General features: G+C 47.5%; 1 protein-coding gene across 1 annotated transcript; it reads left to right on the top strand.

Moving 5' to 3' along the window:
• The first annotated feature begins 14754 nt into the window (after positions 1 to 14754).
• RXRG (retinoid X receptor gamma) lies at positions 14755 to 60559 on the top strand. Its single transcript, XM_012745317.2, has 10 exons — positions 14755 to 15201; positions 31825 to 32072; positions 41025 to 41169; positions 43368 to 43547; positions 50172 to 50332; positions 50446 to 50575; positions 51669 to 51801; positions 53016 to 53107; positions 54427 to 54532; positions 60070 to 60559. The coding sequence occupies exons 1-10, from the start codon at positions 15153 to 15155 to the stop codon at positions 60215 to 60217; spliced, it is 1392 nt and encodes a 463-aa protein (XP_012600771.1). The 5' UTR covers positions 14755 to 15152; the 3' UTR covers positions 60218 to 60559.
• Positions 60560 to 71338: the final 10779 nt, after the last annotated feature.

Genomic DNA, 71338 nt, shown 5'->3' with positions numbered 1-71338 from the left:
AAAATTTTTTTTTTGTTTTGTTTTGTTTGGTTTTGGTTTTGGTTTTTTTGAGACAAGGTCTCATTCTGTTGCCCCAGTTAGAGTGCAGAGGCATTATCATAGCTCACTGCAACCTCAAACTCTTGGGCTCAAGAGATCCTTCTTTCTCAGCCTCCTGAGTAGCTGGGACTACAGGTGCTCACCACCATGCCTTGATAATTTTTTTATTTTTAATAGAGACAGGGTCTCACTCTTGCTTAGGCTGGTCTTGAACTCCTGACCTCAAGCAATCCTCCCACCTCAGCCTCCCATGAAAAATAAAATGTATGGAGGAAATGGGTTGTGACTTTTGATATGCCAATGACATAAACAAACAATTCTGAAGACTAAAGAATATTTTTACTTAAGATTTTAAAATATTTTAATTATTTTTCTCATTGTAAATATAATATTTGGTCATGGAAAATTTGTAAAATATTAAGAGGTTTGCAGAAGAAAATGAAAATCTTCAAAATCACATGACTCAGAGTTAATTACTGTTTAAATTCTGCTGTATTTCTTTCTAATCTAAATAATATTTTTGAAAAAGGCAGAGCTACTTGAAATTCACATAAAATACTGAAAAGAATGGTAGGAAGTTCCTTTTTTTCCTGGAAGGCATGTTCGATCTTACACTAATGAAGGAAAGAAGAACCTATTAATAGATTTTCTTTAAAAATTCATAGAAAAAGAAAAACAACAAACAAAAAATAAAAATTCATAAAAAAAAGAATTAGCCCCCCACGGCACTACCTTCTAATGGGCCTTACGGCCTAATAGCCAGGAAACTGTTTCAGTTTCCTAATCTAAATCCCTCTTCTTTTTAAGATACCCACCTCCTTTCGTCCTGGCAGCAGTAGAAATATCTATATTATTCAATAAACACAGAAAATAGTCTCACTCATGTGCGCCCAAGCCAAAATATAAAACCAAGTAGGAACCAAACTGCCTTCATTATTGTGATTGGCCCAGGACCTTGGTTATATCTGAGGAAATAGCAGGAGGTAAAAATGAAAGCAAAGGTTAACGAGGAGATACTTAGGGACCACACGGAGGGGACAGATTAATAACAGAATCATAAAAAATGTCTGTGAACAGATGTGCTTCCTTTTAAAGAAAACCCAAAGCTCTCCTGGCTGGCTGGTGTCAAGCTGGGCCCAGAAGCCAAGTTATCAGACCCCCTAGAAGAAGCTAATGTGGATAAATGCCCAGTCCAGTGTCTGAAACATAGAGGAACTCATTGGGCATGAGGCTCCTTTCTTTGCCCCATCTAATGTGCTATCCATTGCACCAACAGCCTTCTAAGTCATGCATCATGCTTGCAGATGCATGGGTAGTATGTTAACAAGGTAATGAAGCTTGATTTCATGGATACAGGAACTGGCATTGACCTTCTCTTCATACTGCACAGACTTTCTGCTTCTCCACATTGGTAGGGCTCATGGAGAACAACTTTGACAAGAGGTACAGGAGAACTTGTTAAAACCATCCATCAGTGGATATGAAAACCTTGTGTTTCCTGTTCTTTTGTAAAATCACAACCTGGTTTTATACAGATTTTGCATTTTGCTTATGTCTTTAAAAAGCCATTGACTGGGGCTACCAGCTTAAGAACATGGGGATCCAAAATTGCAATAGCGCCCGAAAATCTGGAAATGTTCAAGACGCCCTCCAGCTAGTGGGACCCAGACAGGAGAAGACACCCTGAGCGAGAGAGGCACCAGCAATACTGTGCGTTCATTCCCTCCGGTGCTCACTCTGTCTTTCCACGTCTGCGTTTTCCTCCACCCCCATCCTGTGTGCATCCCCACCCCCTTTTCCCATCTGCAGCCTCCCTATTCTTATCAAAAGCTGCTCCTCTTCTCCAGATCATGTAATGCCCGTTACCATGGCACCCGGGTACTTCACATTATTAAGACAATCTCTTTATTAGTAAGCCAGCGCCTCCCAGGAAGCCAGGAGCCTTGGAACCCATTTGACAAAATGATGAACCTGTGTGTTGGAGGCTTAGGGATTGGTCAGGGGGTCAGAACAGACAGGTCCAGAGAGCGGGGACCTCATGCTGCACTCCTGGCTGGTGCCTCACTGCCTGGTGACGACCCGAGACTGCTATTTCGTTCCATCGCCGTTTCCTTTCATCATGCGCTCACAATAATTACACATGTTACTCCACTTCACATTTTACAAAAGGCTTTCAAACACATCCCTTCTTTCAATCCTCACAATATCCCTGCGAACTACAAATTTTGCACTCATTTTAAGGGCTGAAGAAACTGACTGTTTCAGAGGGTTCTGTAATGCTCAAGGTCATGCAGACACTCTGGCAAAGCTGGGGCTCAAAACCAGCCCCTGCCCTGTCTCTACAACCACTTCTCTTATCATAGACAAACAGGCAGATAGACAGGTAGACAGGCAGGCAGTTATATAGGTAAAGAATTCTATGCTTTTTGCAGAATGGGTGCTTGATATTTGTTGATTTGTTGGACTAAATGTGTCTCCTTTTCAATCAAATAGGGTGTTACTGACTCACCATCACTGGCTTTGAATTACTTTCCCAGTAGAGGAATAGATCTGACAACTATTGTTTTTTGAGCACCTACTATGAACAAGGCACTGTTTGAAGTGTGGGGAGAAGACAAAGAGTATCCTACATCACTTACGCTCTTAAAGACAATGAAGGTGAGTGAGACACATACCATGCACACAAGGCTGCAATCCAGTGCAGAGTGTGATAAGTTCCTCTGTTCACCAACTATTTCTTGCCTACCAACTGTGTCCCAGGCACTGAGGATTCAGCGATGCATAAAAGAGGCATGGGTCCCGTGCATTAAACTACCAGTTAGATTACCACGAATATGTAAGAATGGATGCACAATAAGAGCGTGGAAACATAGGTTCCAACTCTGGCCGGGATGGGAGGATGGGGGGGCATGGCAGGGAGAGCTTCCTGCTGAAGAGACTTTGACACAGAGAGGTGGGATGACATGCCCTGTCCCTCAGAAGGGAACTGGGCTCCCTGCCTCACCACCATTAGGCCACCCCCTTGGCATGGAGGCTGAGGTGAAAGCAAAGGGTACAAGGGATGGGGTTTTAGTAGCAGCAGGTTAAATATCAGTTTGTGGGTCTGTTTTACGTTGAGGAAGTCGAAAGGTCACATAGCTAAGCTCATTGCAGATGAGGAACAGAGGGGTACGCGTGCTGGGGGGTGGGGGTGGGGAAGGGAGTTTCAAGAGCAGGGAGAGACAGAGAGATGGAGAAAGAGGCACGTAGAGACACACACAGAGAAGTGAGAGGGGGGAGGCGAGATGGAAGGAGACAGAGACCACCTCGTTGGGATTAGGGTCAGGAAGAGGTGGCATCCAAGATGCCCAGAGAAGGGAGCCCTGGGATTCAGCTAGTGGGGATGGGCAGGGGGAAGACGGTGTTCCAGGAGGGGAAAGAAGCTTGTGCAAAAGAAGGGAACAAGGAATGGGCAAAGCGTATCTGGGAAAGAGTACGCTGTGCCCTTTTCTGGAGACTGAAACGTGCTCAGCCATTTTCTGGAAGACAACTAGAAAAAAAAAAGTACAATCTGAAAGGTGCTCAGTCAAGTGGAGGGCTAGGGGGCATGAGAAGCGGGATGGGGCCCCATGCAGATACCCCTGTGGGCAAAGGGGGAGCCACAAAACGTCTTTGGTCCGAGGGGCCCCCTCTGAGCTGTGCACCAGGAGCGTGCAGGGCGGTGGGGGGTGGCAGGGAGGGGCGGTGGCTGCCCCTCCCCCTCCTCACAGCATCTCCCTGTCTGCCACTGGCAAACCCGCCCACGAACGGGAGTTTTAAAGCAATCCTCTGCCCACCCTCCCATGGGAACACGGCGATTCATTTTTAGTGCTAATCATTATTGCTTTTCTTAACTCTCAGGCACGACCGGCCCCTCACTGAACTGTGGAGAGGGCATATCCCTGTCCCTCGGTCCGGAAGCAATGCATGATCAAGAACCACTTGTTGGATTCATTGAATTCTCTCCCTTTTTGCTTTTGCTCTGGTAGCTCCACATGCTTGGAAGCTCTCTTCGTCTGCCAGGGTGTCCAGGGGAGGGGGGAGGTCCTGTGTGGCCACTGCCATCTCCATCTCTGCTTTCACGGCCCTTCCTGTCGTGGCTGGCTGGGCCTGCAAAGGATCTAGACCGAACGCGTCAGTGCAGGACCAAGCGGCCGCTCGTGGGGGGTGGGGCAGGAAGCATAACATCAACATCAGCCTCACGCACAGGCTTTGATAAGGCGTCAGAAAGCCTCCCGTTCCTAAATTTCTGGGCCCCAGACTGCCGATGCGTCTGAAATTCCACCGCGAGAGTCACTCATGTTTGGGCCATTTCAGAAATAGCGTAGCATCCTTAACAGCTGCTCATGGGTGAGGTCACAGGCAGCCAGAAAAGCCCTCCTCTCTGCAATGGAATTGGTTTCTAGTTTTGACTCCACTCCTTAATAACTGTGACTTTAGGAAATTGGCCTAACATGGCATTCATGCCGGCTCTTCGGAGTAACTACAAGGGACCGATGAATAATCTCTGACGCTGCAATATGGTCAAGATGTGGTCTTCTGCAGACATCATTCCTGTAAGGCTGTGATTCTTGCATTTCGTGCTCAAAGGAATCACCTGTAGAGTGTGTTAAAAATACACATGTCCAGGCACCTCCAGCCCCCAAGATTCTGATTCAAAGGGTCGGAGCAGGGCCTAGAAATCTGCATATTTAAGAAGCCTCCCAGGTGAGTCTGAGGCATATGGTGCCCGGACCCTTAAAGCAGGAATCCTCAAACTTTTTAAACAGGGGGCCAGTTCACTGTCCCTCAGACCATTGGAGAGTGCGCACCGTGGGCCCAGGACGAGTTGGCTGCTAAGCAGGACAGGCAGCACCGGCAAAAACACCCCGAGGGCCGGAGGGCCGGATAAATGTGCTAGGCGGCCCGCATGTGGCCCACGGGCTGTAGTTTGAGGACACCTGCATTAAAGCAACCCTGCTATGGGGGAACGTCTCAGATCCAACTTCTTCTATCTCCCACAGGTGCTATGACTTCTCTTCAGTGTCCCAGGGCTGCTACCAGCCAAACTGGGTCTAGCTCCTCTTTCAAGGCTAATCTGATACACTAAATACAGAGCTTTCTCAAACTGATATTGCTAAATATTCTGACTTTAATGCCTTCTCTGCCTGCCCCAATCAACTGTTTGTCTATCCACAGCCATTTCTGTTAGTTTTTGCGACTGGGTTACCTGAATGCTGGTGCTTGGTATAGCCCTCCCTCAGCTTTTTCCAAAATGAAATGCCTTCTGGGCTTTTGGGATTACCTGCCTGGAAATAGGGGTGTTTACAGAGGGGGTTATACAGTGTTTGGCTTTTGGCAGTAAGGGAACCATGTCTCTGCTGAACACTACCTCAAAAGGCCTGCCCTGCTACAGAGAAAATCATGAAAGAAAGATAAATTCTCATGTCCTGATATCCAACATCCTGTCTGATTGTAACCTTCTTGGGGATTTTGCTTTTAACAATATTTTATACCTGTTCACAAATGGGCTACAAGAGCATGTTGTAAACTAGCAGGTGTTATACATTTAGGAAATTTCATTACTATTGTTTCCGTAACTGCAAGACCTTCTTACGAAGTCAACACCCCAGAACAGAACAAGGTCAGTTTTGCCTAAATCCTACCTTGTGAAATCTATATGCCTTGCTCTGTGGATCTTTGGAGGGGACAGCCTAGTGGTTTTTCCTGCCATACAAAACCCATCCCAAGGAGCTCTTAAAATGAAAACCAAGTCAACTATAATAGACATTTGCCCTTAGGTAAATATAGCTCTACAAGTGATGGGGGCCTTTTGGGTTGTGCTGAGGTTAATGGTGAGGCTCCTGACGTCCCCGTCTGCCCCACCCAGCTCAGCTGCCAGCAACGATAATCTGCCTCCTGCAGTCACTGGATGGTATATTTAGAGCTTCTTCCCCAAGAGTAAATGGGATCTGAAAATAGACTGCTTTGCCTGTGTGCGATTGGGTTGCAGCCTCCAAATCTATACCTGAATACAGGAAAACATGTAGCCAGTAGCCAGCACACAGTGGTTTTAAATATATGTCTGTTCTACAGAATCCAAGTGGCAGTGACTTGGTCTCAGGGGCTGGGCTGTACTTCAGAATTTGTTCCTCTCTCTCAGGGACTTGAACAGGCTTCCCTGAGCTCTAAGGCTGACATCTACCTCTTTGGCTGGGACTCCTTGGATCTGGACCCAGTCTGGCTTAGAGTGTCCCATATTTGCACTGCTGGCTCCTCTCTGGAGGGGACCAGATGTTTTCCTCTAGTCTCAGCCCCATTCTTCTCTCAGCATGATCACAGTTGTTCTGCATCCTGAGAGCTCCCGTGCGTGTTGCAGCTGTGGTTGAGTTGTTTATGACAGGCAGGGCTTTTGTGATCATCATTTGGCTGGGAACTAAGAGATGGAGGCATCCATGCAACTCTTTCTTCCACCTTAAAAATGTTATAAAGACGTTATTTAATTTGGAGTTGAGGGCAGTTATAAGTTAAACTCATAGCTTATAGTTCCATGACAGCAGGAATAAAGTCTGCTCTGTTCGTAGTTGTAATCTCAGCATCCATTCAACGAGCATTATCAAGCACTTACTGGGTACAAAGCAAAAATGCTAGATTCTTTGAAAGTACAAAGATGAATAAGAGGTTGTGCCTGTACTCAAAGGAAGATTCCAGTTTAATAAGTAGTTATGATGCCAAAGGAAATTAAATTAGTGCTGTAATAAGGATTTAAGCATTTTTGGGGGGGAGAGTAGTGGAAGTATTAACTATTTGCAGGGAAAGACTTCACAGAGGAACTGGCCTTTAATAAATAATATTTTGACAGCAGAGGCAGCGGGGTGAGAGCGCGTCATGCTGAGGACATGGTGCCAGCAAACCTCAAGCCAGTGTATGCTAAGTCTACACAGCAGATGGCTATAGTCTCCTGCTAAGCAAGAGCTTCTTGGGTTCATAAGCCCCGATCGTGTCTACTAGCAGATGGGCAAAGTGGATCTTATTGGTTCCTTAGAATTATCCTGGGAAACTGCTTCTCATTTTCTGCTCCTGGGTCCTTCTTAGCTTCTTGTTGTAAGAATGTTCTCTTGTCTTAAGTCAGTGGTTCCCAAAGTTGTCTGTGCATGAGAATCACCTGGGGTTCTTTTAACAGTTCCAAATCCCAGACCACAATCCCAGATCAAGTGAACAATCTCTGGAGTAGAAGACAAGTATCAGCGGTGTTTTAAGCTTCCTGGGTGATTCCAATGAGCAGACAAGCTTGGAAATCACTTCCTTAAGGCAAACAACTCAGTGGGCTGGTTTCCCCAGTGATTGGAGCTAGAGGATACAAACTTACTGTTGGTTCCTAAGCCATAGATGACACCTTGTAGATACAATTTGTGCCACTGGACATATTCAGGCCTTATGGGAGTGGCCCTGTTTTTGATGATTACTGAGGCAATTCTAATTTAAGGCTAATCAGCACTCCTTCTGATTTTGGTGCTTCATTTCCAACCTCAGAGGGTCTCAGTCACCAAGACTGATGGGCTAACGCCAGTGTTGAGCCTGTTAACACCTGAGTCTGATTCCAGGAAAAGGAGCTCATGGGAATGACATTTGGGCTGTTAAAACTGTTGGGGCCTAGGAATGGGCACGCTCACTTCCTCATGCCCAGTGCCCTGGAGTTGACACCCGGAGACCTCAGCATAATCAATGGACTTTTATTCATTCATTCATCATGTAGTTAGTGGGGTTCTGCTATGTGTTAGATTCTGTCGTAAGGCTTTAGGGGCTATAAAAATGACTCAGACTCAGTTGCCAGTCTTCTAGTAAGAGGTTTTATTCCAGACTCATTCATGGTAGTAATATGAAGAACACGTTAAGTGACACAAGAATGTGCCAGCCACAAGCTATGGGAGTCTTGAGATGAGAGAAAGAGTAGTTCAGCCCAAGGACATCTGAAGGCCCTGTGACAATGGCCTTGAGGAGCGGGTCATATTTGGACAGAGGGAGGGGACGTCTACCCTGGACAGAGGAGCAGAATGAGCACGTGCATGAAGGTGAATTACTGAGAGGTGTCATAGGAAAATGGTGAGTCATCTGTTTGACCAGCGTGTGAAGAGGAGGCAGAGCCAGGGAGGAAGGCTTTTTAGCAGTACAGAGCCCAAAGTTGACGTGGCATGTCGAACAGAGAATCATGGGTGAGACCATGAAACATCTAACATGGGAGACCCTAACATTCTTACCACTCAGCTTCTTGGATGCACTGAGTTCATTCCCTCCTCAGGGCTATTAGACCTGTTGTTTTCCCTTCCTGGTACACCCTCTCTCCATCCTCCTCTTTTCCACCCCAGGTTGGATCCTGCTGATCTTTTAGATCTGAGTGTAACTGTCATTTCTTCAAAGACATCTACCCTGACCTTTCAATTTAGATTATATTCCCCTGGCTGCGTGCAGTGGCTCACGTCTATAATCCCAGCACTCTGGGAGGCTGAGGTGGGAGGATTGCTTGAGGTCAGAAGTTGGACACCAGCCTGGGCAACCCAGTGAAACCTTGTCTCTACAAAATAAATAACTCTAAAAATTGGCTGGGCATAGTAGCATGTGCCTATAGTCTTAGCCACTCGGGAGGCTGAGGCAGGAGGATTGTTTGAGCCCAGGAATTTGAGGTTGCAGTTAGCTATGATTGTGCCACTGCACTACAACCTGGGTGACAGAGAGAGACCCTGTCTCAAAAAAACTAAAATAAAAAAAATAATAAATCAAATTCCCCTGCTATACTCTCTCATCTCATGTAATTATTTTCTTTCACAGTACTTATCAAGGTTTATAATGATATGTATGTATATGTGGCTTTTTAAAAATATATATATATCTCCTCCATCAAACTGCATAAGTTCCGTGAGGTCAGGAAGACTACATATATTTTTTCCCTTAGGATATCCCCATCAATTGACAGATAATAAGCTCTCAATAAGAGTTGGCTGAACAATAAATGAATAAATGAGTAACAGCAAAAGGAAAAAACAATACATAGGAAGACCCCGCCCCCCCCACACACATATACATAGTGTAAACATATCACTAATGAGAGAAGGTCATGTCTGCTGAAAGACACATTTGGCCAGGAGTCAGAGTTGAGCTTTTATACTGATTTCTGTCACTAGCTAGTTGTGACACCAAACCCAAAATCTAATGTGTTAGAGTAACTATCTTTTCTTCTCTAACTTGACATCCTTGCTCTCAAATTCCTCATTTATAAAATTGGGATCAGAAAGTCTTCCCTACTTAACTCTAATATTTGGGAAAACACATTGGAACTTAATATGCTGTTTTGTAGGTAAAGAAGTACAAAAATATAAAAAATGTTAATACAAAGTGTCAGTGTGGGGAAGTCAAATGAATGAGTTTGGTCTTTCATTTGTAGTACAAGATATTGTTTTGTATCATCACTGGTCAAAAGAAAAAAAGAGGCTAAAAATAAAACTATATCCTTTGATTACCAGGGTGAATATAAGATGTTATTGGCTGAGTTCGTATTAAACATACCAGTGAGGCCAGGCATGGCGGCTCATGCCTGTAATTCTAGCACTCTGGGAGGCCGAGGCAGGAGGATAGCTTGAGTTCAGGAGTTTAAAACCAGCCTGAGCAAGAGTGAGACCCTGTCTCTACTAAAAATAGAAAAAATTAGCCAGGCATGGTGGTGTGTGTCTGTAGTCCCAGCTGATTGAGAGGCTAAGGCAGGAGGATGACTTGAGCCCAGGGGTTTGAGACCAGCCTGAGCAAAAGTGAGACTCCATCTCTACTAGAAATAGAAAGAATTAGCCAGGCATAATGGCGCATGCCTGTAGTCCCAGATACTGGGAAGGCTGAAGCAGGAGGATCACTTGAGCCCAGCAGTTTGAGGTTGCTGTGAGCTAGGCTGATGCCATGGCACTCTAGCCTGGCTGAGCAAGACTCTCTTTCCAAAAAAACAAACAAACAAACAAAAACACAGCAGTGAAAATGCATGCCCTTTTCATTTACTCAAAGGCACTAATGGCTTTAATAAAAGCAGAACATATTATTTAAGAGGGCTAGATAATTAGCCTTGACAAGAAGTAAGCCCTGAATTCTTATGAATGCATTAGCTGATTTCTACTACGGACACTGAGCATTTGGTCTTTCACTTGGCATCCTAATGAGAATTCAGTAACCACTGGAGACATGCAGTGACTATAGCCAGTGGAGTTGTTTGGGAAGGGCTTAGGTTAGAAACACTAGCCACTTAGGATAATGCTGTTATATCATAATGGTCTTAGACAAGACACAGTGGTGCTAAGCAAAAAATGCAGATTAAAAAGAAAAGCCACAATCCTATTTATTAAACTTTAGGCAATGTTAACGGTTTGTTATGGGATGTTAAACTATATGGAAGATAACACCAAGACAGACAGAATGCTGGGGTGCTCTTTGGCATATTGTTGTTGGCATATTATTAAGCATATCAAACATTTCTGATGCAAAAATATTCATTGTACACCTACTGTGTGTTCTAGCATTTATGTGAGAAATTGAAGACACATAATACATATCACTGCCTTTGAAGAGCTAACAGTCATGTTATGAAGACAAGATACATTCGAAGGAAAGATAACCATTCAGCTCCACTGCCCTGGAGATGCTGCAAGGCCACGCATGTCAACTGTCACCTGGACGTGTCGGGTCAGCAGAGTGAAATGTCGGTTCTTGGTGTGCTCTTGGCTGAAGAATGACCAGACACACTGAAAGCAAGGTAAGCACGAAACAAGGTTTATTTAGGGGAGAAAGGATTACAGAGCAAGAGCAAGATACATTCGCCACTTATGACAAATGAACCCTTTGTGTCTGTATCAGGCCCTCCTTGTGGTTCAGATGTCATCATGGAGCCACTTAGATGGACAGTTGGGAGTTACATGACCTGAGTCTTACTGTGCATGCAGATCTCCCATGAGCCTCTCTGAAAGTCCATTGGGGGATGGGGGGCGGTGAACAGCAATGTAGATTTAAGCTAATGACATGATAATTAGCCTTAGGTTGTCCTAGGTCACCTGCCAGACCCCATTGTACCTGTGCTGCTTGGCTCCCAGGCTAAAGAATCCTTTGCATTCTTCAGCAGTGGGCGTGCTAAGTTCTGATTGGAAGATTTGTAGGGCATTCCCTCCTCCCCAAGATGTGGTAATTGCTGAGGCCAGAGGTCTCTGGCTATTTACCTAACAAACACAGGGACAATAAGTTTTGTCAGACTTAGGTTAGGGGGAGATGGTTGTGGATGAGTGTGGCCATTATGGGAACAGAGGTGGGACTTGAATGATAGGTAAGAATTGACAGATAAGTAAAAGTAAATGGAAAGGAACAATGAGCAAAAATTTGGAATGAACACACCATGCTTCCCCAGTGGGCAAAACAGCCAGACCAGAAGGGACCATCAGAGAAAGAGAGGGGAGAAAATCAGGAAAATATTAATTTTTTTTGCATATATTTTACAAAGAAATTGTATAGAGCTTTGCAGTGTAAAAATGAGCACGTGGCCAGGCTCTGTGGCTCACGCCTGTAATCCTAGCACTTTGGGAGGTGAAGGCAGGAGGATTGCTTGAGGTCAGGAGTTCAAGATCAACCTGAGCAAGAATGAGAATCTGTTCCTACAAAAAATAGAAAAATTCAGGCGTGGTGATGCACACCTGTAGTCCCAGCTACCCGGGAGGCTGAGGCAGGAGGATCGCTTGAGCCTGGGTGTTTGAGGTTGCAGTGAGCTATGATGACGCCACTTGCACTCTACCCCAGGGAGCAGAGTGAGATCCTACCTCTAAATAAATAAATACATACATACACAAGCAGGTGCTCAATTCTTATCCTATGTGATCCAGAAAACAAAAACCCAAACCAGAAACCTCAGGGAGGTAGGGGCGTGGGTACCACTCCCAGAGAATGAATGAGCTTGGCTGAGCTCAGGCAGCGGTGGTGGCGTGGCAGAGCTGCAAGTGTCCTGGGGCTCCTGGTTGCTGCCCCCAGAGCACTTTCCTCCATATAAAGCTCAAAAGGTAGGTTGAGATGAAGTGGTGAAGCCTCTCCATGGCAAGCTAAGGAATCTGGTTTTTATTCCGCAAGGAAAAGAAGTAGACAATGTAACCAACATAGCGAAAGGAGAAAGAAGTAGAGAGTCTGCCACAAATAGCCGACGATCATCTTGACATTGACCTTGGACAAAGCTCTAGAGTAGGCTGCTTTTTGAAGAACGGTTTTGAGTGCCTGAGTACTTGAAAAAACTCTTGCAAGCGCAGGTTCATCAAAATCCCAGTTTGAAATAACTCATTTCCTTCTCTGGCATGTGTACAACGGAAAACTGTAGTTTTCCATCTCCACAGATACCGCCGTGGAGAAAAAATGGACGGTTACAGAATGGTAGATTGGTTTGCATTCAGTTTTAAAGTTGAAGGAGATATGGGAACTTAATTAGCTCTGCTTCATTGTTTTACGAACGATAAAAGGAAATGAGAGGTAAAATGATTTGCTGAAGTTTACATCCTCCTCCACTCCATCATCATGACCACCATCATCATCATCATCATCATCAGGTTAGCCTATACAGATGAAGCATTTACTATTTATCTGGCATATTCCAAATTTATTAACAATGTGTTGCCTCATTTAATCCTCACACTAACCCTATAAGGTAACAAAGGCCCAAGGAGATGCACTTGCTTGCCAATATCATGAGGCTGTAAGCAATGGAGCTGGGATTTGCACCAGCAAGGCAGGCTGGTGAGTTGGTGCTTTCTCTACAGATACAGCCTTCCCAAGCCATTTAACTAGTAAGTTGCAGAGCAAAGCGTCAAAGGCACTGATGAATGGAATTTGTAATGATGTGTTGTAAGATGTTGTCTTTGCTATGTCCTTTTCAACATTTTTATCAATGAGTTGGCTAAGACATGGAAAACAGTTCATCCAGTTTTCAGAGGTCGTGAAGTGGGCGTAGGAATAAGAAATACACCGAGCAAGAAGAAGCAAGATCTCAAAAGATCTGGGATGATGAATGAATCAAAAAAGTTTTCGTTTCAGAGGAATATAGGAAGTATTTCACATAGGCCCTCCAACGGATTGCCCAAGAATGGGACGAAAAATATGTATAAAAGAGAACACAACTTGGGGGAGTGGAGGGTGGAGAGGCTTTATCAAGTTAGTTCTAATTCATGTTACATGAATTAACATGCAGAGCTACCCAGAAGCTAATGCACCAGGCAGACGGTCCTCCTGTCTTCTGCACTGTTTATGTCCACCTGGCTCCAGCACCCAGGCCAGGGGGGCTCCCGGGCTCTGCACAGTGACAGCCTGGATCTTCCTCCCTCCTGTCTGACATGCTGTTACCTGGTCCCCATCTTGGCCTCCTCCCTCTGGCCTTTTATTCTTAGTGTTTGTTGTGGGTTCTCCTAGCATTTGAATGTTGGTTTTTTTTTTTCCTACTGGGCTATGATTTGACGTCTCTCTCTGCCTCATTATGTCCTGCATATGTGCTGCATCACTTGTCACCCTTGTGCCAGCTCCTTAGAGCTCAGCCCATGATGCTGGTCCTTGGTGGGCATGTGGACAGCACCCCCATCACTCCACCAACACATATACCATGAGGAAAATATGCGGACTACATCTGGAGCATTGCATCCAAGTCTCTCCAATCCCCTTCCTCGCCATGAGGGTGTCTATGTAAACTGAATACATTATGAGAAAAAGGACAGGTTGTGAATGGACTTGAACACCCAGTGGTCCTTGGAATGACTGGAAGAGGCAGAAGTGCCTAAAGAAAGTGAGAGCGTGGGCACAGCAGATCTGTCTCAGCATTTGCAGAAGATCTTACATGGAAGACTCCACAGGCCTCTCTTATGTGGCTCCAATGAGTAGCCTAGGACCTGTGGGCAGAAGCTGTAGGGAAAAGAGGCAGATTTCAGCTCAATAAAAAAGCTTTTTCATGGTGAGAGCTATCTAGAGATAGAATGGTAAAGTAGTGAGCTCCCCATTATTGGAGGTATTCAAGTATAGGCTGGGCAGTGACTTGCCAGGAAAGCTGTACAACAGACCCAAACATCGAATGGGTACTTAGACTCTTTGATCTGCAGGTCAGTTCTACACCAGAGAGTCTCTGTGTCAGTGAGGCCCCGGTGGTGTTTTTGAACAGGTGGCATGATGACAGCGGTATATATAAAACGAATGCATCCCTCCAGCAAAACATCAGAGAATGACCTCCACGTCCTCCTGCCCACCTGTAAGTTTTCTGTGCGCGTGAGCTCTGGCTCCCAGCTACACTTGTCAAGCTCCCACTGTCAGCACAGGCAAATGCTTCTGGCCACCAAAGCAGGAGAGGCCCACCCCAGATCTGAGGGCTGCCCGATTTTAGCTTCCCATGGCTAGAGACTGTCTCACTCCCACTTTCCTAATCTTGTGCTTAGGAAACGGCTCTGCTCTCTCTTGGCCACTACCCCCCGCCCCGTTTCGCAGACCAAATGCCAAGTGCATGGGACAGACCTGAGCCAGAGTGGGGAAATGCATTTTAACAAAACCCCGTTGATTTATAGGGGCGCAAGTCAAGGAAAAGGCACCTAAAGAATCTTCCATCCCCTGCCACCTCCCCCCACCCCTGACCTCCTCCGGGGCTGTCACACGTCGATTGGCTTACTAGATAATAGATTGTGCCACCCACCGGGTAGGGACCTCTGGGGACCCGCTGGGAGGTGGAAGAGTCGCTGCTCGCAGCAGCCCAGCCCCGACTTAATCAAACTAGCAACAGGATCTCAGGCAGCAGCGACGGGCGGCGGCGGCAAGAGTGGCGGCGGCATTATGCGTGATTACTGACAGGCACCAGCTGCCGCCGCCACTGCCGTCTCCAGCACACTATGTGGACGCTCCGATCTAGAGGCAGATTCCTGACTAATCCCAGAGGGCTGGCCCAGCCTGTGCTCCCCGGGCTGCTAGGAAGCGATGACCACTCTTGTTAGCCCAAGTTGAAGGAAGCCCGGCGCTGCCTGGGAGCCGGGAGAGGCCGGCACGTTTCGAAGACGCACCACGGGAGAGAGAGGAACATGAACTGAAGAGTAAACATGTATGGAAATTATTCTCACTTCATGAAGTTTCCCGCAGGCTTTGGCGGTAAGTGTCTCACTTGGGCTTCACGGGGTGGACCAGTACCGAGAGACCAAGGGGAACCGGGAAACACCGATAACCGGGGTGGTGTTGAATTAGGAGGATGCATGTTTATGTGCACATACAGTGCGTGTGTGCATAAGTGCACGAGAGAGAGAGAGAGAGAGAGAGAGAGAGAGAGAGAGAGAGAGAGAGAGAGAGAGAGAGAGAGAGAGAGAGAGAGAAGGGTCTGTAGGTGAGGATATGCTTGCACATCAGAATGAGGGATATTCGAAGGAGAGTGTCTTTCTAAACTGATATGCTTGAGAATGTATCTGAGACAAAGAAATAAGAGCATTGTTACAACCCAGTGTGTTTGTGTGGGTGTGAAAAGTGGAAGAGTTAAAGGGAAATTACTATGCTTTTCCCATTATCCAACTTGTAATGAGAAAAAAAAATGTGATTAGAAAGGTTTTGCCTATGTTAAGGGTTCCTGGGATACTTTGCAACAAGGGCAGGATTGTTTTACTCAAAAGCAGATTTCCCTATAATTGGATTTTTAAAAAGAAAACATAGTGCTTTAATTTGCTACAGCGCTTTCCTTTCTCTGTTTTCTTCCCTTTTGATTTGCTAATAGCCTCTTCTCTCCTCCCCCGCTGCTGCCCCCATTCTCTTGCAAGGGTCACTGCTCAGATCACTTCCACTTTGGGGGGTCGAGATCTGGTGTTAGGGGGATCTGGGTTCTTAGAGAATTGGCAAACTGAAGATCCAAGCTGCAGCACCAGGCAAGGCAGCCCGGTCACACTTCACGGAAGCTCCCTGAGCCTGGCTGGGTCCATGGGCTGCCTTAACGCCCAGGCACTTCCGTCCCAGGGGTCCCTCTGTTCAGTGGCAGAAGCAGCACAGCCGCCCAGCTCGGAGTAAATGGAACTAACAGCTGACCAGCTGGCCTCTCGCTTGTCAGTTGGTGGCACGTAGCTTATGTTCTTGGGAGCCAAGCGGGTATTCTGGCAGGCAAGACAAAGCAGAAATTCTTGGTAAGGTCCTGAGAACTGAAAAGCTCCTGACCTCCTCTGTGGACAGCTAGCCAATACCTCTGAATGCATGGGGGTAAAGCAAGCCTCTTTGGCAGGGCAGAACTTCTGTGGGGCACCGCGGAGCGCTGCGAAGTGGAAGGGATGCCTGCCCAGGAGGCGTCAGACCAGGGAGCTGCTCATGCATTCTGGGTCCGCTGGGTAGTTTATATGAGTCAAGCATGGTGCCAGGCACTGGGAGTGCAAATACGGACGAGACACAGTCTCTGCCTTTTGGACTGGGGGCAGGCTTGTTAAACGGACGCATTATAATACTGCGCGGTGTGTGTAATACGGAAGGCATGAGGAGGTTGTACTTGCACCCACGGGTAGGGGGCCATGGGAATATTCCAGAGATAATGTTCAAGTTATTCGGGCCAGTCTGATGACCAAGTGAGAGTGGTGGCCAGTGCCATGAACTGGGCATTTGATCTCCAGTTTATGGGTGGGCCCTGGGTGTGAAAATCCTCCCAACTCCCATCACAGTCCCATTCAGAGCTGAGAATTGCCTTTTCCTTAATATCTCAGTTCAGTTGTTAGGGAAACATGCTTATCCTCAGCCAGATTCTCGGGACCCCCAAGGTCTGTGAGGTTGTGGCTTAATTAATGCCAAAGAGATCCTTGGAGACAGTTGGGGTGAATAAAAGGGTTGAAGGTAGAAAGATTTAAGGAGAGAGCCAAAGTGAAAACTGGAGAAAGAAGGTCTAGTCTAAAATTCACTAGGGCTGCTTGCTGGAATCTTGGAATGTTAGCAGCCTAAGGGACCTTAAAGAGCATCTTAGACTTCCCATTTTATAGATGTATAAACTGAGGCCTAAAGGGGGGCAGGGACTGGTCCAAGTTTACGTGGGGCTGAATTGTACTTCCAGAAAAGTCTCTGACTCGGACTTATTGCTTTAATCTGATACAGTGAAAACAATGTGGGTGGGGAGGGGGCAGGGAGAGACAGTGTGCTGACTTTGAGTCCCAGTTTTTTACTTACTAGCTGAGTGACCTTAGGCAAGCCAGTGAACCTCTCTGAGCCTCATTATCTTTCTCTCCAAAGTGGGATTTATAATATCATCTCAGCCTTGAAGTGTTGTGAGAAATAAACGAGCTAGCACATGAGAAAACAGCTGCTACAGTGTGGTCCATATACATGGTGCCTCATACAAGTTAATATGTACATTCCCTCCCTTTTGCTTAGGGACTGACATGCAAATTAATTTAAAAATCAGATATTTCTGTAGAATTATGAATTAGAAATCTGGGAGGATAAAATTAAATCCTCAAAGACCCACATATTTTACTGGCTTAGACTTTCACAATTGTGGGGGCTCTGGCATTTAGTGTAATTATTAGGTTTCAGATGGAAGGAAGCACAATGGTTTTCTTCCAGCCACGGAAGAAAATAGTTCAATATAACATGGGGAACTGGAGGGGAAAGAGTGATGGGAACTGGAGGGGAAAGAGTGATGGGGGTTGTTTAAACGTCTCCCTCTCATGCCACTTTTCTTTGCATTTCTGAGGGAGGGGAACGATCATCCCGTTTAGTGCTAACGATTTCCATTTTGCTTGCACGTGCCAGTTAGGAGACCTAACTGTGAGCCAAAGGATCCCATCCTTCTGCAGGGAGGTCTGTCTGAGTACTTGCAGTGACGAGGGAGGGAGGGTGCAGGAGGACCCAGCGGGAGGCACAGGGGGAATCCGAAGTTTAGAGTGGACTTCACCTGCAGCCTCTCGAATCGCCTTTGTCCGAACGCTGCAAGTTGTGTTGCACTTATTAAATGACTTGGTGTATCTATCACCCCCTTTCCTTTTACATGTTAGCAAATGGAGGCACAGAGGGCTCCTGTGATTTCTGTGAGGATCTCTAGAGTAGCAATATCACCCTTGGGAAATAACTCCTGGGATTTGTGTCTGGGGCTGTGCCTGCCAGACATCGGAGCATCATCTGATCAGTGAACGCAAGACTGGTCCAACTGGGCAAAGGGTGGTGACCACCTGGTGGCAGTGGCCGCACAAAGACGCCCACTCTCCCAGCTCCAGGCCCTGCCGTGCAACAATGAAATGAGAGGATCCTTCTCTTCTCCTTCTCTGCCGAGTCCTGGCTTTGCCAGCTGCTCAGTAAGAGATTTGTTTTCCTGGGATGAGACAGTTGCTGCCTCTTAGAAGATAGCAAAACAAAGCCTGTAATCCCCTCATCCAATTGTGCGGTAATCCTCAGGGTGAGGAGCAGATCAGGGAGGAGAGGACTTCTCGCATCTCATTCAACAAGCACACTGACACTAATGCCAGCCACCACTGTAAGCACTTTACCAGTGTCAACTCACGTAATCCTCATAACAACCGTCTGAGTAAGTACTGTTACCATCGCTACCATGCTCCCTTTCTAGATGCAGAAACTGAGGCAATGAGAGGTGAAACAGCTCGTTTGAGGTCTCAGTGCTAGAAAATGGCACAGCCGAGGAGTTGAACCCAGGCAGTCTGGCTCCAGAGTTCATGCTCTGCCGAGCTACCTCTCATGGCTTCTGTGAGTGACACACTTTCTCTGTGAAGTTGGGTTGGGCAGCACAGCCCCTGGAGGGGTTTCTGGAGCCCCAGTCCAGCCTTAGAAATCCAGTCCCAGCACCGACGGGTGGCCGCAGACACAACTGCTAGCCATTGAGGACACAATGCAGGATGGTTTAAGAGCCACTGAGGGGCAACAGTGACCTCTGAAGAATTAACTGGTGGCTTCCTCTGGGGACCTACTGATTTGTAAGAGTCCTGCCTAATTGACCCTGACCATTTGTGAAGAATATTCCCTGTTTCATCTGAGGATAGCCGTAGAGGATTGGTTGAGTTGGAGGTGCTCGCATATGTGTGTGTGCACGTGTGTGCATATGCTAGAACATATTTTTCCCCCTCCACAGATATGTGGGTGGCTAACTGGTTGTAAATGGTTTGGCTTCATGTAGGAAGGAGTAACTGTTTATGAGGTTTAGGAAGGAACATAATTAGTATAAACTATTTTCTGAAACATTTACAATCTTTCCAAGAGATAGAGAGCTGAATAGCAACGGGGGGAAGAAATTGTGCAAAGAGGAATCCAAATGCTCCACCTCTTCCTTCCCCCCATTATGTGGCTTCTGCATCTACAGGGAATTTAGGCACCGGCATTGGGTGGCTGGCATGCCAGGGTCTCCCAGAGGAAACTGGTATTTTTCTATCCTTATTTGAAAGTCGGAGACACAGAGGCCCAGGGAATGGAAGTTTATTTTCTAGAATGCCTGGGTTTCGGTGGCTCTCGTGAGATTGACTCAGCCCTGGCTTAGTGATCCTCATGAAAGGGTGAAAATACAGGCTGAGCATCCTTAATCTGAGAACCTGGAATCTGAAATGCTCCAAAATGCAGAACTTCCTGAGTGCTGACATGATGCTCGAAGGAAATGCTCATTAGAGCATTTCGGATTTTGGATTTCCAGATAAGAGATGCCCAACTGATAAGTATGATGCAAATATTCCAAAATATGAAAAAAACCCAAAATGTGAAACACCTCTGATCCCAAGCATTTTGGATAAGGGATACAAATCTGTATTAACTCATTCCATACCTACAACACCACTTGAAGGTTAGTGTTCCTATTACATCATCCTACAGATGCAAAAACTGGAGAAATTAAATAATTTGCAGAAGGGAACAGGGCTAGTAAAGCATTCAAGTGGCATTTGAATCTGGGGGAAAGTAGCAGGTCTGGGTTTTAATTCCAGCCCCACCATATACGATACTATACAACTCTGCAAATTCTTACAGCAGTTACCTGGGGCGGCCCTTCCTGCCCCTTCCAGACCCAACTCTTGACTTCTCTCAGCATTTTGACTGAGGGCCTTTCTGACTAGGACACCTCATCCTGACCCCAGCCTCTCACAGCTCAAACCCCGGCTCCAGGTCCCTGCCTCAGGGCTCCCAGCCCAGCCCCATCTTCCCTCTCCTCCTCCCACACAAGAGCCCCTCAGACACCAGAGATTAGCTAATATGCATTTCTTATATTGGAATTATTCTCAGCATTTCCAAAAGCACGTTCACCCAAACCTCTGGGCTGCGCAAGCACCCTGAGATCAAAGGGGAAGGTAATTTGTGCTTGTCTTACTGGTGCAAAGTTCTGCATTTGAACAGACGTGGAAAACAAGATGTTAAGACTTTCAATTCCCAGTGAGTGGCGGGCAGAGGTAGAAGCCACACAGCTTTTGTTGGGAAGCCGCCTCTGCTACCAAAGCCCTCTCTGGCTTTCTCAATGGGGAAAACCTAGGAACAGCATGCAGAGTGGAGAGTGGAGAGCGGCTAGCAGAGCGTGCAGAAGAGACCCTCCTCCCGTCCCGGAGGCTCAGCCCCCACCGCCTCTCAGCGAGAACGTAAGGATGCAAAGATGCAATAGCCGGTGGGCGCCGCCGCGCTGCACCCAGCCGGGGTCCCTCCAGCTGGCCTGCCTTCTGAGCCGCACCGGGTTCCACCTGGATTCACGCGGCCCCCAACGAGGGTCTGACCGGCTGTTCAGGCTGGGGGCTGGGGATTGTTCGTCTACAGCTTGGAGGAGGGGGGAGGGGAGAGTGGCAACTCTTCATCTCTCTCCCTCCCCTCCCCCTTCCTCCCATCTCCCTCCACCCCCGCCCCCTCCCCTAAAATCTGTAATGATGGAGGTAGTGAAAAGCAGGGAAAGATTGATAATCAGCCTCATTATCACCAGCATTATGTATAATTATAGCAAAACCTCACTCATTTGGATCAATTGAGAGAAAAATCAGTCTAAATTCATGACAAGTTGGCAGATTACTTTTAAATTACAATTTTATTACTTCTAAGTAACACACGTGAATGGTTTGTGTTCCAAGTACCACAAGCTAATGGTTACTAAGTGGGGATTTTATAAAACCTGCTTTAAAAGACTCTTTGTAATTAACACCCCGTTAATATGCTAATGATGTTCCTACTATGCTTTTTAAATTGCTTGAAAACAGATGTATCTTAAATAGGCTCAACACTTCTCCTACCATCTTATTTGCTTAACAAACCCTATTTTTCCGCTATTATTTTGTGAATGAGCAAATACAAATTAGTTCATACTATGACCGATTTAGCCAGTCCAAATTAATTATGTCACAGATTGATAAGATCACACTATTTTTGTTTAGAAACCAGACTTTTAGGACTTGAAGAACTGCCTCATTTTATAGAAGAGGAAACAATCTCAGAGAGGTTGAGAGACTTTTGTAAGGCCACACAGGACAAAAATAGCAGGTCTTCTGGCTCCTGGGTCCAACCTTTTTCCATCTACTTCATAATGCGTCATATTCATAAAACTCTTTATAAATATATGCTATTATTTCCATGTCAATTATTGGTTCAGTAGAAAAAAACAACACATTAGTTGAGCACCTATTATGTGCCATGCCTTGTGCTGGGCACTACAGATAGAGTAGTCCTTCCTAGAGGCCATTGTCTGTGTCATTCAAGCTTCAAACTGACTCAGAGTAGTCTGCAAGACAGGAATTATCCCATTAGACAGATTAGGAAACTGAGGTTCAGAATGGTAAAATGGCCCTTTCAAGGGCTTGCTATGAAGTATTATGATAGATCTAGAATCTGAGTCTAGTCTAAAACAATTTCTGTCAAGCTTTCTGGATGTAATTAATGGCATTTTGTCTGTTTACCACCTTTGCCACCCAGCCAAATTATACACTTTGCTGGTACAGATGGGTATTATGCCATCCCTAACAAATGAGAGGCGCCAGGGGATCCTACTAACGAGGAACGGCTGTCTGTCCCTTTAAGCAGCCAGTTCCTCACACTGGTACACCATGTACTGGCCATTCTGCAAAGATAAATGCCAGTACGTGTTTGAAGCATTTGCTGAGAATGCCCCCAGTTTACCTCTTGTTCCTGAAGTCCTTGAACCCCAATTTTGTTCACTACTCCCAGCTCTTGAATCCATGACCTCTGTCCCTTTCTCTCTCTGGACTTCTTATTCAGATAGGCTCTCCCTAACTCTAACTATGGACTCTCTTCTAAAGATTTCAGTCGTCTTAAAATATAGTGAACTATATTCCTAGTGCAACGCTGCCATTGGGTAATAAAGATAGCATTTTTTTTTGTTCTTGGGTTCTAAATACCTACATTCTTTGGATCCATTCACTTAAACTCGGCCCCCAAGAAAAATTTCCAGAAATAATTACTCTCCAAATATTTTGAAGTCTTCGGAGCTTGTAACTAGTTCAAACATTCAGGGCAGGGGATAGCCCTTATGTTCTCCACGTTCTACACAGCTCTGGCATAAGCCAGGTGCTAAGCCAGTGCGTGCTGAATGACTGACGGATGGCATTCCCCATCAGTCTAGGATATTCTTCCCCTGCTCTCTAACCTCTGCTCTGTTCTCCACTCCGCTGGGGCTGAGAAAACACAACACTGTGAGCCTGAACCTTTCCGAAAGACTGCTTCCTCAGGACGCCAGTGACCAGTAGAATGAAGAGGAGGAACAAAGGAGATGTCGAGTCACAGAAATGAAACCCAGGCAACCATCCCAAAGTACTTATTAAGCATTTTGCTTGCTGTTCCTCTGGCTCTTGTAAATGTTTTTTGAACTAGACATCACAGACCTTTCCATTTTGTAAGTTTCGATGTTAATTCTGAAGTCCCACCAGGAGTCTGAGATGGATCTTCAAGCTAGAAACTCCTGCTGCCTCCGTCCCCTATCCGATTACGGAGGCTGAACAATGGGGACAAGGGACTCCAGGCTGTTCGGTTTGCAGTTGAGGATACTGAGTGGGGTCCGGACTCCTCAATGTCAAGGACTCCTTCAAGGGTCTCCTGAAGATTATAGAAAGGTCGTGGCTCCTTTTCTGCCTGACGTCATGAGCGCCTACCCTGGAATGATTTGTTAAAACGTTATTTTCTGAAACTGAGGCTCTTTCCGAGGCAGAATTCGTATCTTCCTTACTTCACCCTGTCAGCATCTCATAGTGTGCAGTCTGATGTTTAAAGAACAGGCATACCTCCTCTAAGAAAAATGTTCATGCAAAATTCTAGCTGAATTTAGTACCATACTCTCCAAGTTTTCTATGGGAAAAGGGAACTTTTATTGTGCTTACAATATTCCAGGCCTTATTTTATCTAACCCTTACATTGTGGAAGGTTAGCCCTCACCCGGTGTGGACAGCAGCATTAAGCTATGTTACCCAAGGGTGGGAGCAGACTCTCTGGCTGAGCTCCCTCTTCCTGCCACCCCAGGTGGCTCCAAGGGGAACCCAGTTTGAAGACCGCACACAGGCATAGGTCCTCGGCAGGCCACACCTACTTTCCAAGAGTCCTGACCTGTAACCGAGGGGTGAGACCAGAAGATCCACAGATCCAAAGATCTGTCCAGCTTTGACAGTTCAGCTCCGGGACAGGGAAGCCAGAGGAAGAGCAGTGTGGAGCCAGAGTGCTGGGAATCACTGCTAACTGTAAAGCAATCAGAAATGGTCATAAAACTTCTCCAGAATGATCTCCCGGGGTCGGCAAGCTTGCTGGAACACAGCCACATGTGTGTACATTAGTTTATGCATCGGCTGTGTCTGCTTTCACGCTACAACGGATGTTGTGTGTCATCGTCACAGAGACCTCAGAGCTAGCAAAGACTAAAATGTTTGCTGTCTGGCCCTGTAGAGAAAAGTTTGCCAGCCTCTACCCAGAATGTCAAATCAGATTCCACATATTAAAATCAAGTGGGGGGCCGGGCGAGGTGGCTCATGCCTGTAATCCTAGCGCTCTGGGAGGCTGAGGCGGGAGTTGGAGACCAGCCTGAGCAAGAGCGAGACCCCGTCTCTACTATAAATAGAAAGAAATTAATTGGGTAACTAAAAATATATAGAAAAAATTAGCTAGGCATGGTGGTGCATGCCTGTAGTCCCAGCTACTCGGGAGGCTGAGGCAGTAGGATCGCTTGAGCCCAGGAGATTGAGGTTGCTGTGAGCTAGACTGATGCCACGGCACTCTAGCCTGGGCAACAGAGTGAGACTCTGTCTCAAAACAAAAACAAAACAAAAAAAAAAACAACAAATCAAGTGGTGTCCACCTGGAAAAATATTTTAGCTTTTGTTTTATTAGCACCTTCAAGGGGTTGGTCTTTTGTCCCCTGCCCCTTAGGCATTTTATTCATTTGCTATAATTATGTATACTTAAACAAATGCATTATGGTCCATAAGTAGGCTGTGAAGAGCATAGGGTAACCATTGAATATCTTAGTTGTTCTTACACATAATGCCCCATTTGGGGCTTATCTCAGACTCCCCGCCTTCTACCCCAGCAAGTGGCAAGCACTGTGTAGGGGTTACGCACAGCAGCCCTGGCACAAGACTGCCGGGATTTGGAGCCTGGCCCTGCTCCTGACCGGCCAGGTGACCTCAGGCAGTTTGCTCAGCTTCCCCGGGGCTTCTCGTGCCAGTCAGCAGGATGGGGATGGCGACAATAATTGTACCTTACCTCCAAGGGTCCTTGAGATTACTAAATGAGACGATGCACGCAATCTTGGAAGAGTGCTTGGCAAATGGGAGGTGTGTAATAAATGTTAGCTATTACATACAGGTTGGGTATCCCTTACCCAAATGCCTGGGACCAGAAGTGTTTCAGATTTCGAATTTTTTCAGCTTTGGAATATTTGCATTATGTGCTTACTGGTTGAGCATCCCTAATTCAAAAGTCCGAAATGCTCCAATGAGCATTTCTTTTGAGAGTCCTGTTGGTGCTCAAAAAGTTTTGGATTTTGGAGCATTTGAGATTTGGGATTTTCGGTTTTAGGGATGTTCAACCTGTCTATGTAAAATGTTTAGAACCATGTCTGGCGTATGGCAATTGCTCGATAAGCATTAGCTATTGTTCTTGTTGTCACTCAGGAGAGGAGATGACATTAGTGTCAGTTAAAGTGCCTTTGTTGGGCATCTCCTGCTGACCTCGCTCAGCAGCCTGTCTGTGCGTTGAGAGCCAAGCAGGGAAAGGATGGGAGAGTGAGTTTCCCTTAGACAAAGAAGTCAACAAGCCAAGTGTCTGAACGTTCTACGATTGTTAGGCTTATGCGCCATATCCCTCCACTGGAGAAAGGAGGCTGCTTCGGTGGCAATTGTCCACCGTGGGAGAGATCAGAGTGGGATAAGGCCCCATGTTGTGCCCTTGGTTTCCGATGGAGACTCCTGACTCTGAGACATAGCAAGTCTTTAGCTTTGTCCCTTTCCCCCTGGGTGGGCATTAGCCATAATCAATGATTCATTACGAGTTTCCATTCCATCCTGAAGAGGTTGCTAATGGGAGAGCAAACTCTCCAGCCTGCCTGGCTCAGCAGCAAAGGGGTGGAAACGCCAAGCCATTTGCTCCCTTGTGTGGCCAGTCAGAAAAAACGGCATCCTTGACATTTTGCTTTTATTGGCTGAGGAGGAGGTTGCTAAGCAACTTCCTTACCTTGGTAAGAATTCTGTAGTTCTAAGTGCCCAGGCTTTCCTGTCCTCTTTCTCTCTCCCTCTCTCTGTCACGCAAGCACACACGTGCACAAGTACACGCTCACACACGCGGTGTGTTGTTTAGAGATTTTGGTTCTGGTAAACATCAGTGACAGTGATTTCTTATGCCGGTGATTTCTGTTGATAAACTCTGCATCTAGTTATGTACATTAATTAACAAAAAAATTAATGGACCTCATGGTCTCAGGCACTCTTGGCAGTCCTCTGAGGTGGGTGTGTTTGTGTCGATTTATGGCTGAGGAAACTGCAGTTGAGAGAGGTCATGTGACTTGCTCAAGTTTACATGGCTGGGAAGTGGTGGAGCCTTCAGTCTATTCTAGGACTTTCTGGCTTCAGAGTTCTTGTCTCCCCCAGAGTACTGCAGCCCTGAAGCAGCGGTACCATGGCACACAAGGGACTTCAGAACTCATAGAGTCATGCTCTCTGCTGATTCCCTTCACAATGGCAGCTGCTGGTGACATTCTCAGCATCTGAAATCGCAATTCAGAAGACCAAACACCTTCAAGGTCTAACATGGTCCAGTCAGTGACGACAGAGTCCCCTCAGCAAGTGGTCCAGACTCCTCAGATTGTTCTAGACCCCCCCACCCCCCACCCCCGCACTTCTGTCTTTTCAAAGCCAGGGAACCATGTCCTACCCAATGCTCATGAAACAGGAGAGCTGGGAGGGATCTTGGAGGTCACCAAGTGCCAACTCCTTCCAGGGGAAATGAGGCCCAAGACTATGATACACTATTCTTGGGTATGTTGCCAGGAAAGAGGGTACCCTCCTGAGAAACTCCACTAGGACTTTCCCGTTAAATATGTCATTTTCAATACAATCATTGCCTGAGAAAAGAGAATGAGCTCTGCAGAGTACAGAATTTGTGCATTTTCCATGCATCTGGGCAGCGGGCATGGTTTGAATGGCTAGAAGATCAAGAGGGTGCAGGGTCAGGGAGGAGGGTGCAGGTCGGGGTGTGGGTGAGGTGGGTGGGATGCAGAGGCCAGGGTCCCTCCCTATAGCGATTGGGCTGGGAAACCATCTCAGCCCATTCCTGCTGCTGTAACACCTCAGCTGGGTAATTTGTACATAATGGAAATTTATTTCTCACTGTCCTGGAAGCTGGGAAGTCTAGGATCAAAGCACCAAGAGATTGGGTGTCTGGGCAGGGCTGCTTTCTGCTTCCAAGATGGCACCACTAACTAAGTCCTTGCATGATGGAAGGGGCAAAGAAGGGACAAGCACTGTGTCCTCACATACCAGGACATGGAAGGGCCAGGCAGTTCTCTGAGGCCTCTTTTATAAGAGCATTAGCCCCATTCATAAGGCTGGAGCCCTCGTGGCCTGCTCACCTCTCAAAGGCCCTACTTCTTAATACCATCACCTTAGGGTTTAAGTTCCAACATGAATTTTGGAGGGACACATGCATTCAAACTATAGCAGGGACCAAGGGGGAGCATTTGAGAAAAACTTGACTTCGGATTTGGACTAGGCATACCCTGGGCTGAGGGCCAGACAGAGTCGACCCCGGGATCAATTTGCAACGAATGCCACTCATCCTTCAAACAGGAGCCTGCCCTCCTCTCCTGGATTGGAGGGCAACCTGTCAATTCTTCTGTCCCTGTTCATAGGTTACCCAGAAGGCTTGGTGAGGAAGGCAAAGAAGTAAGGTATAACCAGGTTTCTGGAAAACTTGTGGTGCCTTTTGGTACTGGCTGTAGTTTCCATGTGGCTATGAGAAAAAAAGAGTGAGAGAGGCTGACAAAAAAATGTCATGGACAGGTAGCGTTACTGTCTATTTGGGAGAATGAATTAATTTTCCCTTGGGAAACACTTTTGTTATAAAAGCCATTGTTTTCCAACTTGTCTAAAAGCAAAGCTATTTATTTCTAAGAATGACTGGGTCATTGTGTGAGATGAAGAACCAAAAATGCATTTGGGTGAGATGCTATTTGTCTTTTTGAATTCTATTTTATTTTTTTCAAATGTGGTTATAAAATAACCCACCACTTCTGGGTCATTGACTCAACAGAAACGAATCACCTTTTTAAGGCTATTGAAAACCAAACTTTAGCTCACTATCTCATTCTATCTCACTATTGCATTGAGGAGTACAATTGCCTTACTGTTATTAATATAAGTAACAACAACAATGTCCTTTAAATTTCAAATCACTTTCATGTCATCTCTTTTTATTTCTGAAACAACTTGTGAGTTCTTCAAAGTCCATATTTGTGTATTTTTGTGCAGGTTGATGTTTCCTAAACATCATTCCTTTGCATGCTATTTTCATGATATTTTATATCTCCAGTACCCTCTGTCCTTAGACTTTTTTTTTTTTTTTTTTTTTTTTTTTTTTGAGACAGAGTCTCGCTTTCTTGCCCAGGCTAGAGTGAGTGCCGTGGCGTCAGCCTGGCTCACAGCAACCTCAATCTCCGGGGCTCAGCGATCCTACTGCCTCAGCCTCCCGAGTAGCTGGGACTACAGGCATGCGCCACCATGCCCGGCTAATTTTTTGTATATATATTTTTAGTTGGTCAATTAATTTATTTCTATTTTTGGTAGAGACGGGGTCTCACTCAGGCTGGTTTTGAACTCCTGACCTTGAGCAATCCGCCCGCCTCGGCCTCCCAGAGTGCTAGGATTACAGGCGTGAGCCACCGCGCCCGGCTGTCCTTAGACTTTTTATTTACTTTTATAAATAGCTTAGATAGCCATCTTGAGGAAGATAATTTTATACAAAAAAAAAAAAAAAAAACGAGAGCCCAGTCACTTGCTATAAAATAAGGAAACAGAAAACATAAATATAAAACCGAGTTTTTTAAAATAGCGTTTCCCTTCATACCACCCCAAATGTCCCTTGTCCCTGGCGGCACAGGTTCCACGCCCTGGGAACTCTTGGGCTAATGAATGTACGAACAGACTCTTGTTCTTGCTTCTCCCATTGGTCTAGGCCTGGAGTCAGGCACTGGGCTAGACCCCGGGGGTACAGGATTAAAAGGCACAGTCTCTCTGAGATCCTTCTAAAGCAGAATGAAGAGGAGCATGGCGGGGCCCTTTGGTCTGTTTTTGGAAAGCGGAAGCTGGAAGGGAAAGTCGATCTCCCTCAGGTGGCTTGGCTGTGGGGTGGAGGAGACAGCTGCTGTCCCCCCCCAACAGCGGCAGTGGCATTCACGGCTCCTCACCCATCACGCCAGGGCTGGCTCCTGACTCACCTGTCACACTTTCTCTCAGTCATAGACTCAAGGTATACATTGGCCTCTTTAAATGTCACCACCTCCAGGGCCTCAGAAGAGTCTAGCATTGTTCTTTCCGATCAGTGGCCGTCTGGAAAGGTTTTTGACTTCCTTGGCTTGAGCTCTTGAGCACTCACTGCCACCTCTCTTCTCCTTCAGACGAACTTTCAGCTTGAGAGCACTTCATAACTGAGTCATCTTGTACTTGTGACGCAGATGGTTCTCCAGATCATCTTTACTGTCCTTGACTGCACACACAGGTGACAGCGTGGGCTTCACGTTGACAGTTTAAATCTAGGCTCTGCCACTTTACTACCCAGGCGGTGCCAGGTCCCCTGCTAGGGATGGGGAAACAAAGTGGACATGGTTTTTTCCTCTCCGTTTAGTGGAAGAGACAGGGAGATAAACAAACAGGGTAATGCGGTAGGGTAAGCGCTAAGATATGAGTAAGCACAGACAGCTGTGAGAAAACAGAAAAGGGCATTGCACCAGACCAGGAACGCCAGGAAAAGCTTCCTGGAAGAGGTGACACTTGAGTTAGACTTTGAAGGATGAATAAGAGCCTCCTAGGCAATGGAGGTGGGGGCAGGTCATCCTGGAACTGGGAGCAGCGTGGGGGGAGATGGAGACTAAGGTTCCTCACCTGCAAAACACTGAAATAACCCTCATAGGCTTATTCTCAGGATGAAGAGTTAATGTATGGAAATTGCCTGATGCTACCGGGGACAAAAAAGAAAAATGTCTGATTTATTCATTTTAACCCCTTTGCCACTCTGCCACGGGCCCACAGCATGTGGTTCCTCCTCAGTTGTGGTGTTTAGGGTGTTTAGGGTGTGGGGTCTTGGGATGTATCTGTTTATCTGTCCCTGATAGGCTGAAGCTGTATAGGTAGAACGACAAGAAGGTCCCAGCCTCCTTGGATATGGGAGTGGCTTCTTTCCACAAGTAGCCCTTAACTAAGCTAGCAAGAGCTCTAAGAGAAACCCCACGGTGGTATTTTTCCAGTGGGATATTTATGGTTAGGGAATAGTTTCCAGTTATGTTTCTGATACTCTCTGTTCTCTAAAATTCGAAGGAAGTGCCTCCCTGCATCCTACTCCGAACGCCACACTTAGCACCCACTGATGTCTCCCAAAGACTTAGGACAGCGCCCCGCATGTAGCAGGCACTCAAGCAATATTTGTTGCATGAACAGTGAGCCATAAAAAGTCAGGCCCATGACTTAACTACTCTCGGTATCATATCTGCATGGCCTGGTGTCTGGCTCCCAGGAGGCATTTGAGAATCGGGTAGCTTCTACGGCAGGCCGTGCTTACTGACCACTTGATCCTCTCCCTCTCTAACCACGTGGACAATGTGGATGCCATGGCTGGGCCGGGTGCGGCTGTCACGCACACGGTTTCTTTGCATCTGTTCGTGCAAGCCGGCTGTGCAGGGACCCAGTGCGGTGATCCAGGCTGGGCTGCCCCTTCGTGTATTCTAGTCTCTTCTTTGCTGCTGCAGATTGTGAAGTTACAGGTCCTCTCTTCTGGAGAGAATGCTCCATGCTGGGCTCCCAAGATGACAGGAGGGTACCCTCCTTCTGTTTCAACTTGACTTTGCTACTGGCTGCCGGGGAATGTGGGGCTCAATTTATCTGAGGCAAGTGGGACCAGATGACCACCGGGCCCATGTTGCTGTTGTGTCCATCCACCTAGAACTTGCTCCACAGACACTTGTGGCTGTGACATTTTATCCTCAGAGGCAGAAACAGTCTCTGGCAGGCCTGTCTGCACTTGCCTTCCTGCACTTAAAGCCATGCCCAGCCGTTTCAAGCCTTTCCCTGAGTACTGATTATCCCTGTGCCGTAAAAATGGGCAGGAAAAGAACCTCGTGGGCATAAAGTTCTAACAGATATAGGCTGGGCGTGGTGGCTCATGCCTGTAATCCTAGCACTCTGGAGGCCAAGGTGGGCACTCAAGGTCAGGAGTTTGAAACCAGCTTGAGCAAGAGCAAGATGCCGTCTCTACTAAAAATAGAAAGAAATTAATTGGGCAACTAAAAATATATAGAAAAAATTAGTTGGTCATGGTGGTGCATGCCTGTAGTTCCAGCTACTCGGGAGACTGAGGATCACCTAAGCCCAGGAGTTTGAGGTTGCTGTGAGCTAGGCTGACGCCACGGCACTCTAGCCTGCAACAGAGTGAGACTCTGTCTCAAAAAAAAAAATAATTAAAAAAAATCAGATATAGAAAACCAGCTGTGTGACAACAGCCACTGCCTTCCCCATTGTCATCATCATGGGATGGGACCCCGGACAGCAGGAACCGTGTTTTCCTTAGCTCCGAATCCCTAGCACCCGGCACCTTAATAAATGTTCGTTGCACATGAGGGAATGAATGCCAGCCCTGCTCCGGTTCTCAGAGCAGTGTGACTTAAAGGCAGGGAATTCTGGGGCAGCCTGGGCACCCTGTCACTCCACCCCCCTCCCCCATGCCGTGTGGTTTGGTATTGACTCACCTTCCTTGTCTGGCTGGCCCAGGCCACAGTTGCCCAGGCCTGGGGATGTGTGGGCCGTGCCCCTTGCTGCACTTGCTGTGGATCCGACTCCGCCCAGAGTGGCTTCCAGGCAGGGCCCCAGAGAACTGAAACATCGGTGGGGACTTCTGTCCTAGAGCAGGTCCCCTGGTCTCTCTGTCCCTTTCGTGTCTTCATACTACAGCTCGGTGTAGGTGTGAGCACCTAGGGTTCATGGGTGTGTAGGTGCAACCAAAAGGAGCATGCAGGAAAGAAAAGCAGGGGCAGGGCTGGGGCTCTGTCCCCACAGGTCCCTTTTTGTGCTTCCCCAACCTCCTATACTCTTCTTCTCCTTACAGGCTCCCCCGGCCACACTGGCTCCACGTCCATGAGCCCGTCGGCAGCCTTGTCCACAGGGAAGCCAATGGACAGCCACCCCAGCTACACGGACACCCCAGTGAGTGCCCCACGGACTCTGAGTGCAGTGGGGACCCCCCTCAATGCCCTGGGGTCTCCATATCGCGTCATCACCTCTGCCATGGGCCCACCCTCAGGAGCGCTGGCAGCCCCTCCAGGGATTAACTTGGTTGCCCCACCCAGCTCGCAGGTAGGTGTCCTTCCTCTCCAAGGCCTTCCCAGCCTTCTTAAATGCTTTCACCCAGGCTGCTCCTGGAGCTGACCTGGCACTCAGCAGGTGCTTAATGTGTGCTTGCTGAAGGGATTGTATTGTCTCTCCTGCAGATTTCCCTCCTGCAGGGCCTTCATTCCGTGTGTCCTTGGGCTGAGCAGTCCTGGGGAACTGACGACTTCTCATGGTCCAGGAAACTGTGACCACACGGGAGCCTCTCTTGCGGTTTTAATGGTTCAGCTCCGGCTGTGGTTTCAGCATCTCTCAGGGCTATTTGTGTCATCAGTGGGGTGCGCCCCCTTTATTCTTCTAAACTCAATAACGAGTATCTGTTGAGTCATCGAAATGCCATGTGCTCTTGTAGAAATGATCAGGACATGGTCTCTGTTCTCCAGGAGCTGAAAACTGAGTGGGGAAATGGGCAGGTATGGCATATGGATAAATCTAGAACAAGGCAGACTATGCTACATGCTGTCTCTGAGACAATGGAAGGCAGGAGGAAAACTTTACCGTAATTCCAAGCGGTTTCTGCTATAATGGAGAAGATGTGTGTGCGTGGTAGACACTAGGTGCTGCTCTGTTGAGCCCCCAGGGTGACCAGATGTCTTTATTCCCCCTAGCAATGCCGCCCTAAGATCATCATCCTTCCTCTCTCGTAGGTTGGCTGTTGCTGCAATAATGCTGCATAACACACAACCCCCAAATCACTACGATTTGCAAAAACAAATACTTGTCGTCTCACTCCCAAGTTTGCATTAGGACAGGATAGTTCTGCTTTAGATGGTGACTGAGCTAGACTTGGTGGCAGGCTCCTTGTGTCCCAGTCTAAAGGAGCAGCAGCTACCGGGGCATGCTTTTCTCATGGTATCTCACAGGAGTACAAAGGGCCAAGCCAAATCTGGAAAGCACAGTGAAGCCTCTGCTCACATAGTGCCCACAAAAACTCCATCAGCGTAAGAAAACCATATGGCCAATTCTAACAGCGAGGGGTCAAGAAAATAGGCTGTGTTTATCCTAGTGGGAGGTACTACAAAGACTCAATGAAAATGATGTGGAGAATTGGGAAGAGTGAAGAATTAGGAGCAATAATAATCACATCATACCTTCCTCTCTCCTTACGTAACAGCCAGCTCTGCTCTGACCACCAGCACACCTAGCGGTAGAATTAGTAGGTCCTTATCATGGTTAATTTTTTGGTTTTTTGAGACAGAGTCTCACTCTGCTGCCTGGGCTAGAGTGCCATAGCATCAGCCTAGCTCATAGCAACCTCAAACTCCTGGGCTCAAGCAATCCTCCTGCCTTAGCCTCCTGAGTAGCTGGGACTACAGGCATGCACCACCATGCCTGGCTAATTTTTTTTTCTATGTATTTTTAGTTGGCCAATTAATTTCTTTCTATTTTTAGTAGAGACAGGGTCTCACTTTTGCTCAGGCTGGTCTCGAACTCCTGACTTTGAGCAATCTACCCGCCTTGGCCTCGGCCTCCCAGAGTGCTAGGATTACAGGCGTGAGCCACCCGCCCAGCCTCATGGTTAATTTTATATGTCAACTTGACTGGGCCAGAGGGTGCCCATATATTTGGTTAACCATTACTCTGAGTGTTTCTGGATGAGACTAGCATTTAAATAGGTAGATCATTTAAATAGAGTAAAGCAAGGTGCCCTCCCCGATGTGAGTGGCCTCATCCAGTTAGTTGAAGGTCTGAATAGAGCAAAAAGGCTGACCCTCCCCTGAGTAGGAGAACATTCCTGGCCTTCGAATCAGGGCTTCATTTTTTTCCTGCCTTCCACCTTGAACTGAAATGTTGGCTCCTCCTGGGGCTTGAGCCTGCCAGCCTTCGGGCCATGCCGTCAGCTCTCCTGGGTCTGCAGCTTGCTGCCTCTCCCCGTGGGTCTCAGGACTTGTCAGCTGCCATCATCACGTGAGACAGTTCCCTGTGATAACGCTCTTAATAAATACTCGCACACATGTGCACACACATGTGTCTCCTACCGGTTCTGCGTCTCTGGAGGGCACTGATTAACACAGTCTTGAAGCCTCCTTTGAGTTTAGTTTTAAAGAAGAGGCAGGAGCCCCTCGTGTCAGCATTTTCTGCTACTACAGAGAGAACTTCAGAGACCGTGCCTGGATTCTCTTCTGAGACGCCTCACGTTCCAGGGCTCTGAAAGCAAAGTCATGTGGAGCCACAGAATATCGGAGCCTACAGTAAGGACTTCAAAAATGGATTGCTTGGCCAGGCGCAGTGGCTCATGCCTGTAGTCCCAGCTACTCGGGAGGCTGAGGCAGGAGGATTGCTTGAGCCCAGGAGTTTGAGGTTGCTGTGAGCTAGGCTGACGCCACGGAACTCACTCTAGCCTGGGCAACAAAGCGAGACTCTGTCTCAAAAAAAATGGATTGCTCCAGGAATTAGACAATGTGGAGACAGCCTTAGAGGTCCCCTAGTGTAGGGATGGCACAGGTGAGCGAATGAGGGTGTGTGTCAGTCAGCAGGACAGGTGGGGACTGGGGAGCTGTCCAGTGGGGGAGGGAGCTCCAAGCCATTCAGATTCAAAGACTTTTAAAGCACTCCCTGGGCCAAGTAGAGCACCTCTGTGGGTCATCTTTGTCCACACATTTCCACCTCCGTTTCCAGTCTAGGGATTCTCACCTGTAGGATCTTTTTCAGAATAGACATTTCTCCCCCATGCCATATTTTGGCCCTTGTGCAGGTGGCCAGAGCCCCACAGGGGACTCTAACTGCCCCGCCCCTGCCCAGGTGAGCATCATTCATCCTGTCTGCATCCTTCGTTCCACAAATGAAGGAACAAGACTCAGGGACCCCAAATGATCTGTCCAAGCTCACGCAGCCAGTCCCCACAGAATCAGCACCCTGGTCTCCTGATCTCCAGCCCTGTGTGCACTTAGTGCTGCGGTGCATGCTGACTTCAACAGTGACCCCAGTGACCCCAGCCGCTTGGCTGCCAAGGACTAAAGGATGGATAATCAATGCTCCCCAGGAATCTTGTAGGGGAGGTGGCCACGTCACACAGATAAATTGCAATGCTCTGTTGTGTGTGCTGTCATAGATGGAGGGGAAGACGCTGAAGGGAGCAGAGAGAGGGGACCTATGAACTGCCCGATCATATATTCCCTGACCCCAGTGAGAGTGTCAAACTGCTCAGAGCAGTGGGGACAGGGTGGGTGGCGTACATGCATTTATGCCACTCCCACCTGTATAATCAGCAGAGGTGCTGAAAAGCTGGCCTTCTTAATGTATGGGGTTGTTTCATGCCCCTCTTTCCTATGGACAGATTCCAGGGAGGTGAGTGAAAGCCGGTAGTTAGGGCAGAAAGATACATTGACATTCTTGGAATGAAAGTAAAATTTTGCAAAGGCCATCAACATTCATTCCCATAGCTATTTATGAGGACCTACTACGCACCAGGCACTACATGATACTGTCCTAGGTTTTAGGGACAAGCACTGAATAAGGTGGCCAAAGTCTTATTCTTGTGGCAATTACACTGTAGCAGGAGAGACAGAAAAAAACTTAAGAAATAAACAAGATAGTTTCAAATAGCAATCACTTTATCAGGAGGAAATAAAACAGGGTGAGATGATAGAGTGACAGGGCTTGTGGGTAGGAATTGGGCAAGGCACCCTCCCTCTAAGCCCGCTTTTAGCAACCACACTTGAGTCTGACCGAGCCAAACCCGGCCAGTCAATTCATCTGGGCAGCCGTGTGAGTAGCAGGGCCGCTATTCCTGGACCATATGTCTGTACAGAGGGATTGGGGTTGAAAGGTCAGCTGGGAGCTTTGGTCCTGGCCAACTGGGCTGTGTGCAGAGGCCGAGGCCAAGTTTGGCGTTGGGGAGCTATATTAAGCTTGCCAAGTGCTGGTGTTGCTCTGCAGCCTCAGCCTCGGGACAGCGTTCTGGGCTCGGGCTCTGGAACCACATGGTGGCAAAACTCTGCCCAATTAACAAGATGACACCGGACAAAAGGCCACGGTGAGTTGGACCCTGAATAATCTGGGCAGATTATCCCTGTGCATCCTGCCTTCCTTGCCCAGGACGTGGTGTGAGGGGGCCCGTGACGGAAGCACGCTCCTTCTGTGACCTGGGCCTTGCGTAAGCACGACTTGGAGCTCGGGGGACAGGAGCAGGAGGCAGGGTCTCTACTCTGTGCTCTGTGGTTCGGTTGTTTGAGCTCTCTTTTTGCACTGGTTGAATTTTTTATCTTGAGAGGTAAAGAGAACTGAGCTGGTGCTATGGAGACAGGGACTGTGTCACCTTTTGCAAACCACTTTAACTTGTTTTCGTTTCAGTTTCTTTTTCTCTATTGTGGGGTTACAAATACTTGCCCTGATTACAGGGATTTTTATGAATGTCAAATGAATTTTTGTGAATTCATTTTTATGAATGCACGTGTGTGTGTGTGTGTGTGTGTGTGTGTGTGTGTGTGTGTGATGCAGTGTGTTTGTCAGTGTGATGTCTGCTGGCTGGACTCTGAAACAGGCTCTAATGTCTCTGGAATCTCCCACCTCTTTCTTCCACCATGAACCTGCTGCCTGGCCCGGGTTCCCTCCCTGATAATTTCTGCTTATTTATTGATAACTGAATTATTATCCTCTCAAGTCTGTTTGCATTTTTATAGAGAATACTTAGTTAATAAAAATTGCAAATGTTAGAGGTAGAATAGACCTTAAAGTTTATCTAGTCTGATGGTTAAAAAAAATATTAAGCCATAAATTCTTTTCCTCAAATGAAAGCATATTTGGAAGCCCAATATACACGTCAAATAAAAACAGATCTGGTTCTTGCAGCCTCAACTTCCCAGACTCCTGCCCTCTACACACTTGAGGTTTGAAACCACTGATCTAGTCTGGAGATGAGGAAACAGGGTCTCTGCTAGGTGAAGTGACCTGGTTAAGATGGCACAGTGAGGAAGTGGCAGGTGTAGACCAGAACCCAGGTCAGAAATCCAGGCTCAATATTTCTCATGACAGAGACCATAACTAGATTACGCTAGTTATAGCATAACTACAGGGGTGCTACCATAAGGGGTCTGCACCCTGGGACAGGAGCACCTGTCTGCAGCCTGGCCTTTGGTGAATGATTTGGGCTGAAGACAGCTTGGAAATGCAGGGCCCGATATTCTGTGATGGCTCCAGAAGCATCCAGAAAGCATCCGGTCCCTGGCTGAGGCTGCAAAGGGAAGATAAGCCAGCAGGCGAGTATGTTTCTATCCTGTTCTCAGGGAACGGCGGGCTTGCGTGCAGCAGAGGATAGGAGCTGCCTGAGGAATCTCACCTCTAAGTGCTTATTTCAGTAGAGCTGCTCCTAATGGAACAAGACAGCTGGGGTCGGGGGACTTAGGGACCAGACAGCTAATGGGTTTATGCTCTGATGGCTGCCTTTGATCTTATCTGCCATTGCTCTGAGCCCAAACCCCAAGCCGGCCAGAGAGATGGACAGACAAGAGAACATCAACCCACCTGTCCCAACCACTCCCTCCCACTGCCATCCGGACTCATGAAGAGGAGGTGTGCTGGGCAGGGGCTGCTGGCTCTGAATGGGGACAAAGTGCCCCCAAGCAAGTCTGCTCTTCCAGGGGTTCCTGGCCAAGAGGTTGGGGTGGGAAGCTGCTAGGGCAGGTGAGGACTGAGGCTCTCCTGTCACTCCAGGAAGATGACGTGGTGGAGGAGGAATGATGACGTGGGATCCAGGAGTCTGGGGTTCTAGCTCCAACCAGTTAGACCTGGCAAGTTACCTAACCTGGTACCTGGGTAGGTGCAAAAGCCTTGAGTGTCTCCTCCAGTCTTTCCTCATGCTGCTGCCTCATTGACTTCCCTGGGGCCGAGTTGCGGGCAATATTCCTGTGCTCCAAACCTCTAGAGGTTCCTTACTGCCTCCCAAGCTAAACACGTTCTCCTAGCCAGGCATTCTAGCTTCCAGGCTTGCCGCAGCCTTCTCAGCCTTCTCCCCATCCGTCCATGAGCATGTTTGCTCCACACACACTGGGGCTTCCCTCTAGGTCAGGGGTCCTCAAACGTTTTAAACAGGGGCCCAGTCCACTGTCCCTCAGACCGTTGGAGAGTGCGCACTGTGGGCCCGGGACGAATTGGCTGCTAAGCAGGACAGGCAGCTGCGACAAAAACACCAGGCGGGCCGGATAAATATCCTTGGCCGGCTGCGTGTGGCCCATGGGCCATAGTTTGAGGACGCCTGCTCTAGGTCTTTACTCTCAAAGCCTTCTGCCCATCACTGGCCAATGCAAATCCCACCCATTTTTGAAGTCTGTTGAGCCCCAGCTCAAAAGCCACCTCCTCGAGGAAGTCTTCCCTGATCCCAATAGCACGTGATCTTTCCTTCCTAAACTATCCCAACTTATTTTCAATCTCATAATGGCCAATTCCTTGAGGTGGTACCTGCATCTTCTTCCTTTTTGTATCTCTATAGTATTTCCGAATGAACAAATGAATAAATCACTTTAAGGCTCAACGTCCTCACCTGAAAAATAAGAAGACCTCTCAGGGTTGTTGTGAGGATTAACAGGATTAATTAGCAATGAGCAGACTTTCCATAGATGGTAGCAATGACAGTAACTCTTTGGTGCTTCGCTGTAGGCTGGTGGCACTAGAACTGGTCCTGCTGGAGGGGAAAAAAGGGTGGGGTCCTCCTGAGCTCCAGGTAGCGGTGGTCTCCTCCTTATCCCGTGACCTTTCTTGTCCATCTGGGGATTTGGAGGTAGAACCATGTCAGCTAGAAGGTTCTCTCTGACCTAAAATTCTTCCGTTTCATGGGGCGGATCTGAGTGCTAATCTCTGTTTCCTTGAGGCACTCGGGAAAGTTGTTGCCTAGAACTCACACTGGCAGAATTCACACTACCCCAGTCACTGGTTCCTAACCCTGGCTGCACAGTAGCATCTAGTAAACTTAAGGCAGTGACAGAGCCAAGGCGCTAGTAGACCCACTGAATCCCAGTCTCTGGGCCTGGGGCCCAGGCAGCGGTGTTTTACACAGCTCCCAGGGCTCAGAACCACTTTACTACACCAAAACAAAACCAAATACTGGATACAAGTTCCAGATGGTCTTGTCTTAGTCTTGTTTAAAAAGGGGGACGGGGGAGAGAATCTTCCTATCACATATGCACCTTCATCCATTATGCAGATTAAATTTTTTAAAATTCCTGGTAACTCTGATTTTAAGGCAAGGAACTGAAGGCTGTGTCTTTTTTTTTTTTTTTTTAATGTTTCATAGCATTTTAAGCCAGAGCCTCTGTCCCCGTCCTGTGCTCAATAAATAGTTGCTTAGTCAATTGAAAAGCTAGTGAATTTAGAAGAAACGTAACTCAGGCTCTGTTGTAGTTTATGTTTTATTGATCATTCCTTCTGTCCCAAAGGCCTTGGATAAAGAGCAAATTCCTACCTTTGGTTCCATTTGAGAATTACAGTCACTTGGTTTAGGCAGTATGATTCAAAATTCAGATAGACAGTAGGAAGTCAGAGGGGCCTCCTTTCAACCCCAGAGATTTATCAGGTGCCTCTACTGCATATTAATGTATACACCGCACCATCTCTATTTGCACTTGCTTGTAAGTGTCCTTAATTTTTGTGCATGCTTTTCTGCCTCGATGAGATTTTACAGTTTTGAGGAAAGAGAGACATACCTTCTAGGCTTTTTGTCTTCCTTTGCAGGGCCTAGAATGTTGCTCTATGCCCATGGACACTCAGAAATATTACTGATTGGATGACCGGTTTATATTTATTCAACTTGTTTTCTTTGGCGAATACAAAGCACTTAGCAGTAGCTTCTTAGTAAGAACACGGAGAGACACAGGTGGTGATGGGAGCTGATGTGAACGTGTGATGATGGATATGGACAGGGACAACAGCCACTCAAATCCACCAGCTCCCTACTATGTGCTCCCACTGGGAGGGCACAGTGAAGACAAGGCACACCCAGTCTCTGGCTCCATAGAGTTTGAAGTTTCAAGGGAAGGCAATCTGTTCATTACAAACAAGCTCAAAAACATGATCTGGGGATTTTTACCCATTTTTTTGGTGCTACTGCAATGATTTAGGCCAGGGGTCCTCAAACTTTTTAAACAGGGGGCCAGTTCACTGTCCCTCAGACCGTTGGAGGGCTGTTGGAGAGTGTGGCGCACATTCCACACATGCGCACTGTGGGCCCTGGACGGGTCGGCTGCTAAGCAGGACGGGCAGCGGCGGCAAAAACACCCGGCACCAGATAAATGTCCTCAGTGGGCCGCATGTGGCCCGTGGGCCATAGTTTGAGGACCCCTGATTTAGGCATTTGGGTTAGCGTCTTCAGTGGGCTCGTAGGGCTGACCATTGCACATATCCTTCTCTTCCATTTTATTGTGAACTCCTTCTGGGTGTGCGTTTTTCTTTGCTTTTATACCCCAGAGCCTGGCACAGTGCCCGGCACTGTGAGCTGGTGGGGAATATCTGTTGATTGACTAATGAACGGATTTGCATTTTTCTCTTGGCTCTCTGAGGGTATAAGACTTTTGCCTGGGGGCCTTAGCTCCTTGTGGAGCACTGCTGAATAGGCAGTAGGTAGGTGATAAAAATGTTAATATGCACAGCTAACATTGTCCTAGGTGTGTAGTTCGGCATGGATTTCTAGCTCAAATAGAACACACGAGTAAAACGCATACAAGCAGAGAGAATGGAGGTATATTGTGACTTTTGGTTTAGGTTTTGGCTTCTAGAAATGATTTTGTTCCTCTCGAGCCACTTTTCCCCTTCCCTTAAATTCATATCGCAGGTAGGAAGCTTCAGATACTCTGTACTTGGAAACTACTTCTTGAAATAGAACTTGGTTTTTTTTTTTTTTTTTTTTCAAGTATGCTCTCATTGCCTTAGGCCTCAGGGATTGGGTTTACTCTGGCTTGGTGCTTTACAGTATTTTTTTTTCTCTTGCAGCTAAATGTGGTCAACAGTGTTAGCAGTTCAGAGGACATCAAACCCTTACCAGGGCTTCCCGGGATTGGAAACATGAACTACCTGTCCTCCAGCCCCGGATCTCTGGTTAAACACATCTGTGCCATCTGTGGGGACAGGTCCTCAGGTACGTGCCAAAGGTGGCAGCCCTCCCATGTGCCTCAGGGGACAGGGTCCCAGAGAAGGGGTTCTTCCCCTGCCCACCTGGATGCTTTGTACCCAATGAAAGAAAAAAAAAATGGCCCCTTAGGATGGTCCCGCTGGGGCCGAGCCTATCCATTTCCATCACTGGGTTCATGGCCTGCAGTCTTGATGAATTGAAAGTATGTTTTTAGTTTTGAGGATTAGATTTACAGAAGCCCAGCTCCACTCTGGAGCCACACTATTGCATTTGTATCTGGGTTAGAGAAGCTGCTGTCATTATCAGTATCTCAAGCTAGATTTTCCTCAAGTTTTTATTAAAAAAAAATATTTTTTTAATTATAAAAAGTCCCAAATAAATAACTATAAAAATAATATCCTCATGTAGAAAATTTGGAAGAACTAGAAAACTACCAAGAAAAAGTAAGAAATTACCCATAATGTTCTCAAGAAAGATAAACCCTTTAATAGTTTAGCATATTTCCTTCTACAACATTCTAGGTTTAGGACATGTTTATGTGGGCAGAAACAAAATGGGTTTTCACCAATTCGTCTTAAATCTTTTTTTTTTTTTTTTTTTGCTTTTGCCAAAATTATTTCTTTCCTGACTTCTTTCCCTTCTTCTCCAACCTTCCCTCCCGCCCTCTGTTTCCTATTTCCCTCCCCACCAATGTTGAACACGTTCGAATCTCTGATTTGATCATCTGAAGAATGAGAAGATGGGGAAGTTCTTTTCTTTTCTACAGCTGTCCACGACGGCCGAAGACTATTTCCTCATCCTCTTATTGTCACCAAAGCCACTACAGAGTGTCATGCCATTGAAAGTCCCAGGTGCCCGGAACTTATTTAGCTATATGACTTAGTAGCTCTATGTTTGCTCTCAAAAAGTCCTTTCCAAAGCATGCAGACTTGGCCATTGCCTTAGCAGAATGCTGGCCTCAGGCCGACAGAGCGTTCTCTCTGCTCTGGTTATTTTAGTTGAAAGTCTGGGAGGCTCATTCATATATCGAAAAGCCACAGAAACGACTGTGTCACACAGTTGACAAATTGGTGCCTTGTTTCTCTAAGACAAATATTTCAGAGCTGAGAGCATTAGGTTTTTCGGGGCCGAGGATAAAATCCCGTGTTTATCATTGCTGTGAGTTCAGTCAATTAGCGTGGTCAATTAATTAGGCAGAGACTTTTCCTCGGGCAGGCCACCTCCAGTGGCATTTCACCTTAGGGTGGCTTCCTCTGAAATGCGAACTGCTGGGATGCTGGGAACCTGAATAAAACATGTCAGGTGTGTAGTTCAACAGCATCACACATTACATTCGAGAATCAGACCTATATATGTTTTGGGTGATTTCTTATATTTTTCAAGTCCCACACTTTCAATTAATCAGGCATAGCTGCCTGGTGTGCAGCCCTGAGATTTTCACTTAGAAAGAGTATTGTGATTCGGTCATGTCTATGAGTGATGGACATGGTGGCTCTCCTGACACGAACGAGCCACCCCTACCTGGGGCCACTGAGAACTGGAAGTGTGGAGCGGGTAAGAAGGACAATGAAACACGCACTAGATTATTCATGATCAGGAAAAATCACCTTCTATCAGATTTTTATGTCGTGTCTCAAGATTGAGCGTCATATTATGATATGAAGATCATATACTGATTTATTTCCTTAACAGGCAATAACACTTAAAATTGTATAACTCAGGATTCTGTTCATAGTTTATGGTAAAGGATAATAATTTTAAGTGGGTTTCCTGTGACCTTGGGCCTCAATTATGGAGAAATATTAGTTAAGCTGAGGTTCTTTTCCTGCTGGGTAACATATGACCAGCATGCATATTTTTATTTATTATGTACACTAATATCTCAAAGTGAGGCAGAGCATTTGTTTAACCATACCCAAGAGTTACCTTGAAAAAAAAAATGCAAGCAAAATCTTAGGTCAGGAATTTTCTAATAGTGCTATGTGGAATTAGTAAAATAAAGGGAAGACACAAGGAAAAGTATATTCACTCTTAGTTTGGTTCCTGTGATCGAGCCTGCATTCTCTGCGAGTCATCATTTGCTTTCTATCCCAGGGCCCAGGTGATGTTGCCTGTTTCCCTGGGGAGAGCCAAGGGGTTCTTCTGAATGACAGATGCAAATAAACACAAGAACCATCTATGGAATGTTCTTTTCTTATCACCAGGAAAGCACTACGGGGTGTACAGCTGTGAAGGCTGCAAAGGGTTCTTCAAGAGAACCATAAGGAAAGACCTCATCTACACGTGTCGGGATAATAAAGACTGCCTCATCGACAAGCGTCAGCGCAACCGCTGCCAGTACTGCCGCTATCAGAAGTGCCTTGTCATGGGCATGAAGAGGGAAGGTGAGGCGCCCCCACGGGAGACAGGTGCATGGGAGACAGCTCTGCTGGGTTGGACTGTGTGGGAACGAGAAGTTTGAAAGAGAGGTCAGGATGACTTTGTGTACCGTGATTGCTCAGGTGTTGCAACTGAATGTCCCGTCGCCATCAGAAATGTGTATCTCCAGGGCAAAGAGGGCAGAAGGCGTCTTCCTCTTCCCTGTTCACCCATCCTCTCCTGGAGCCCAGATGGTGGCCCTCAGATTGGACCCTCTCCCTTTGCCTCCAACTGCCAGGCAGCAAGTCTGGGAGCCAAGGTTTTAGGGTCCTGTGTCCTGCTCTACCAGTGGGACGTCAGACTGACCTTCGGAGAGAGCTGTCGTCTCCCCTCCAATCCTAGAACTCACTATGGGGAAAAGCTGCAGATTTGTTTTCACTTGCGGGGCTTTTATAAACTTGGCGTGCTATAAATTCTTTCGTATTGTTATATTCCACCCTCTTTTGGTATCGCCGGCATCACGCAGGTCCGACAGACCTGGCCTTCTCGTTCAGAGCGATGACCATTGTGCATTTAAACGGGTACATACTTTATAGTGTGGGTTAGCTGCTCTATTCTAGTGTCAGAGAAAAAGAAATCTGAAAGTACTTTCTGTTCCTTTAAAAGATGGAAAAGTCTTTCCACTGTGTAACACAAATAAATTGAAGTGGGCAGTTAATTAACTAGGGAACTCAAGCAGGTACACGGTGTTAGTGGTGAATTTTAACAGATCGAGAGCGAGGAGGTCCTGCCCCTGTCTAGGAGATAGCAACGAGGGGTTCAGTTGGTTCCAGTGGCCTCCTCGTTCTTGAGGAATTTCTTTTCTGTGAGGAGGGGGAGTCAGACTGAAAGGACCCGTGAGGGAACAGGTTCTTTGTGCCCCTGCTAAGAGGGAATGCCACCAACAGGAAAAAGAAATATTCTTGCAGTCTCAACAGGTCGAGATAGAGGTGGCCTTTCAGAATCTCCTAATCAACTGCAAGCCCCTACAGATGAGGACACAGGCTCAGAGAGGGGAGGGGAGTTTTCCCAGGTGCCAAAGGCAGGCGATGGGTAGACAGACCCAGGTCTCGCGTCTCCTGTCTTGCCAGGGTGTGAAGGAAGCAAGGGCGGCCCTTGCTCCGACATCTAACATCAATCTCAGAACCCACGGACTCAAATCTGAGCTCCTGGCAGCTGCCCCGCAGCCCAGCCTGCCCCCCGCACAGTCTCCTGCTGCTCAGGGAATGGCTGTTCCAGTTTTCAGTTGCTCAGACCAAAGACCTGGGAATCCCCTCTTTCTTTCACACACCACATGCCGCGGGTGAGGAAATCTTGTTTCTTCTGCAGAATAGGTGCAGAATCTGTCCATGTTTCACCACTGTTACTACCACCACCCTCATCAGAGCCACCTATATTTTTTGCAATAATCCAAACAGCATCCTAAGACACCTCCCTGCTCCCATCATTGCCTTTCTACAGTGTCTTCTTGGCAGAGCAGCTGAGTGAGGCTTTGAACAAGTGGGTCAGGTAAAGCTGTTCCTTCACCAGAACCCTTCTCACCCAGTAAAGAGGCAAAAATCTTTGTCAGGACTTCAAAGCTGTACATGGTCTGGGGGCCCCTTTGTCTCTGCTCCAGCCTTCCTGGCCTCTTTGCTGGTCCTCAAACCCACCAGGCATGTTCAGGGCCTCAGGGCCTTTGCACTTGCTGTGCGTCTAGAATGCTTTCTTCCCAGGTGTCTGCATGGCTCACTTCTTCTCTTCCTGCAGATCTCCACTCAGTTGACCTCTTTACAGTAAAGCCTTGTGGCTACACTGTAAATTGGATCAGCTGCCCCCAACCTTTCCTTGTCTCTTTTCTACAGCATTTATCACTATCTAACACACTTATTTATCTTGTTTACTGTCTGTATCCACAAAGGCAAGGGTTTCCACATTTGTTTATCTTGCTTTCTGTCTGAATCCATAAAGTCATGGGTTTCTCTGCTTTCCTTTCACTGCTGTATCACCAGTGACTAGCACATGATAGCCATTTAATAAATTGTTGAAGGAATGCTTTACACTGAATGCTGAAATCAGAAGTCTTAGAAACGCAGGCGCTCCTAAAAATGACTCCTTCATTCATTGAGTATTAACTGGGTAGCTACTTTGCGCTCATGTCCCAGTTGCCATGGCAGAGGGATCAATGATGTTAGAGATTGGAACACATGATGTGAAACATCTGCTGGTGAAGGCTGTCTCCTTCCGATCAGGATAGAATTGATACTTCTCGTAGTTTCCTACACCATGATTGTCAAAACATGAAATTAATGACCACCGACTATGTCCCCTATCAGCTAGAGCATAGTGGCTGCAGGGGTCATTTCCCCCCCACCACCACCCCGAACAGATACGTTTCAAGTTGACTTAGAAAAATAGCAATTTTCATTAAGCACATGACATTGAGTTAAAGGAAGGTGAATGGCCGCAGTTAGAGAAGCCGTCATTTCTACTTCTTTATGGTTAGTCTAATTTACCTCTTACAACTCAAGCCGAGTGTCCCTCACTCAGTTACGATCAGAGTGGTCAACAGACCAAATGGTGGGCAGTGCGGCTCTTTCATTAAAAAAAAAGAAAAGAAAAGAAAAAGGAAGTAAAATAGGAAAGTGTGAATTTTAAGAGACCGGGCAGCTCTTCTTTTAAATCTAACCTGGTACTTTAATAGCATATTGGACCCAGTTTTTTGCTCCTATGTTCTTTAAAAAGAATGTGGAGAAACAGGAGTGATGAAAAGGAGTAAACATAAGGAGTAAACATAAGGAAGGGGAAGGGAGCTCTTAGAGAAATTTCTAAAGAGGTTGTACCATTTACTCTGCCAAAGAGAAGGTGAAAAATTGAATCGGTTCCTCTTCTCACTGCAGGAAGGGCCTCCTTCAAAAGGCCCCTGGACAGCCTTTCCTTCCACCTCCCTCATTTCTGGCCTTGATCTCCAGAATTTGGGGCTCAGTTTGGACACTTTTTTGAAGACAAGAATAATTATGTCCTGGAGCAGAGAACTGAGAGAGGCTACGGGAATTACACAGCTAGACAGAGGTGGCCTGGAGCTGGGCTCAGAATTCACCTGCCTGGGACCAGGGGCCGGGACCTGTTGCCCTTTTAGGACACAAAATGTTAAAGCTGGAACGGCCGTTTGCTGTTCTCTGATGTAACGCATCCATTTCCTGCAAGAAGAGACAGAGGTTCAAAGAGGCAGGGACCTACCTGCCCAAGCTTAAGCCTAAGCAAGCAAGTGGCAGACCTCATCATACAGGATTGGGACCCTCTGACTCCCAGGCCACCTCGGGAATTCTGAGGAAGTCTATTTCCATGATTTTTGGTCATGTGTATGTGGTTTCAAGACTAGAGAAACGAGTCTCTCTGAGCCCGTCGTGGGCAGCATTGGCATCCTTCTGAGCCCTGGGTGGTCATTGTTAATTCACGAGCCCAGCACTTGGAGGCAGCCACTGGGGCTTTGCATGCTGTCTCCACCCCTGTCTACCTCTGTGGCCACAGGCAGGTGACCTAGCTTCTGTGTGGCTGAGAGTACTCAGAGGGTTATCGTGAAGATTAAACACAATATAATCTGTATAAGTTGTTGAGTGTAATCCGTGACACAGAGAAAGAGCTCTGTAAATATTGGCTATTGTCATACATTCACAATAAACATATGTTGGAGGAATGGATAGAATCCTGTTATAAGCAGGAGTCTGGCATGATTTTAGATCAACCGAGAGTCCTGAGCTGTCCCCTGATGTATGCAGCAGAGTGGCTCAGACCGTCTGCCAAATACAAGGTGTCCTCCAATAGCAGGTTGTGACTCCTCATTTATGGCAGTGAGATTTATGGCATAGAGAGGAAAAGTGAGTAGCAAAAGGTTGCTCAATTAATGGCAAAGTTGAAATTAAAATCTAATTCCCTGAAGCTGAGGTTATTTCCTTTGAAGCTTGAAGGTTATTTTCCTTGTTACTAGTCTGTAGAAGAAATTGATTGAGGGCCACAAATAAAACTTAACTTCGTTTGCTTTCCCTCAGATCGACTTCCTTCCCTCCCTCCCTCCCTCCCTCCCTCCCTCCCTCCCTCCCTCCCTCCCTCCCTCCCTCCCTCCCTCCCTCCCTTCCTTCCTTCCTTCCTTCCTTCCTTCCTTCCTTCCTTCCTTCCTTCCTTCCTTCCTTCCTTCCTTCCTTCCTTCTTTCCTTCCTTCCTTCCCTCCCTCCCTCCTTCCTTTCCTCCCTCCTTCCTTCCCTCCTTTATTTCTTTCTTTCTCTCTTTTCTTTCTTTCGAGACATGGTCTTGCCCAGGCTGGAGTACAGTAGTAGCATGATCACAAGTCACTGCAGCCTCAAACTCTTGAGTTCAAATGATCCTCCCACCTCAGCCTCCTGAGTAGCTAGAACTACAGGCATGTGCCACCATGCCTGGCTAATTTATTTTTTAATTTTTGTTGAGATGGGGTCTTGCTATATTGCCCAGGCTGATGTTGAACTCCTGGCCTCAAGCAATCCTCCTGCCTCGCCCTCCCAAAGCACTGGGATCACAGACATGAGCCACCATGCCCAGCCTCCCTCAATTTTTAAAATCAAGACAAATAGAAGCCCATTAGCCTACCTATAAAAAAGTAATACAAGAAGCAGTCAACTTTAGCTATAAATCCAACTACATAAAAATACATATTTAAATTTTTTTTTTTTTAATTTCAAAATATTACAGCAGTACAAATGTTTTTGGTTGCATGTATCAATTTTGTTATGCTTGAGTCAGGGTTATGAGTTTGCCCTTCACCCAGATAGTGTTCATTGTACTCCTTAGGTAGGTTTTTGCCTATCCCCTTCTCCCCTCCTCCGGCTTGATTTCCACTGGGTTTTATTTCCCTCTGTGCACATGTGTGCTCATTGGTTAGTTCCAATAAAAATACTGCTATAGTTTCTATATGTTGTCAGTAAATGAAGACTGACAGAGTGAACACAAAGTAAGGGTGAAACAGAAAGAGGAAGAGAAACAAGAGGAGTGGAGAAGAAGCCAAAAAGGGAGAGACAAGCCCAGGGGGGTAAAAAGAGACAGAGAAATGAGCTGTTTTTTATTGAATTTTTAATAATTATTTCATTAATCCCCACAAAACCACTTAGGTTAAATACTACAATCCCTGCTTTACAGATATGGAAACTGAGGCTTAATAGGCTAAGGGATACGTCCAATGTCATTTAGCAGGTAAATGGTAGAGCTACATCTTGAGAAAGATTTCTTTGATTCCAAGTTACATGTCTTTTGCTCTTCTCCTATTTTCTCCTCTCTGATCTGTCCCCCTTTTGTTTCCTCTCTTCCTCACCCCGCCTGCCTTGTTTTCTCTTTCCTTTCTTCCTTTCTCCTTCCTTCCTACCTTCTCTGCTGCTCTCCCAACCACGCAATGCCATTCTCTTCTTGAGGCTTTTCAGCACCACGCTATTAGACTTTGGTGCATAAGTTGTGTTTCTGCTGCCGTGCCCTTCTCCAACCTACCTGGTGAGACCAGTAACATTGCTGGCGTGGTGAGCTAGGTGTCCAGCCCCTGGCTCAGTCCATTCTGCAGCCACGTGGCTCATTACCACCCCAGAGAGTAGGAGGCGTGTTTGCAAGTGGACTCTGGGGAGGAAAGCAGAGAAGCTGGGAGGTAGGACTTGCTAACGGAGTGGCTGTCACTGAGTTTCAGGCTAGTCATCTGCTTACAGGGCAATTTTCTTGACTCTTGGGATATAAAAGAATAAATGTGTGCTAATATTGAATTCTGCTTATTGCTGCTGGGAATAAGAGGGAAACCATGGCCTTCTAGAGGATGGAAACTAACCCAACAGAGACTATTCTCCCAATGAAGAGGGCAGAATTGGGAAGGCGGGGGTGGGAGGGAGTCTGTCTTACATCCTAAAGTGCAAGCCCAGATGTTCTGAGAGTTGACAGTGAACCTTGATGAAAACTCTAAGTTTGGGGGAGGCTGAGCTAATTCCAGCCTACACCTTTGCCTGGGTACCCTCCCCCACCTCCAAAATCAGCCGCTGATTCTGAAATGTCATCTAGGTGACATCCCTCCACCCCTTCACTTCACTGAATACCCACAGCTGGCTCCCTGAAGATCCTCCCTGACAAGTCAGATCAGGTGACGCTGTGTTCAGGCTGGTGCACGAGGGGCAGACCTAATGGGACGTGAATGCCAAGGATGATGCATAGGATCTGACAGAAGGAGTTTTTAAAGGAGTAGGCTTGCTGCTTAACTATTTCATGCTCACAGCTTTTTAGAAGCAGCAGGTAAAGGAAGATGTGTAGGTGACTGCAAGGATAGCAAGGAGATAGTGCCTTATTAGAAAAAAGGGTGGAATTGGAGTTTATTAAAGCTTCAGATGCAAACTTAGCATGGTCACCATCATACATTGGAAAGAATATGGACTAAGAAACACCTAGTCCTGCACGGGCATATGCATATAGCTTTGCTTTCCTTGTTTCATCCGTCAACACTGCAATATCCCTGACTCAGGACCACAGCGATCCTCATTTTACAGATGAGGAAGTCGAGGTGTAGGTAGGTAAGTGAGTTTCCTGCAGTTTTCCTGGGCATTGTAGTAACCTCGGCATGTCCTGCTGCATGTCAGCTGTGCAAGAAGAAAGGCAGAGGAGCCGGGAGCGAGCTGAGAGTGAGGTGGAATGTGCCAGTGGCGGCCATGAAGACATGCCCGTGGAGAGGATTCTAGAAGCCGAACTTGCCGTTGAACCAAAGACAGAATCCTATGGTGACATGAACATGGAGAACTCGGTACGTGGTGGTCTGAGATCTCCATCCACCTTCCAATTCTTGGGTGGGGCCGGAGATGGGATGTATATTAGAGCCCAGAACCTGACACTCACAGTACTTTGTCCCTTTTTCAGACGAATGACCCTGTTACTAACATATGTCATGCTGCCGATAAGCAGCTTTTCACCCTTGTTGAATGGGCCAAGCGTATTCCCCACTTCTCTGATCTCACTTTGGAAGACCAGGTCATTCTGCTCCGGGCAGGTAAAGCATATGGACTTCCTTTTTCTTGGGACAATAACCTGGGCTGCCATTTTGCAATTACTGTTGGGATCTTAAAATGAGTGACCGAATGGAGCTACCACCCATCCCAGCTGGGTACCATGCTGGCAATAAGATAACCCTATCCACAGTTGTTCTTTGTTATGTTTATTTGTAGGCTCTTACATTTGGATAGCCCTCCCCAAAAACTTTCCTTCCCAAATGAAACATTGCTAATGGAGGGCCTGGACTCTTTTTCCATGCAAATTTTACCATGGCTTTATAATTTGCATTTAATTTTCAAAGACTGTTAAGTCACTTTTATTGGGGATAATTTGAAGCAGTGCTTCATTAAGGTAGTGAAATTGGCAAATACAGATATTCCCATTTCACAGGTGAGATAGAGAAACCAAAGATTTTTGCTCCAGCTTATACTAGATGGATTCCAAGGTCTCTTTCTATTTTAAGATGCCGTGTGCTATATTCTCCCTTGCTCCCTATTTCTGGGACACTGTGCAGTCCGTTGACATGTGCCATATCTCCTCTTTGTCACCGAGCCAGCAGGGAAATTTCACGAAGATCTGCTGAGCATTGGGAAGCAGTCCACTCATTCATCCTTGTTAGATAATGAGCAATCACTGAGTGTCGACTGAAAGCTGCATACTGTGTTGGGTGTTACTAGACAATGCCAAAGAAATAAAACTAGGTTGTCAGGTCCCGGGGGCAGAGACTGCAAGGTATATTGGCTTTATCCACCATGGCAGCTAACACAGTGACTATTATCTGCTAAATGTTCAATCCATATTTGTTGACTGATTTAAAAAAAAAAAAAAAAAAAGAGCCCTTGTCCTCAAGCTGTCATTCTGGGCTGCCCCTGAGAGGCAGTGGGGGACGTGCACAGCCATAAGTCAGGAGACCCCAGTCTTATCCTTTGGTTCTTCACTAATTAGCCGTGTCGTCTTGAGCTAATTCCTAACCTCCCTAGATTTTCAGTGCTGCTTGTACTACATGGGATAATGATACATGCGTTGGATGATTATCAAGGAAGCAAGAATGTGGTCTGTTTTCCCTCAAGGCCTCCTCCTTATCCTTGCAGGGTGGAATGAATTGCTGATTGCCTCTTTCTCCCACCGGTCGGTTTCCGTGCAGGACGGCATCCTTCTGGCCACGGGTTTACACGTCCACCGGAGCAGTGCCCACAGCGCTGGCGTCGGCTCCATCTTTGACAGGTGTCTCCCTTCTGCTCCCTCTGTGTGTGTGTGTACACATGTGTGTACACATGTGTGTACACATGAATTCACATGTAGGCATGAACCTCTGGGTAGTGCTGGGATGTCGGATGGGCAGCCCAAACGGTTGCACATGGCTATGCAGAGACCATTAAATACATGAAAATATAAACCTGGGGATTGAGAGGGGGAATAAAAGAAAGGTTGAGATCACAACAGGCTAGAACCAGTCAGAGACTAGCACGGTTGCTGGGCAGAGGGAGACCCTGTTATCCCTATGGGTTTCCAAAGAAGAGATTGGGTCGTTGACATTCACTAGTGAGCTGGGGGTGGGGAGGGTCAACTGCCTATGCCAGGGGCCAGGGATGGGGGAGGGGTTCGGGATCTGTCCTTAGGAGGCCAGGGAGAATGGGCTCAGGTTTACGCGGGACTCTGTATAATCAGGGGCAGGCTTGCAGTGGGAGTAGACCAATCTCGAACAGGCAGTGACACCCAGGCACTATGCCTCAAATGGTGCCAACGGAAAATTAAGCCGTCGATTTAAAGAGGCGGATGAAATGAATAGATTACTGACTTGCGGGTGAGAAGATGGAGAGCTGGTAAGGAGGAAAGGAAAGTTGAAAGTCGTCTCTCTGTCCAATGCCAGGGCCCCAGGGCTCCTTCCTACCTCCAGATGGTCTTCTTGGGCCCTGTGCACGTCCACCTAAGACGCCCCCACTCCTTGCCTGCCCTTTCCTCTGCATGCTCCATGTAGAGGCCAGGATGGGCTTTGGAATGACTCTGTCCCCCTCATGGTGCCTGGAGGTTCTCCCTGTCGCTGACTGCTGCCCTCTGCTGTGTTCCTCTGGACAAGCAATGCCCTCGCCGGGCTTTGCTGGCTGCATTTCTAATTCCCAAGTCTTCTACGGTGCCTGTCCGGCCCCTGCTCAGAGTTCACTGCTTCCTCCTTCCTGCACCCTTGGACTTTGTTCGTGCCAGTTACTTTCACTGGACGTTGCATTGCTGCTTGCTGTTTCTGTGTCTGTTTCTTTAAACAAACTGTAAGTTCCTTGCACCGAGGGACTGCATCTTACTCACTTCCATACCCCTAGTACCTGGTGCATCGTCTGGAAAACAGAGTGGGTACCTAAAAAATATTGGTTGAATCCATTTTATCGGTCTTTGGCCTAGCACTCACGCTTTTCTCATGACCTGCCCTTGTCTCCTGTGAACAGAGTTCTAACCGAGCTGGTGTCCAAGATGAAGGACATGCAGATGGACAAGTCAGAGCTGGGGTGCCTGCGAGCCATCGTGCTGTTTAACCCAGGTGACTGCCGTTCCACCTCAGGGCCTGCATGGTGTCCAGCCCTCCTCCGTGGCTGGACGCCAGTGCTACAGTAGTGTTTGGTCCTCTAGCTCAGCTGAGAGACAGAGAAGGCAGGGCCAGGAAACCAGGAGGGCACAGAGAGTCAAGCATTCATGGCATCTGCTGCTAGAGCCATCTAGAAAAATGTTTTGAATGCACGTGTTTGGGGGCAAGTAGGGAGGCTGAGAGATGACAGTGGCCTAGGATGGTAGTGGAGGAGGCGGTGAAAAGTGGTCAGAGCCTGGGTGCATTTCTAGGCAAAGCCACTGGGGTTTGCTGATGGATCGGATACAGGATACAGAAGAAATAGGGGAGTTAAAAATAACTCTCACGGTTTTTTGGTTTTCCTGAACAATTGGCAAGATGAAGTTCTCATTTATCGAGGTGGGAAAAACTCCAGGGGGAGCAGATTCTGAGGGTGGGTAGGGAGCAAGCAGGATTTGGTCTTTGGACATTAAAACTGGAGACAGATTGTAGACATCAGAGAGAAGCTGTCCAGGAAGCAACTGCCTGCACGTGTCTGGACTTCCGGGGAGAAGCCAGGGCCAGAGGTTAACATCGGAGAGCCGTCAGCCTCCACCCAGCATGTAAGGCCGCCAGGCTGGGTGGGGGCATCTGGGGTGGAGATGAAGATAGTGCAGAAACAAGGGCCGGGGACTGAGCCCTGGGGCCCGCCAGCAGCCAGACGTCAAGGGAAAGAAGAGGCAGCAAAGGAGCCTGAGGAGTAGTCGGTGGGGTAGGGAGACAGCCGGAAGAGCAGTGCCCTGGAGGCCCAGGGGAAGAGTGTTTGCAGAAGGAGGCAGTGGTCAGCCTCATCAAATGCTGCTGTGGGCCAGGACAGACGGGCCTTCAGAATTACGTAGTGAGGGAGGCACCTGCTTTATCTCCTGAATTAAGCGGTCAGTCCACCGACACAGGGTCAATTCACGTTTTGTGCCTCATCTCCTTACTCGGTCCATGTGTATGTAGTTGACACTCAGTAAATGCATGAAGGCGATATTTCTAGAATGGCCTGGATAAAATAAAACTTCTCCTCCTTGGAGCCAGTGGTGGGTGCATCTGGCTGTTAACGAAGTGTAAAAACCTTTGCCCCAAGAGTTTGTCGGGTAGATCGGGCACGGAAAGGAGCGCTGTCGGGCACAAACGCCCAGCTTCGTTTATGTCACCGCTGTCCCCATCCAGGGCGTCTCTGATAACGCCAGGGGAGGCGGCCGCAGGGATCAGGGACGGCGTTGGTGGGAGGGCGTGCAAACAGAGGCTAGATCGGTCATCTCTTTTAGATGCCAAGGGCCTGTCCAACCCCTCCGAGGTGGAGACCCTGCGAGAGAAGGTTTATGCCACCCTCGAGGCCTACACCAAGCAGAAGTATCCGGAACAACCAGGCAGGTGAGAGAGTGCTGGAAGAATGGGAATAACAGCAGCAGCTACCCCCACTCTCCTTTTACTGAGCACCTGGCGTGCAGCCGGCACTGTTTAGATGTTTCCAAATGTTATTTAGTCTCCACGACAAGCTGAAAGCCATGAAAATGTTAACTCCACGAAGCCAGAGGTCTTGTCTGCCTTTTCACTGTCCATCACTCTAGCGCCAGCTCCTAAGGCACTGCTCAACGCATAGTCTTCATCTTGAAATGTTGGATGAATGAGAAAATGAATGAATGAATGTGGGAATCGTGGTCTCCAGTTTCTGTCAAGGAATGGAAGCTCAGAAAGGTAAACTAACTTGCAGGAGATCGTAGGGCTGGCGGAGGTGAGATGCGAACCAGGTCTTTCTGACTGCACAGAGCCCGTGTGTGAGCTGTGACTGCGTTGCTTTCTGGTCCACCCCCACGGAAGCTTCCGTGCCGTAGAAAGTACAGGCTTGGGCGCCAGGAGATGCAGCTCCTGGTCCCCAGCCTGCTGTCTGTGTGGCCTCTGAGAAGGTTCTAGATCCTTTGGAAAAAAAAGATGTTGGTCTGAAAGATCTCTGAGGCCATCTGGCAGTATAGGTATTAATGAGTTATTAAAAAAAAATATTCTTATGAGCTGCCCCCAAGTACAGCTAAACAAAAGAGCCTTCCCTCTCTGCTAACTGCAATTAAAATGAGAAACTATGTTCTTCAAATCTCATAGAAAACTGGAAATGAAACTGAAAAGACTGACCTAAAGACTTATTAGTTTTGTCTTTGGGGTTAATTTTACATGCTCCTGATTCTCCCTGATGACTTTTATTTCCCTGTGAAGTTTAATTTCCATTAAGCTGCCTATCCAGGATCATAAGTCACTATCTGTCAGTGGTCCAGAGGTGACAGCTGAGCTGTGTTTTTTGTTGGAGACTGTGGCCAAATATGAGTGGGTGGGTTTCAGCCCTTTGGTGCAATGAATAGGCAGGCCTAGAGTATGAGTTGGAGAGATAGAGCTGTAATAGTAACCTATGACATGTCAGGAATTTGACACAATAGGAGTTTATTTCTTTCTTGCAAATCTGGGTGACCAGTCAGTTCAGAGAGGTGGCTCTCTTCCACGCTGTCATTCAGGGACCCAGCCTCCTCTTCCTTCTTGTGGCTCTACCATCACCCGGACATCGTGTTTTGCATACAGATGATGGAAGAGGAAAGGGGAAGGAGCAGAGAGGCGAGGCCACATGGGTGAGACCTAGGTGTGGAGAGGTCCTTTCTCTCCCTCTCTCTTCCATTGGCTGCGGCTTAGTCTCATGGCCCAGCTAGCTGCAAAGGAGGCTGGAGAATGTGTCCAGCTGTATGCCACGGAATAAGCAGAGAATAGATTTGGGTGAACACCTGGAAGTCTCTTCTTCACCTGCAATAGGTGAGATTGAGAAAGCCCTGCCCAGGGGGCCAGGACCTGTCTGCAGCATTAGCGTGTCCACTGGCAGGGGTGAGCCCTGGGCAAGTTATGTCAACAGAAAGCCCTGAGTTGGATGCTTTCTACTGATTCTTCCACCTCTAAAGCCACATGAGATGTGTTTCTGAGCACATGTTGTGTGTGGGGCATTATGAATAATGAGTCTCATATTCATTCTTTTCCTGGAACTGGCTCTAGGTCCTGTTGTTTATCTTGAAAAAAAAAAACAAACAGACAAAAAACCCGACTCTCTTTTTTCCTAATTATATAAGCAATGCATGCTTTGGTAGGAAATAAGAAAAATACTTTTAAAATAAAGCAGGTAATGAAAACGAAATATTTTGGTATATTCCTTTCCAGTATCCTTGTGTATCTATGTACTGTGTCTCCCCGAAAATAAGATCTACCCATAAAATAAGCCCTAGCAGGATTTCTAAGCATTTGTGCAATATAAGCTCTACCCCGAAAATAAGACCTAGTGATGGGTGTGGCTACGCAGGGCATGCATCTGCACAACCCATGCATTTTGTCACCAAGCGGTAAAGAAGATGAGCAGCCCTTCTCATCTGTCCCATGGTGACAGCTACTATCCCAGAGGTGACCGGAAAGGTGGGGGCAGCCCCACCAACAAGGTCGGCTCCCTCTGTCAGGTCCCGGCCATCCTGTGCGTGCTGCAAGCTGAAGCTTTGAGGGGAAAATAACACATCCCCTGAAAAAAAAGCCCTTGCATGTCTTCTTGAGGAAAAATAAATATAAGACCCTGTCTTATTTTCGGGGAAACACAGTATGCACACATAGATATATGTATTTATAGATATGAAATGATACAGTTTGGGTTTTTTTCTCCCCTTAACCATTCTAGGAATTTTGTCAGATTATTGAAAAGTACAAAATTATCATTTTTAAAGGATTTGTAATATTTCACCGTGTGGATGCATCCTAATGTATTTAGTCTTTGCCCTCTGGTTGACATTTAAGTTGTTTCTAATGAGTATTACTTTGAAAACTTTGGAACTTGACCCTTATCTGGGAGGAGGGCTGCCAGGGGCCTGGGCTGCCTCCAGAACCAGGGGAGAGATGCCAGCACTGGTTGCCTGGACTAGGGCAGAGCCTGGAACTTCAGAGAGGTGGCAGAGGCTGGGTCCCTTGTATGTCCCCTTGTATGTCCAAGCACAGCTTGGACAGAGGGTGACTGCCCTGACCAAGTGTTCATGGGAGGTTCAACAGGGACATCAGGGTGTCGCTGACCAGGCAGGTAAGTGTGCTGAAGGCTGCTCCCCTCTGTTTTGCAGGAAACGGTTGAAGGGGACCCTGGCACACGCAGGGCAAGGTGGTTTTCTCAGTGGTAGAGTGCTGCCACCCCGTGGACACTTTTAAGAAGTGCACGTCACAGAGCCCGAATTCGGCTTTCTCTAGTCAGAAAGCAGAGCTCAAAACCCGGGAGTGAGCAGAACTCACACGCACCTCCTCTGGCACACACGGCAGGCGCCGTCAAAGTCATGAACCCCGCTTGCTTCCAACACGCGAGCGAAGAATGAATGCAATGGTAGTTCCGTGGCTGTGGCCATTAATGGGCGTGTTGATTTCCATTAGCCCTACTCGCAGTTCTAGACCCAGGGCGCAGAGCAAAGACAGCAATATTGTGGCATATTTAGTATTTTGCGGATTGTAAAACTTTGGCATTTTCAGAGTAAAAAAAAAAATTTTTCAGAGTTAACCTCGGTCTAACTTTGCACCTTATAAAGAAGTCATTTCCTTTTCCTACTTCCACAAAACTTTAATGTTAGAGCCGTGACGAGGAGCTCGGCCCCCTCCCTCCTACTCTTCATCCACCTCCTCGCTGCCCGGGGAAGCCGTTCAGACGCCTGCAGGTGCTCCGCCATGGACAGCTTTGGAAGCTTTGTGTCGGCGTTGGCACAGGCCTTTAATTTTTCCATGTAGAGAAGCCATTTCTATTTTATTAGATGATGTTACTTTATTTTCTTACAGTGCTACATTTCCTTAAAGCTTTATGTGGCATGGATATGGAAATGTATACATTATCAAAGAAACTTGGAATTCTGATTTGTAACTTTTTCATGAAATAATGTGATGCTTAGTAAAGATCCAACTCGAACCAGAAATGTCTCACTTAGGGCCACAGTGACTCATGTGATTTTGGTCCTTATGCTTTTTTTAAAAAAATTTTTTTTTTTGAGACAGAGTCTCGCTTTGTTGCCCAGGCTAGAGTGAGTGCCGTGGCGTCAGCCTCGCTCACAGCAACCTCAAACTCCTGGGCTCAAGCAATCCTCTTGCCTTGGCCTCCCGAGTAGCTGGGACTACAGGCATGCACCACCATGCCTGGCTAATTTTTTCTATATATATTAGTTGTCCAGTTAATTTCTTTCTATTTATAGTAGAGACAGGGTCTTGCTCTTGCTCAGGCTGGTTTCGAACTCCTGACCTTGAGCAATCCTCCTGCCTTGGCCTCCCAGAGTGCTAGGATTACAGGCGTGAGCCACCACGCCCGGCCGGTCCTTGTGGTTTTAATTGGAAGCTGTGAGTAGAGCGACTGAGTTTTTAGTAGCCTTCGTAACATTAAAAACGAGCTGGCGTTGCAGTGGCGAAAAAGGATGTGGAGAGATGCAGAGGGCCACTCAGGCAGAGTGAAAACTGTCACAGAACGAGGGGCCTAAAAGGACATGCGGATGTGAGATGAATTCTTTCACACACTGGCCTTTCTCCCTTACGTGAATCTCACAACGAATGTCCTCAGTTATAGAAAAGTGTGTGTGTGAGAGTGAGAGCGTGTGAGTGTGTGTGTGCATACGCATGTAAGAGCATGTGAGAGTGTGAATTTGCATGTGTGTGTTTGTGAGGTTGTGTGTGAGTGTGCACAAGCGTGTGTGCATGTATATGTATGTGAGATCATGTACATGAGGTATATGAGAGTGTGTGTGTAATTGCATGAGTGTGTATGTTGAGTGTGTGACATTGTGTGTGCACATGTGTGAGAGCATGTGAGTGTGTGAATGAGTGTGCATGTGTGTGAGGGCACGTGAAAGTGAGTGTGTGAGCATAAGTGTGCATGTGTGTATGTGTGGTGGTGAGAGAATTGTGTGTGCACGTGAGTGTGAGCAAGCGTGAGTGTGTATGAGAACGTGTGAGTCAGTGTGTGTGCACGCGTACATGTATCGCCTCCCCCAGCAGACCTGGGCTCCTCAGGGGCAGGGACTGCTATTTTCTATTTCTTTCGTTTCCCAACTTAAAGATGAGCACAGACTAAGAAGCCGATCATAAAACTCAGCAACAGTTGGTTACAAATTGGCAACAAAAATTTGGTAACTGCCAAATTTGGTGACCCACCAAACTGCCAATTTGGTGACCCAGACACCTGTAGTCCCAGCTACTCTGGAGGCTGAGGCGGGAGGATCGCTTGAGCCCAGGAGTTTGATTCCAGCCTGGGCAACAGAGTGAGACCCTGTCCTCTGTCTCCCCAAAATACTTGGTAGCTGGAGCAACTGCGGTCACAGTGCCTAACGCACCTGTACTGTGAGGGAAAGTGCAGGCTCCTGAGAGCAGGGACCACCTCGGCTCTTGCTCATTTTCCTATCCCAGCACCTATCACAATGCCGGGCATACAGCAGGTGCTCAAACATGTTCATCTAGTGGTGACCCTGCGTGGTCATAGCTTCTGTGCGTGCGATGCCCGCCTCGTGCTCTGTTCTGAGCGCTTTGGAAGATCTGCCCGGGGAACCCTTCAGGACAATTGCCAGGGACAGCAGCTGGTAAGGTTGGTGACGTGAGGCCCCAGCAGCGGTCCAGTCCTTGCTTTTCGCCACCGTGAGAGAGCAGGGCCAAGGGCAATTCCGGGGCAGGGCAGCAGAATTCGAGGCTCCCAAGGGGTTGTAGGCTCCAGCTCTGCCTTTAAAACCGATGAGCCATCTAGCCCGTGTCTGAAGCTCGCTAGGATTAGAGGTTCTCCAAGCGCCTCTTCTCCCCTTCCAGCCCTTCTGCCACAGATTGGTCGAGAAGACCACACGCCCCGCCTCCTGCCGGCAGGTGGGCCCTTCCGCCCTCCCTGATGCCCCCTTGCTTTCCCGCAGGTTTGCCAAGCTGCTGCTGCGCCTCCCGGCCCTGCGCTCCATCGGCTTGAAATGCCTGGAGCACCTCTTCTTCTTCAAGCTCATCGGGGACACCCCCATCGACACCTTCCTCATGGAGATGTTGGAGACCCCGCTGCAGATCACCTGAGCCCCGGCGGCCGCAGCCTCCCTACCCCCACCCGGGACCGCCCCTGGGCAGGTGTGTGTGGACCCCCGCCCTGCACACTTCCCGCCACCTCCCACCCCGACCCCCTCCCTGTCCCCCAAATGTGATGCTTATAATAAAGAAAACCTTCTACATGTGAGACTTTTATAGGTGGAGTTTCGTATAGATGTTAAAGGTAACCCTTCTTTGCTATCTAAGGGGCTGGGAGATTTTCTGGAAGTTCTTGGGGATACTAACCAAGCCTCTGTACATACAACTGGTTTAAATTATTTTTTCACTTGCCATGGAAAGCAAACAAGCAAACAATAAAATAATATATGTGATATCGGCACTGCTGGCGCAGGGAGTGTGTTATTGCACTGCAGGGAAGTTGTCTCGGGTGTAGGCGGGGGAGGGGTGCTGGTGGTTGGGGGTGGGGGCGGGGCTGGGGTCCAGAGACAATAGATCACAGGGCTGGACACCTGAGTCTGAGTCGATGGGCACCACCCACCACTGTAGCCAGCTTTGCCCCAGGGCAGCCCCGGCAGACACTGGGAAGAGACTAATCTTTCAGAGTCAGCTGGGTTTTTGTTTTTGTTTTTTCTAAGAATACTGAGCAGGAAAACCTTGTTCTGGTTGGGGGCAATTGAGCATAAAGCCAAAAGAAGATGCTCTTCTTTTGCAGAGGGAAGATTCTCAGGTCCTGGGAGTTGGTGGGAGGTGGTAACAAAGGAAGGGATTTCCTGTCATTAATTAAGTGGCAACAACAGCAAAAAGACCAAGTTTATTTTCCACTGTTATCTAACCCTACATAGCATGTTCTTAAAAAGAAAAGAGAAAATAGCTCTCCCAGCTTCTAGCCTAGGATCTCCAGGTTTACCTCCAGGTCTTGGAGCCCTGCTGTTTGCTGAAGAGAGATCTCCCTGAAGGTAGGGACTGTGTCTAATAGACGCCACAGCCAGCATAGCCAGGCCATCGTCTTCAAGTCACCTTTGTGCCATCTACAGGAATAGGGCTTAACAGATGCACACATCTCTGTGTGTGCTATGAGTTACGTGGTGCCTCCAGGGTTGCAAGTGTACAGCCTGAACAGCTGCACATGGCAGTTGCTGTTTACCTTCTTTGTACCACCAGCAACTGACCCCAGGCCTGGCACATGGTAGGCACACAGTAATTTGCATTGTTGACATGGGTTCCATACAACTGGCAAGAATTCCCTTAAAAGGCAATGTGGATGGCATTCGCCTCATTCCCCTTGTCCCCTCAGAAAACCCCAGGGCTAATGCTCCAGTTCAAAAACACCCACCAGTGATCATATAATTGTGGAGAAACTGAAGTTGCTTTATTGCCGGGAAAAGTTTAGGGATCTCTTAGCCTTGGACATTAAGTAATGGGATGGAAATCTTAATCCTGCTGTTTTTTTCCCTTTTCTTTTTTTATCTGCATTTATTGTGGACCATGATGAAAATGGCTGGGTAGGGGGACTGAACTTTAACTGTAGGCTCCCCGAGCTCTTCCCTCCCCCAGCATAACTCACTGAAGACAGTCAGCCGCCTTCCGGAAAAGTCACTGCCCCACCTCAGTTGCTGGTGGTAGCCTGAGTCCCACTCCAGTCTTTGATCCCTTCTTCATGGGGTCATGGGATCATGCTGCTCTGGCCTGCAGCATAAAGCCGGCTGGTCAAGGCCAAGCAGGGCACCTGCACACCCCTCTGGGTGGTGTCCCTCGTAATTGCATGTATAGGACCTCACTGAGCCTGCAGTGCGCAGAAGCCAGGCCGGCCTGTCTTCATAGCCGGGCCGGGGCCTTCAGGCCTCATTGGCTACCTCCTTCAGGGCCGCCTTTCACACCCTGGGATGAGCATCTGAGTGAGTTCTCGGCCCCAGCTGGGGAGGTTCCATCTTCCTTACGGCTTAGCTCCAGAGTAGCCCGGGTCACCTTTCAGGGCCCGCGTCTCTGCACAGAGAGCCCTTCTCGTTCAGCACGCCTTACCGACAAGCGGGATCAGCAGTTTGGGAGGGAAAGGCGGTCAATGCTAAGTAATATTTTCTGGGTCCCACAACACTCTGCTGCCCAGCCTGACTTACACCAGTAATAAAATAGACGGATTTAGCCTTGTTTCCCATGGGGTTCTCGGACAGCCTGAGCCCATGGCTCTGGGGTGAAAAGCTTATGGATTCTGGACTTAGACAGTGAGAGCCTGGCTCCTGGGACTGCCAGCTGCTGGTCTTGTATTTGGGGGAAAGCTGCTTACCCTCTGGCTCTCCTGTCCTTCCCTTACTGTGAAAGCCAGATCACAATACCCACCTCATAAGGATAAACAGATGGAAGATGCATAAGGCCCAGTGTGAGAGCATGTGCTTTGGCATAAGACATCCTTGGGTTTGAGCCCTGACCTTGCCATTCATGATGACCTTGAACTTCGCTGACCCCAGTCACCTAGTCTGTAAAATGGGAGAGTTATACCATATGCACTGCAGGGTTCTTGGCGGGTTATGCGAGCTCATGTGCGTAAAGCTCTCAGCACAGCGACTGGCATGGATGATGGGCAAAAATATTAACTTATTTTCTGCTGAAGAGCGAGATTATAGTTAAAACTTAATCTTGAGTGTTTGAGGAGACCACCAGAACATTCTATTCCACGGCCTGCCCTGGGTCGTTCAACATACTGTACAAGGAATCAAGAATTTCTGGCTTCGAGTTTATTCTAGGTTGTAGCTTCATCAGTCAAATGGGAATAAAGCCCCTCGTTTTCCTAATGGGGCTGATAACGGGAAAGCCTGCGTGTGCTGTCAGGACCGTGGAAGGGAAGGAGTTTTGCAACATGGAGACCGTGTGAGTCAGACTGGAGGAAACGGGTGTAGGAAGGTTTCATGGTTACAGGCAAGAGCTCGGAGGCAGCCCAGCTGGCCTCAATTAAAATCCCATCTGATCGCTGAGCAACCCTGGGCCAGTGACTTAACCTCTTAGACCTTAGTCTTCTGCTTGTGAACTGGGAATAATAACAGTACCTGTTCACAGGGGCTTGCTGGGAGAATTGAATGTGAGGATCTATGGAAGATACACAGGCCTATGTCCAGCACATGGTGAGCTCTCGGTGAATTTTAATACACTCCCCAGCATTATCGATCCAAATACCCTCTTTAGGAATCCTCTTCTGAAAAGAAAATCAGACTCCCTGGAAAAGCCCCCTCCCTGCACCTGACTGCTCCCCCTCGGCCCGTTTAACTGGGATGGCTCCATTGTCCACAATGACAAATCCCCAGCGGAGTTCGGTCCCCGCCTTGCTCCCATGGTCGGTGTGGAAGAAAGGAGGTAATTTCATGGCAGCACTTTGTACGCTGTCAAGGATTATTAAAAAAGACGTCATTTGCACAGTAAACATGTCTTGGTCTTGGCCCCTCCTTTTCATAACATTTAGTGCAATCATCCGAATATCTGGTTATGCTTTATACTATTTGCTTGTTCAAAAACTTTCGATGACTTCCTTTTGTCTGTTAAGCAGTCTCTCCAGGGAGCAAGTTTATCCCCTTTCCACAGGGACATTTGGCAACACAGCGTCTGAAGACATTTTTGGTTGTCATGACTGGGGAGTCATATTGCATAGGGGCCAGGCATGCTGCCAGCATCCATGATGTACAGGATAGCCCTGAATGTCAATAGTGCTGACATTGGGAAACTCTACTATAAAGCATCATTCATGGAATAAAATATCAAATAGTATTTTCGTACTGTTTTGGGATTTGGGTCAAAGCCCCAAGGTGAAATCAGGAGGGTCTCTCATACTCTAAACAGCAGCCTGGGGCCACGGGAACATTGAAACCGCTGCCTGTTCTTGACTAGAGACCTCTCAAGACAGGGTCCATCGGGAGGGTGTCAGCGGGGCAAGGAAAGACAGTGGCAGGCATGCCCCCCCTCCCCCTGCTCTGCGCTTGGTTTGGCCAAGGTGTGGCACTGTCTGTGCGCCAAGTGACTACCTGGGACAGAAGTTGTGTTCAGAATATCCTGAAGGTACCAAGCCCAAGAGAATGGCCTCTCAGGTCAAGCGGACCCGGGAGCAAGAGGCTGTGGGGTGGACTCTTGTGGGCAGAGGGTGGCTTCATGTCAAACCTGGTCACCGGGCAGCACAGAGCTTCCCAGGGGCCTCCTCAAGAACTCACCACGTGCCCTAAGAAAAGCCACCCGCTGGGTACCACGCCCTTCCGAACATTTCTTCCTCTTCTCATCCTTCCTCCAGGGCCCAAATCCCTGGTAGAGAGAGGGGAGGAAGAGAGAGGGGAAACGGGTGTAGGAAGGTTTCATGGTTACACGCAAGAGCTCGGAGGCAGCTGGCCTCGATTAAAATCCCATCTGATCGCTGAGTAACCCCGCGCCAGTGACTTAACCTCTTAGACCTTAGTCTTCTGCTTGTGAACTGGGAATAATAGCAGTACCTGTTCACGGGGACTTGTTGAGAGAATTGAATGAGAGAGGGGAGAAGTAAATTGGAAGAGAGAGGGGAGAAGTAAATCGCTGTAGCTGATGCATTGGGCTGATGGGCTCGGACGGGCCATCTCGGCTCCCTCCAAGGGGAGAAGCAGAAAAGATGTTGCCAAGGCTGAAAGGCCGGTAACCAAAGAAGGTGAGTCAAGGTGGCACATGCCTGGGCCCCAGTTGGTACCAGTGCAGCTGGTGCTGTGTACAGTCAGTGCAATACAAACAGGAAAAGCTTAATTTTCTTCAAGCCAGCACTGTGGTGCTCCCACTCCTTGCCTATGAACACTACCTCGGCAAAGCTCAGCTGATCTCATTGTGGCAGTTAAAAAGTCTAGTCTCATCCAAATTTAGTGGTCATTTCTCTCACTCCTCCTCCACCGTCTTCCCCTCCTTCGTCCTTCCTCTGTGCCTGGCGTGACTGCTTTACCAGCTGTGCCTATCCAAGTCCTACCCCCCCCCCGCCCCAGTCTTTTAAGGCCGGCTCGGACGCCACACCTCTGTGTAGCTTTTCCTGATCTCTCCATCTTTGTAATATTGTTATTTTGTGTCTCTATTTTGAATGCACTCAACACGTTGACTAGTTGCATATGCTATCAACTTTGCTTGTAACCTCCCTGAGAGCAGAGACCATGTCTGATGCAACTGCGTATCCAGGACGGCTCTGAGCAGAGCGTCCAGCCCAAGGTTGGCATTTGATAGCTGTTCAGTGCAACTGGTAGCTCTGCTTGCACTCCCAGTAGATGGCAGCCCACCGCAAGCAGGGCAGCCCCACAGCAGGCCCAGGAGCGCCCCCCCCCCACCAGAGCCTCAAGTCAGAAAACCCACCTGGGCTAGGCTGTTAACGGAAGGTGTAAGGCAGGCATCCTCAAACTACGGCCTGCAGGCCACTACGGGCCACCTAGCACATTTATCTGGCCCTCTGGGTGTTTTTGCCACCGCTGCCTGTCCTGCTTAGCAGCCCCGACTCATCCTGGGCCCACAGTGCGCACTCTCCAACGGTCTGAGGGACAGTGAACTGGGCCCCTGTTTAAAATGTTTGAGGACCCCTGGTGTAAGGTCTCTACTACTTGGCACGTTACTCTTCGTGGGCACAGTGGGCTGTGACCAAAGAAGCTGAGACATATCCTTTGCCTTCAGGGAACTTAAAACAGAGACAAGCAGAAAGCACAAGGATCAAGACATACTAAGAAACGACACGGCTGTAGCACTGTGGAGTTTACAAAGCACGTACGGATCTGTGACTGCAATCTGGCCTTGGAGAAGGTGGCCGGCGAGCTGTTGTGATCTCCATTTAAAGATGAAGAAACTAAGACCCTAGAGACTCGATGACTTGTCCCAGGACCCACGTGGGGGTCAGTGTGAGGCACCCAGCTATTCTCAGCACAGATGCAGAGCAAGTGCCAGCAAACCACAAAACCTCTGGTCCTATACCCAGGGCAGCTAACTTTTTATATTCTTTGTCCAAGAAATATCTGCAGATTGAGGGATTGGTATATACAAGGAGCTAATATAAAATAATAAGAAATGGCGTTTTTTACTAAATGTGGAACCTGGATAAACACATTGACACTTAGCTCACCTCTCCTTCAGGAGTTTAGCTGCAATGATACTTTCTTTGGATAGTTCATTTTAGATTTGTCTTCAGAGCTCCTTTAAGGCCACCCAAGAAACGAGATCTCGTGACTCCATACTAAAAATTCATTAAATCAACAACAACGGCTATGATAAATGCCACATGCCCCAGATTCACGTACCATCCCCATCTACCCAGAATCCATCATACTCCAGGCCCTGGGCTGGTACTTTCTGAGTCCAGCTTTGCTTCCTACATTATTTAATACATTGGGCGCTGCATGATATTTGACTGTTTCCAAAAATCAAAATCTACCCTCTACGAATAATCATCGACCACTACCTCTGTAACTCAAAAACCTGGCTTGGGCTCTCGAAGCCGGATCATCATTGCAGTGGAATGACCTCAAGGCTTCAGGCGATAAACCAACAATGCCTTCCTGCTAGGAGAGAGACTGGGGCCCGGTTGCGGGATCCAGTAAGGGCGGGGTTCCACGGGGAGTGGCAGGGGCAGGGCAGTCCAATCCCTCCCCGAAGACAGGCAGGGAAGGCCCATCTGGGAAGAGATGGGCCTGCTAGCTTGCGAAGGGGATAATGGGAGGCCCAAACTGCTTCCTAGCCAGGATGGGCAGCTTCCACCCTCCTCCGTGGAAAGCTCCATGGGAATGCCCCTCGTGACAGTGGTGGCGCACACAGCCGTCTCCGACCACAGACCACAGAGGCCAGACTCCCCGGGGGAGGCTCCCCGGGCGGCGCAGCTGCAGGGCGTGCTTGCAGCCCGCGGGTCCCCAGCGGGACAGCCGGTGCCCGAGAGTGTTAGGCACGGGCGCCCTCTGCTGTCACCTCGAGGCATCACACGCGCCGTCCCGGGAAGCGGCTTCCAGGAAGGCCTGGGAAAGAGGGCATTTGCAAAAATCGGAAACAAAAGGAATAGCTCGAAAAATGAACCCCGAATAGACTCAGAAGGGACGGTGCTCCTGAGAAAATATCACTCAATAAAGTGTTTGCTTCGGGCTCTGGGGAGAATGCATAGAAACGTAAGCCGGCCCAGGTTGGGAAAAACGATCGCCTTACTGAGCCGCCGCCTCACTAGCTAAAGGGGACGCAGACCTGTAAGTGCCAAGTCACCCCAAGGCTAATGCCACACCAGTACTGGTGCGTTGTGTGACAATAGCGTTCCAGCGGCAGCACTGACATCTGATCTCTCTCTCTCTCTCTCTCTCTCTCTCTCTCTCTCTCTCTCTCTCTCTCTCTCTCTCTCTCTCTCTCGCTTGATCACTCGCAGGTGGAATTTGGGATTTTTGAGAGTGGCTAACCGGGAGTTTTTAATGGGACTATGTTTTAGGGAGAATTTCTGTTGTTCCTATTTTCCGATTGTTTTGCAGAGTGTGAAAATGCCAGCCCAGCCCTACCCGTATTGCAGGGCCAGATGGGGGCATCCAAAGCCAGCGGAGGTTGCGCGCGGCACACCTGAGTTCGCAATGCTCATGGCAGGTTACCTGGTGGAAGAGGAGGAGGATGGGGAGATGAAGAAGGCCTGTGGTCCTCCTCCGGTCATGCAGCGGGTGACATGGGGGGTGGCCCTTGGTCCCCTCAGGGCTTCAGCTTCCTCCCCAGCAAAATCGAAGATCCTAACTAGACCATCTCTAAGGTTCCTTCTACCTCGTCGAATCGATGACGTCTGTAGATTGATTGAAACTCTGTCCCGCCACCTTACACGAAAGCAGGGATCACCCTGAGCTCTGGGCACCGGTTTCAGAGAGAACTCTGAATAATCTTATTCCTTAGAAAGCCCAGAATCTGGAGGCTAAAATACAGATGAAAAAAATTACTAAATTATTCATTGAGCACCTGCTGTAAGTTTAGTGCTCTGTTAAATGATAGACTTATAGAGATGGTTTCTAACCCCAAGTGGATAGAATTGAGTTTATCCTTCTCAGTTCATGGTAAAGCAGACCATTCAAGGTATTTCTTTTGTCTTATTTTCCCCCTGCCATCTGCTGTCTCAGGTCCAAATGCCCTCCAAGAGGAATTTATATATAAGTATATTTTAAAAATATAAGAATATTTTTTTCCTAGTAGATCTTTAAAAAAATCCACTTTACACACATTTATTTCTACATATGATATCCATGGAGATTGTATGGTATTAGTTTGTGGTTTGAAAAATGTACATGAATGATTTTTTTTTTTTTTTTGCTATCAGTCTCATTTTGATTCATTCTTCTCTGTTTTACTCAGTACTGTGCTTTGAGATCTGTCAGTGACATTCTGTGTGACTCTAGCCAAATCCTTTGGATTGCTGCACAGTGTTTCAGTAAACCCTTGGGTGGCCTACAGTTCTTTACCATGATAGGCATTCTTGCATATGTTCTTTGTTTACCTGTATGGGAGTTTCTCTGGGGTATATACCCAGGAGTGGAACTTGCCTACTTGGAGGGTATTCACGAATTCAATTTCACTAGTATATTCATGCTGTTTTCCAAACATTTGCACATATATATGTCTATGTATATATATGTATATATACACGTGTGTGTGTGTGTGTGTATATATATATATATATATATATATATATATACACTACCACCAATGTACAAGGGTCCCAGTTTCACACATCCTTCTTAGAATTTGATATAGTTCAAATTTCTAATTTTGTCAGTGTGCTTCATATAAAATGTCTTTCTCTTTTTAAAAATTTTTTTAGAGATGGGTCTTGCTATGTTGCCCAGGTTGATCTCAAACTCATGGCTTCAAGTGATCCTCCCACTTCGGCCTCCCAAGTGGCTGAAACTACAGGTGTGAGCCACTGCAGCTGGCTGTCTTTCTCTTGCTAGACATGTTGAGAGCTTCTCTCTGTGTTTTTATCAGCCATTCAGATTTCCTATTTCTAATTTGTTGCTTGTCTTAAAAGAATTAAAATTTTGGCCTAACCTAGAGGGGGATATTACCCTTTTGAGGGACAAGTGCCTAATATATATTGAAATACACCGAACGTTTATGTCATCCCCCAAATTCACATGTTGAAATCCTAACCCCCAAGGTGATGGCATTAGAAGGTGGGCTTTGGCAGGTGATTAGATCATGAGGGCAGAGTCCTCGTGAATGGGATTAGTACCCTTAAAAAAGAGACTCCAGAGAGATCCCTTGGTCCTTCCACCATGTGAGGATACAATGAGAAGAGGGTGGTCCATGAGCTAGGAAGAGGGCCCTCATCAGAGACCAAATCTGCTAGCATTTTGATCTTGGACTTCTCAGCCTTCAGAACTGTGAGAAATTTCTGTTGTTTATAAGCCACCCAGCCTATGATATTGATCCCCTATGCTCTATATCCTCCAAATCATAGACTGCCAGGATGTTGGAGCTTCAGTGGCCACTTTGTACATATGTCTGCTCTAGGGACCCAGAGAGCAAAGGTGCCAGCAAGTGAGAGGCAAAAAAATATGTGTTTTCCAAACATGTCACGGAGAAGAGTTCTGCCCATCGCTGGATGCCTTTAGCCTTGAGCTTCTGTTTCAAAGAGGACTAATGTAAATAGTAGAGATTCAACTCAACCTGGTTTAAATTTTTTTTTAAAAAAGGAAAGAATTGTCTCACAAAAACTGAAAAGTCTAAAGGTAGGGCCAGCTCCCGGGTGCTCAGATGACACCTTCAGGACTAGCCACATCTTGGGTCTGCTTTTCTCTTTGTTAGAGTCATTCTCGGGAAGCTTGACCAAAAGTGACCTTTGGGAGCTCTAAGTCGTCATCATTGCAGGCCAAAGACCCAGCCGAAAGTGAGGGGAGCTTATTTTTTCCCAGGTTCCAGCAGAAATCCTAGAGCAGATAGTCACAAGCTTTAATTGGTTGCATTGGGTCCCATATACAGCGTGGGAATGCTGGTAGGGTCAGCAACACCTGAGTCGAGAGTGGTGGAGACTAGGAGGAAATGGTTTCCTAAGAAGAAAACCGCGGTGTAGTCACCAGAAGAGCTGGGAATGGATCCCGGAAGGCAGAAAAGCCAGATGTCAACACAATTGGCAAATGCAACGTGCAGGTAGTAGTGGTATTGCTACCACTACTCTGCTACCGGGCAACCTATACTGCACACACGCAGTGCACTGGCCACCTCTGGGCCAAGCACTCTACGCACATTACCTCGATTTACCCTCAGTGCACTTCTGTGAGGTGGGTACTACCATGATCCGCATTTTAATCGTGAGGATTTCAAAGCACAGGGAGGTTTCATAACTAATTCAACGTCACGTTAGCTGGCCACGGGCAGAATCCAAACTCAAGCTCAGAAATGTCCTTAACTTAAATCACATACTTTTAGCCACTGCACTCCGTTGCAAATAAAGCAGCTAATCCCAGGAGAAGAGGACTGCCTTCATTCTGCAGATAACATGACACAAGTCCCCCTCCCCTCCCCCTTCCCCGGCCACCAAACTGTAGCACAGAAAGCACAAATCCATATTGTCATTGCTTCTGATTTCTTTCTTGAAATCCCGGCTTTCCACTCCATTCACAGACACTTCCTCTCTTGGACGAAGCTGGCCACCCACATGAGAGAGCCGGTGTTAAAAAGGGACAGCTGTTTTGGGCTCGTCTATAGCCAGCGATACACATTATTTGTTTTTCAGTCGAAGAAGGATATTCTTCCCCACGTTGCCTGGTTCCAAACTGGCTAAACCACTTTTGTTCAAACTTTCCAAACGATTTCATCCCTGGGGTGGAAGCAGAGCGTGGAATGATTTGGAGCAAAAGGACAATTTTTGGACAATTATAAGTGAGTGAAAACAGGAGGTTGTAATGGAAGTTGTCTTCCAGCCTTTAACTCCAGCATTTTGTAACCAAGAATTCTGTCTCCCAGGTTTTGGTGGTGGGAAAGTAAATGCTGCACAGTTGTCTGGAACTGCTTCTAGATGTTCCATAATTAGAAACAGCCACGCTGACTCAGGAGCCCATCAGTTGGGGTGCAGAGTGGCCCCTTCACAGAAGAAAAGGAGAAAAAAAAATGTTGCAAACTTGTAAAAATAAAAACTGAACAAGAATCAATAAATATGATGTCATATGTTTTAAAAGCGACTTGTAATTC

Source organism: Microcebus murinus, chromosome 2, assembly GCF_040939455.1.
Source record: "Microcebus murinus isolate Inina chromosome 2, M.murinus_Inina_mat1.0, whole genome shotgun sequence".
Classification (NCBI taxonomy): Eukaryota; Metazoa; Chordata; class Mammalia; order Primates; family Cheirogaleidae; genus Microcebus; species Microcebus murinus.
Note: the sequence above shows the minus strand (reverse complement) of the source record. Positions and strands in the feature narration are given on the sequence as shown.

Coding starts and splice junctions, on each gene's coding strand:
- RXRG (XM_012745317.2), top strand. CDS start 15,153: ATGTATGGAAATTATTCTCACTTCATGAAGTTTCCCGCAGGCTTTGGC. Junction 50,576..51,668: donor GGTCATTCTGCTCCGGGCAG/GTAAAGCATATG, acceptor TTATCCTTGCAG/GGTGGAATGAATTGCTGATT. Junction 51,802..53,015: donor GTCGGCTCCATCTTTGACAG/GTGTCTCCCTTC, acceptor TCCTGTGAACAG/AGTTCTAACCGAGCTGGTGT.